The sequence below is a fragment of the Hipposideros armiger genome, unplaced genomic scaffold, assembly GCF_001890085.2.
Source record: "Hipposideros armiger isolate ML-2016 unplaced genomic scaffold, ASM189008v1 scaffold_110, whole genome shotgun sequence".
Taxonomy (NCBI): Eukaryota; Metazoa; Chordata; class Mammalia; order Chiroptera; family Hipposideridae; genus Hipposideros; species Hipposideros armiger.
Window position 1 is genome coordinate 310,677 of NW_017731460.1, and position 50,905 is coordinate 361,581.

Genomic DNA, 50,905 nt, shown 5'->3' on the forward strand with positions numbered 1-50,905 from the left:
AGAGACAGAGACAGAGACAGATGAAGTCTCTTACGGGAGGAGGGGGGCGCAAAGGGCCTGGGCAGGGGGCGAAATCGTGGTGTTCACGCAGAGCGGGCGACCCCCAGAGAAGGGGGAGGCCGGAACCAGGGCCCCGGAACTGGCGCCGCACAGACGGCGCGGAACGGCCGCTGGGATGACGGGAAGGCCGGGCGCTGGCCTCGCGTTGTTCCCCACCCCTGTCCCCTACTCCTGCAGGTCCAACAAGCGACGAAAGACAGCCTGGAGCCCCAGGCTCCCCCACTCACCCCGAGCCCATCGCCGGCACAGTCCGTCCGCGTAAACTTTCCGCCCGCGCGCCACGGCCGGAACTATAGGTCCGTGCGACAAAGGAAGCCCGGCGCCGGGACGGCTCCAGGAGCTGGGGCGGGGCTTTAAGGACGTGGTGGGGCTGAGTTCTGGCTCCGCGGGGATGCTGGCGGATGCGTCCTTTCTCAGCGCCTCTGTCCACAGCGGTTCATCTGCCACGACCCCTCTCCCCACTAATCTCAAATTTCGCTGAGCCCGGGCTGTGTCCTTCCTTTCACTTCCTCCCTCCTCCATTCTCGGGCTCTTCCTCCATTTACCTTTGGTCTCTTGCCCACCTGCCCCATGTACCTGTAACTCTGTTACCCCTTCTGTCTCCTACTGACCTGGGCCCGTTGGTACCACCAGCCTAACCCTCCCTGACATTTGCCCCTCTTTCCCATCACTCTTCAGACCCCTCGCTCATGTCCTCGGAACCAGTTGACAGTATCCTCTTCATACTCTTGTAAAACTATAATTCCTGCCTGAGGAGTGCTTATACTAAGCTCGCTGAGTATTTTTCTTAGCTGACTTGAGCCAATTTACACGTCAAGACTTTCCCTCTTGGTCTCCCTAGCACGTTGCTCACTTTAGCCCCCCACCCTTCCTTTGAAGGAAGCAGAGGGAATGTTTAGTTAGTTTCTCCCCTGACCAAGGTGCGTTGCTGAGCCATGTGCACTCGGGCTTTCCTGTGCGGCATCATGGGCCTTCACCTACCTCACCTTTGGCTGTCCCCACAGCAGCCTGTGCTTCAGCGAGGTGCTTGTGGGGGGCAAGAAGTGACTTTCTTTCTCACCATGTAGGGAGCCAGGAAATGCCAGCTAAAGAGGTAGGCCTGGTTGGATGCCAGCCAGCAGCAGGCCCTGGGTAGTTGTGGTTCAAAGAACCATGTTGTACCACAGAGGTTACAAGTGGAAAAGAACGGCCTCCTGAAGGCCTTACGCCTTTGCCTCTTTTTTTTTTTTTTTTTCAGTTGGTGGGATGGGATGAGGTAGAGGGTAGGTCAAGGAGGGAGGATACTTTGAACTGAACAACCAAGTCTGACTTTTCACAGCTTGTCCTGTGGGAGAGTGTGGGCTCCAGTTGCTTGTAGTTCTTTCTTGTCTCCTCTTTGTATTAGAGGTGTGAGAGGAAGACAAGTCTGTCCCTGGGAATGTTCCTGCCAGCATCAGGGTCCAGGGGCCTGCAGACTGTCCTATTTGCTTCAGAACTTTTCTCCCCAGCTTGGCTGGTCTCACCATCTCAAGACCTTGTTATGCTTGAGCAGGCACTGGGATCTAGGTAAGTAAGGCTGCATACTGATTTCTTGGTTGTAATTTCTAATTCTTTCCCTAATGGGAGGGATGTGGCCAAGAATGTATGGGCAAAGAAGTTGTCTAACTACCCCTAACATTATGATGATTCAGCCATAGGGTCACTGTTCTCCTGGTAGTTCCAGCTCAGTTCCATGAACTGATTCATTACCTTACCTAGTCCTAAAGCTTACATTTACTAGTTTGCTGATGGGTGATCAGATCTTGATGACTTAGTTCTTCTGAATACAGGCTTTCAGGAAACTAGGGAAGTAAAAGTGCAATTTATTAAAATTGACAATAAAAGGTGGAACTACCAAGAGGACCGCATCACTTAGGGCAACTTGTGAAAGCTTTTGTTTTTGTTTTTGAATTCTTAGTAGAATCCCATTAAAATTCAGAAGGTTGTTCAATGAATATAAAATCAGAGAACATCAGCACAAAGAGTTAGAAGATCTTAAAGGAGATGTCTTTCAAGCCAGAGCTGGCTAATGAATTTCTTTTTCCCACTCAAGAGACCCTCAGCATTTGCATGTTTCCACACACATATTAAAGGAAATCAATTAAACAACTTCTTTGCATAATCTATCATCCCCTTTATTTTTTCCTGCTTTTAAACAGTGAGCTCCTGTCATAGAAGCTTTGAAAGGCATAGTGGTTTGGTCTCCAGTCTGACAGAAAAAAGGTTAGTGACAGAAATACCAAACCACTCACGGGGGTCAGGTACTGGGGCTCAGGGGAGGTTCATATATTCAATTCTCCCAGGGCATATGTTGAATATGTAGACTCCCAGGCTATGCCTATTGAATTGTAATTTCATGGGTTGGTGGCTGGAATTTTCATTAAGTCCCAGCATGATTTTTCATCTACAGAGATGGAGGGTAAGGAGTAAGTGAGGAAAAGGGGACGAGAGCAGGTAAGGAAGAGTGGTGCATCCACATCCACTCCTTTTGTCTTTCTCTCCCTTTCCCTGCATCGTCCTTGTTCACTCAAAAATTATACTTCCAAGTTCTAGGCTATCCTCTTTCCCCCATCCTCAAAACACATTTCACTAAAGTGGAAGTACAAAAACGTCATAGATATGACCCTTCTCTCTTCCTTAAAAAAAATTATATATATATATATATATATATATATATGTTTGGAACATTTCAAACATAGACAAAGATAAGGGAAATAGCATAATAAATCCCCATGTACTCTTCATCCAGCTTCTACTGTCAACTTAATTCTCAATCTTGTTTCATTTATACTCATACCCACTTCCTCCCAACATATTATTTTGATGCATATCCTAGATCAGATGTTTTGTCTATAACTATTTCAGTATGTGTCTCTAAAAGAGGACTTACTTTTTAATTGATAAACTATTTTTTTAGAGCAGTTTTAGGTTCACAGAAAAATGGAGTGGGAAGTACAGAGTTCCGTATATTTTGTACACTCACACACACACACACACACACACACACACTAACATCCCACACCAGAGTGATACATTTATTACAGTCCATTCACCTACATTGACACCTAGTTATCACCCATGGTTTACATTTGGTGTTGTACACTCTATAGGGTTGACAAATGTGTAATGACATGTATCTTTCATTGTATCATACAGAGTTGTTTCACTGCTCTAAAAATCCTCTGTGTTCTTTTTATCCTTCCCTCTCCCGACTCCTGGCAACCACTGATCTTTTAATTGTTTCCAAAGTTTTTGCCTTTTCCAGAATATTATATAGTTGGAATCATACAGTATGTAGCCTTTTCGGATTAGCTTCTTTTGCTTAGTAATATGCATTTATGGTTCCTCCATGTCTTTTCATGGCTTGATAGCTCATTTCCTTTTAGTGCTAAATAATATTCCACTGTCTGGATATATCATAGTTTAGAGAAGGACACCTTCATTGCTTCTAAGTATTGGCAATTATGAATAAGGCTGCTATAAAAATCCATGTGCAAGTTTTTGTGTGGACATAAGTTCTCGATTTATTTTAATAAATACCAAGGAGAGAGATAGCTGGATCATATGATAAAAATATGTTTAGTTTTGTAAGAAACTGCCAAGCTGTCTTCCAAAGTGGCTGTTCCATTTTGCATTCTCGCCAGCAATGAAGGAGAGTTTCTGTTGTTCCACATCCTCACCAGCATTTGGTGTTGTCAGTGTTCTGGCTTTCGGCCATTCCAATAGGTGTATAGAGGTACCTTGTTTTGATTTGCAGTTCCCTAATGCCCTTATGTTGAACATCTTTTCATGTGCTTACTTGCCATCTGTAAATCTTTTTTGGTGAAGTGTCTGTTCAGATCTTTTGACCATTTTTAAAATCAGGTTGTTCATTTTCTGGCGTCAGACGCGCTGCCGTTGCGCCACGAAGTCAGCCAGGTTGTTCATTTTCTTATTGTTGAGTTTGAGGAATTGTTTGTATATTTTGGATAACAGTCTTTTATCAGATATGTGTTTTGCAAATATTTTCTTTCAGTCTGTGGCTTGTCTTCTCGTTCTCTTGATGGAGAGGAACTTCAAAAACAAACAAGTAATAGTTAACATACCATTATAAAATTTAAGATAATTAATAATAAATCCCTAATATTGTCAAATACTCAGATTTCAAATATCCAGTTTTCTCATAAGTATCATAAATTTCACTGTTTTACTCTTTGATTGTTTGAATCAGGACCCAAGTAATATCAAGGCATTGCAGTCTGTTGACATTGTCACTGGAGTCTTTTAAACTATAGGTTCTCCTTCCATGTCTGTTTCCCCTTGCAATGTATTTGATGAAGAAACTATGAGCCCCGTCTTTTGATTGCTCTCAATCCTCCTTCAGTTTTTTTCCATAGCATTTGAGAAAACCACAAAGCTTCTCCACTCCTGTAATGGAAAGACTCACTGAACAAAGAAAGGATTTTATATAATTCCAATTAACACCATCTCTGCTCTGTAAATAGGGGTGAGCCTTATCCACTACCTCATAGAGGATAAGGGCCTGGCATGTGACACTGGATATGCACTTGTAGAAAGAAGTTAGGAGGGAAAGAAGAGAGGTTATTAGAAAAAAGTCAAAGGGGAAAGCAGATAAAATTCAGTAGACACTGCATTCGTCTAAGAAGGTAGACTGTACTTCTTTTTTGGGATACTTTCTACTTTGAAAAGTGTTATAAACTATACATTTTTAAAGGTTCCTCATGCTCTGGGTCTGTATGATCTGGGTCTTGCCGGGCTTACCCCTCACCTTCTTAAAACTCAATGAAAAAGCATATAAAGCAAAACAAAGCAAAACTAGTTTTTAAAAAATTGTAAAAGTAATTCATTTTTATGGGGAGAAAAATCAAACAGTTTTAAAATATAAAAAGTGAAAAATAAGTGTTTATTTTCTTAGAAGTAATCATATGTATCTCCCTGCCTCAACTATTATCAGCTACTGGCTTTGAGAGATGAAGTACTAGGGATTTTTTTTGTTTGGATGGTTTTGTTCTTTCTGTATCTACTGGTGACAGAAGTACAGCCACTTTTACATAGTTTTTGCAAAATCGTCTGTACATATGTGTGTATACGTGTGTGAGTATATATGTGTATGTATATCTACATGTATACGAGTATATATGTGTACATATACACCTATAATAGTATTAAATATATAATACTTTTAAACTAAATGCAATAATGCTATTTATACTGTTCTGCATCTTGCTTTTATTAATTTATTAATATACCTTGGACATCAGCTTCATTCCTTTTAACTGCTATATAAGTGACTATTGCAAAGATATGCACCAGCTTCCCATTGACATTTAGATAGATTTCAGTTTTTGCTCTTGTGAGCAATGCTGGAATGGGCCTTATAGACCACCGCAGGGGCTTGTCCTCTGACTGAGGTGGGAAGCCACTGAAAAGTTTGGAATATAGGAAGGACATGATCTGACTTACAGTTTAATGAAGTCACTGATGCTGCTGTGTCAGATTTATACTCCCTTACCAGTATCTTCACCATTTTTGTTTTTTTAGTATTTCTCAAGTGATAAGCAAACAAACAACCTCATTGCTTCAACTGGTATTCCTTTATAAAGTCAGATTGACACGGTGAGTTTTACTTAGTGGGTGAGATGTTTCTCACTTACTGACGGGGGAGTTGTTCATTGTACTGGCACCGTGTGGATTCCTGCGTGGCCACACTGAAGCCTGCTGATAGCACCTGTGTGATTTCTCCTTTAGATCCTTGGCCCCTCAGGATGGGTACCGGACTGTGAGGCCAAAACCCTGTCTTTGAACTGCTACCGACCTGAAGTGTCACCCCCTGCAAGCTGCCTCAGGTATGGCACTTGCCTCACTGGCTTGGAAAGATGAAGTGTCATGGGACGTTTTGGGGCTTATTTTGCACATTCCCACCAGTGTAACTGTATAGCCAATTTTTTTTGTCCTATAAACAATTAAAACAATATAAACAGAAGGTCTTGGGCTGTGACATAGTTCAGCGTCTGACAGATCCAAGTGCTTTTTTACTGGTTCTCACTGTACCTCTTACAGCAGCTCCACGAGGAGGCTCGTCTTTTCTGGTTTCATAAATGAGGGTCCTGAGGATGAGAGCTTAGAAAGTCTTGCTCCCAATCAGGCTTGTTAGTTTATTCGAGGTTGCAAAGTAGTACCTATAACTCACATTCAGCCCCCAGGCCCTTTAATATTTTTAAATTGTTTTACATTGGAATGCCTACTAAGGGCTTATTCATTCTCTGTCCAGACACAGCCCTCATTACTCTCCACTGACTTTAATAGAGCCGATTTAACTTATTTTTTCCCACTCAGGCCCTTAAGGCATTTGATTTTGCAACCCAAATCTTCCAAACCTAGTCTGTTTTCCAGTGTGTGGGGTCAATATCAACTCCTGATGTAGGCCCAGAAACAAACCACCCTCAGCCACAAACTCTCCACGTCAGGTAAAAAGTCTCATTCTTTCTTCCTCCTGTTCTGATAGAACTGTGGGAAAGGCCTTGATCTGCAGAGGGAGAGGAGAGGCAGGCCCTTCCTCAGCCCCGGATATTATTGTGAGGATCAGAGCCAGGTCTGCCTCACCTGTCCTGCCACCTTGTTCCAGGGAGAGTATAAAACGAGGCAACAAAGCAGGTCAGCTTCCCCTCCTCGGAGGTGCTGGTGTTTCTCCTGCAGTTTGCTTTCTGAAAGGCCATGAGCCTTTGCGAGTGGGCAGCACCCCCACAGCCATGTGTAGCTCAGGTGCCCCATCTCTGAGCAGCTCCTCACTAAGGATGTACTTTTATTCAGTCCATCAACAAATATGTTTATTGGGTGCCAGACACTGTTCTGGGCTCTGGGGTTTTAGCCATGAATTAGACAGGCAAGGTTTCTGTCCCCTTGGACCTCATCTGCTAGTAAGAGATGCAAGACATAGTAAGACATTAATCAGGTGATCACAATAGTAAATATGCAGTAGAGTGTTGTCACAATGGAACGCATGGGGACCTGCTGCCCCCATAACACAATCTGACTATGATCTCCAAAAGCAGAATAATAAAAATAACAACAACAACGATGACAGTGCCAGGCACTGTTAGTATGTTTTACATATTAATTTACTTAATCCTCACAACAAGCCTACCAAGCGGGTAATGCCATTACACTTGCATTTTACACATTTAGAGGTTTACAGTCACTGAGAAGTTAAATCACTTGCCCAAACTCATACCATTCATACAGATTATGCTTCCACTCTTGGTTGAGCAGCAGACTCTTATATGGCCTGTTGAATTTTAAATGTGCCACAACCCCAATGAGAACAAGATATTATAGAAGGAACAGGGTTCACCCCCAGCAGGTGAGGTTTAGGTTGGACACTAGAAAGAACTCCTTGGCAATAGTTATGAGTGTATGAGAGAAAAGCATCCCTTTTCTGGCAATTTGCTTCTCCCTTGAATTTTCTATTTTGCATAAATAACATTGTAAAAATAGATTAATTATTCTAGGGAAAACAAGATCACTCATAATTCTACCTTGGGAAGAATTGCGTTCCTTTTCCCATCTTTCTGGACCAGAGTGAGACTGTGCTCAACAGTTGGTATGAGAGGGGAAGTAACTAAATGTGGTCCTGTCTGTAGGAATCTAAAGGCAAGGATGGGGTAATTGCAGAGGTAGCCCTTCTACCCAGGCTTCCACCATCCAGAGTGACCCCAGGACACCCAGAGATGAAGATAGCTCCTCCATAGGGGGAGGCACCTCTGTGCTTCAGTAGGGGGAGCTGGGTACCTTCTTACTCGGGGAGGGGGGGGCGGGGAATAAAAAAAGCATGCTCTCCAGGTACCTTGTGGGAAACAGGGAGGGGAGAAAGGAGCAATCAGTAAGTATCAGGCAGAGTTAGCTGAATGACTGAAATGGCCCCCAGGTCTTTGAGTAGGATCATGAGACCCCATTGCCTCACTTTACTCCCACTTCCATCGGTTACAACCCTGAGCCGGAGGCACGACTCCTCGGGTATCTTGGGATGTTCCAGCCTGTGCTGAAGAGATCTGTCCCTCCCTCTCCCTCAAGGATTTCCCTTAGGCCTAAAAAAATATTTTGCATGTGTGAAATGCTTGAAGTTTGTATTTTCCTCACATTCCCTCATTTAAAAGAAAATAGACTATTTCTTAGAGCAATTTTAGGTTCATAGCAAAATTGAGCAGATATTCTCTCATATACAATTTTGATTCTCACATCCACCCTACAAATAGGTAGGGCTGGTATTATTATCTCCATATTTACATGTAGATTACATTTAGAATCACACAGTAGCAAAGGGAGCCTGGTGCTAACTGCGGTCTTCTGATCTCTTAAACCTCAGGCACTTTCTCTTGGTTCCCACAGAGCGAATTCGGAATCCCCCCCACACCTCCCCCACNCTCCCCAACCCCCACCCTCTCATAAGCATGGAAACCCCGGACCACCTTTCATTTCCAGAGCTTAGAAGCAAGTTTGAGAAGCTCCGTGAGTTCCCCCCTTGACTACAGGGTCCCACGGAGAGCCCATTCATGTCCCTGGTGGAAGGCCCATACGCTCAGGCTCTGGCAGAGGCACTGGGACCCAGAACTTGTACAATACGCCATAAGCTTCTTAGAGGTGGGTATTAGTAAGGATTGGATATTCTTCCCCTGTGATGCCCTTCACACCCGACCCTGCCTTGAATTAGGATCCCATAGGAGAGCTGGGACAGGAGAATGGGGTGTTCCCTGTTGTCCAGCTTCAGACCCACTGTTTGAGACCCTGGATTCTGACAAGTTTCCAGAACTGAGAAGATACCCCGCTGTCCAAGTTTGAAGGTAAAATGATGTGATTAGGTAGGAGGGATCAACTGGGGTGCCAGCTCAGCTCTGTTACATAACACAGGCACACCAGAAAGAGAGAGACCCTCCGAAGTTTCTTTAGGAGATTCAAAATGTTGAGTTTATGGCAAGAGACAGGGTGGACAAGGAGATAGTGGAAAGACAATTATAGGAATCAAGGACAAAGAAGGAAATTCACGTATTCCTTAGTTCTCTTTTTGCTTGTCCCTCTTTTGCTGTTTAAGACAATTGCATTTGCATTGCTAATTAGTGTGGTGTGCTGGAAAGATTGGGCAATGGAAAGCTCACCTGCACTGCTACTCACTAGCTTTGTTTGAGCAAGTTACATCTCTCTGGACCTCAGTTTCTTCCATGTCTCAGATGGGGAGTTGCACTAAACTGTGTCAGTAACTCCTTCTACCTTTAACAACTTAAGATTCTATGGCTTACTCATCTCACTTCTAATAGATTTCTTCACATGCAAATTCAATCATTTCTAGTTATTGTTTTGTAATAATCTGTGGACAATGATTAGAGATTTAATAAATATTTGTTTGGGCTGGGCCTCAATGCCCTTCTTTATAAATGGAGAATTCTTTGAGGGTCTTTCATGTTCTTTCCTCTTGTGCCCTTATGTAAAATAACCCTTATGTGGGTTCTGTACAGTGTTTTTCACAGACCTTTTTACTCTCCCAGCATTCCTGTGACATAGGTATTGTTATTACTATTTACATAGCTAGGTCTTGTTATTACACTACTATTGTTAAATTTAAAATATAACATGTATTAATGAAAAGATTAAATGGTTAAACTGAACAATAAGATATACTGAAAAATAAGTCTCCTCTTGACCCCTGGCTTTTAAATTCCCTTCTCCGGATGTCCTTCCAGAGATCGTCTTTGCATCATCGACTTGTGTTATCATGCCTGTTTCACAGATGCTGCACTGAGGCTCAGCCTGTCCAGGGTGACACAGCTGGTAAGCAGCAGAGCAGAGAACCCAGGCTTTTGACTCCATTCTCAGTGTTCCTCCCACTACACAACACTGTCTTGGAAGCCTCATGACCTTAACTTTTAAGCTTTGTCCTCTCTGGGTGATATGGGGGAATCATTTTAAGTCAGGTGGAAAAAAATGTATATGAAACCTTGATATCTCTGCCTCTGTCTTCCACTTCTTCCTCTTTTTGTCTAAAGCTTAAAACCACGCCTTCTTACCTCCATTCTGCCTTTGATAAGGTGAGACCTGTGGCCTGGAGCACCAACTATGGATGACTGAGTTCCCAGCAACTCAGGCTTGGACCTGAGAAATGGTGGCAGACCTTTGGCAGGGAGCCCAGGGAGGGCTGGCATGCCTACACAGCACAGAGGACCCCTAGTTGCTCTTTTCCCAATCAGCTGGCATTGCCCGCTGGAGCAGGGGCAGAGGAAGTTTTGTTCCCTCTGCTTTCCACCATAAAGGCCCCTGCATGAATTGTCACTCTGTCTAGATGAGGATTTGGTGGATCTCAACTTTCCTCTTAGAGGCAAGTAACCTTTTTTTATTTTTCCCCTCTAGGTTTGTAGATATCTCTTGGTTGGGCTTCATGGAAAAATCTTCCCTGATCACCAAACTGAATCCCAGATCAGCCCCCGTCTTTCAGTGGACAGAATGAGAAGCCTTCTGTAACCTGGCATAACTGGCTATCATGGGGAAATGGATCAGGATGGGGGTGCAGGAAAGGCGGTTACTCCGGCCCAAACGGCTTCACTGGAGTCGCTTCCTCTTCCTGATGGGCATGTTGATCATTGGTTCCACCTATCAGCACCTGAGGAGCCCCTGGGGCCTCCCTACACGGTGGGCAGCAGTCTCTTCCCAACACCCTGTAAAACTGGCCAGCCGGGACCTTTCCAACAATGAGATGATGATGGTGAGCAGTGACCCTCCAAAAGCTAGCCCTGAAATGGAGGGTGAGACACTGGTGCCCCAAACCACAGTGGGCAGGGATGAAGCAATACGTGGCATAACAATGGAGAATATCCCCAGTACACCCAGAACAGCGCCCAACATCTCTCTAACAACACCCAAAAATAACTATAGCCCAGCAGCAGCAGGCACAGAAAGAGTGAAGGAAAAGATCCCAACCACAGCCCGTGGAGTACTGAATCACTACATCCCAATTTCAAGCAGATCAACAGTAGAGAATTATACCCCAACAATACCCAGGGGAGAAATGAAGAGCTACCGTCCAACTCAAGCCAGGGGAAAGGTAAAAAAATACACCCCATCCCCACTTGGTAGAATAGTAAACAATTATGGCCCATCCACATTCATGACATTGACAAGGAGCCAAGGGATCACCCCCAGAACGACAGTGAGAGAGAATGAAACTGTGGCAACCTACAAAATATTGGAGACCAACCCCTCTAAGGGAATAGTGGAAGAAACCACCCCAACGACTCTCAAGGGAATAATTGAAAACACCCAAATTTTCCTGATAAATGATACAGAAACAAACATCTTGACTTCTCCGAGTACGGTAGAGAAGAACACCCTGACTACACCCAGAAGAGTGGACAATAACAGCTCAACCAACCCCCGTGAGTCAGTGGGAAAGAACAGCCTGAAAACTCCCCAGGAAACAGCCCTGGTGCACACTGTAGCCATCTCTAAGGGGCAAGTGACAATTAGCACCATGACAGGCAGCAGCCCAGCAGAAACCAGAGCCTCTACTGCTGCCTGGAAGGTTAGGAATCCCTCATTCAGGACTAATGCACCAACCACTGGAATATCCTCAGCCACCTTTTGGGAGCTGGCGAAGAAACCATCCACAGCACCCAGCATCTCAGCAACCCCCCACATCAAGGCAAATCCCACCACCCAGGCCCGTCACTGTGTGGTTGTGGAGCGAGCCCCAGCTGTACCCACTACCCCCTCCCCGAGCCTGACAACGGCCCTCCTCCCAGAGGCGCCCAGCCCCAGTCCCTCAGCACTGCCCCCCAGCTGGCCAGACCACCACCCCAAGGCAGAGTACCCCCTAGACCTGTTCAGCGTGGAGGAGCGGCAGCAGGGCTGGGTGGTCCTGCACATCTTTGGCATGATGTACGTGTTTGTGGCCTTGGCCATCGTGTGTGATGAGTACTTTGTCCCAGCCCTGGGTGTCATCACAGACAAGCTGCAGATCTCTGAGGATGTGGCAGGCGCCACATTCATGGCCGCTGGAGGCTCTGCCCCTGAGCTTTTCACCTCCCTCATTGGCGTCTTCATCTCCCACAGCAACGTGGGCATCGGCACCATCGTGGGCTCTGCTGTGTTCAACATCCTCTTTGTCATCGGCACCTGTGCCCTCTTCTCCCGGGAGATCCTCCACCTCACCTGGTGGCCCTTGTTCCGTGACGTCTCCTTCTACATCGTTGACCTGATGATGCTCATTCTCTTCTTCCTGGACAGCCTGATTCTCTGGTGGGAGAGCCTGATGTTGCTGCTGGCCTATGCCTTGTATGTGCTCACCATGAAGTGGAACAAGAAGCTGGAGCTCTGGGTGAAGGAGCAGCTCAGCAGGAGGCCGGGGGCCAAGGTCATGGCCCTAGGGGATCTCACCAAGGTAAGGACAGGCCAGCTGAGGCTTCTTTAGCCCCTATGGGGCAAAAGGGTGAAGGGAAGGCAGGGACCGAAGAGTGGAAAGTGCTGGGTCAGACCTCAAGAGATGGGTGCTCTGGTTCCCTTGCTCTTCATTCAACATTTAGAGTCCTCTGCTCTGTCAGGCACCATGCTGGGGCCTTTCCAGGAGTGACCTGGGTTTATCTCCCAGTCACCCTATAAAATGGTTATCATTATGATCCCTCATTGGCAGGGGAAGAAACTGAGGCCTAATGGAATTAAACCACCTGTTCAATGTCACACAGCAAATGGGCGGTAGAGCCAGGATTTGAACCCAGTCTGGTCTGACTGGGTCTTGGAAATGACATTTGAGCTGCGCTTTGGAAAATGTCCAAGGAGATACCAGGCAGAGAAAAACAAGAATCTCTTCCATGTGCATGGTGTTTAGGGTTTCTCTGGCACCCTCATTTCATTTAATCTCATTTGCTCACATTCCAGACTTGGAGGGTCTGGTGGCTTAGATGGGGTCTGAAAAGGGGGGGAGGCATTCTTTTTGGTTTGGTTTTGTTTTTAAAATATTGGAGAAGATAGGAGCTGCACTTATCCAGTCACACCAGCCCTGGGTACAGAGCCCTCTCTCTGCTCTGACTGGAGACTAGACACCAGTCTCTCTATCCCTGGGGCTTTCTCCTGGCCCCAAAGTTCCTTTCCCAGAAATTCTCTGTCCTACTAAATTTATTGCATGATTCAATAATCTGGAAGATTAAATTGGGGAAGTGATGTCTGAAAATTCATCTCAAAGTTGTTTGTTCCTTGAGAGTCTGAAGTGAGGGCACCCTAGGGAACCCAGACCCCATTTCTCTCCTGCTTCTAAAGGCTGAGCTTGGGCAAAGTTTGGCTCATAGCCTGCCTGTCTCAGGTCTCAGAGAAGCCACTGGTGCAAGCAGAATTTTGCGTGCAAAGAGTGGAAAGACTTAGCTACTTAATCCAGAGCAGTTTTGATGAGTAGGCAGGACGGAGAACAAACTCAGCAACATGTCTGGAAGATATATGATGTGAAGGAGATGAAGTGTACTTCATTTAGGATTTTTCCCCCCCTCACCTTCTCCCTCATCCCCAATCCCCTTCCATCTAGCAACCCTCAATTTTTCCTCTATTGAGATAATGTGGTTGGAGCACGGAACTGAGAGTCAGGAAACCTGGGTTCTAATCTGATTCTGCCTTTAACTGACTGTGTGTGACCTTGCACAGGTTCCTGTTCTTCTCTGGGGGAAATGACAAGGTCCAGCTAATTACCAAAAGGTCCTGTCTAGCTCTAACACTCATTGATAATGTCCTGTGTCCAACTAAGTTCAGTTCTGGCAGGCCCAGCACGGTGGTTATTTGATCTGGTCAACTGAGCTCTAAATGCCCTATTTGCAGATTGCCCAAAAAGGAGAAATGTACTGCCCAATGTAATACAGCCAGCAGATGTAAGAACTGGAAGCCAGTAGCCTAACTCCCCCATCAGGGCTGTTTCCCACCAGACTACTGCTCCATGAAGCCAGAGGCTTAAAAAAGGAAGGGAGGCTCAGAGTTACATCGCTTCCTGTGAAGAAACAGGCCTCCTTCCTAATGTTCTCAGGCAGGCCTTGATGAGGGTGGCCATGAAGCCTGGTGCCCTCCTCTGAGAAAAGCATCTACTGCTTGGTAGACATCAGGCAGCAGTTTTCAAAATGCCTCTGACTTGCCTCCCAGTCCTTCATAGTCATTCTGTTTCTGTTTAAACTCTACAAGTTCTGAATTTTCCATTTCGTCAGAGCCAGACCATCAAAGCAAAGCTTGCCAAGCAAGTGAAGTATAATCATGATTTCCAAAGAGAACTTGTAACCTACTTAAGAGACTCTTCAAGGGCTTCATAGCAGCTCTTTGGCAACCAGTGAGAGAGGTGCTTATTACAACTCTGTTCCTAGCTATTTGTTGGAACAGATCCAGGATGATTTTTTTTTATTTTTTATTTTTTTTATTTTTTTTTTTAGCTGAGCCATCCTGCTACCTATTGGCAGCTTAGCGGCTGCTCAGCTCGGGCTGGACTCGAACCACTGTTGCTCAGAGCTCAAACTCTTGAGCGAGCTCTTAACCAACTGAGCCACTCGGCCGGCCCTCAATCCAGGATGATTTTTAATTAACAACATTACTTTTAAAAGCAGATTGAATTCCTGGCTATACCTGAAAGCAAATCTATATTTCAAGTGAAAAACCTATAGTTAGGACTTTCTAGCACTAACCACTGCCTGCTGAAAGTTAGTCCAAGTAACTCAAGAACAATAGCTGTTTTGAATTTTTTAAAAACAACTATCTGGATTTGCAGTTTCACCCCACGTTTTTTTATAGCCAAAGAGAGAAAGAATTGCCTTTGCTTGTACTCCATTTCTGTGTTTAGCTAGCTAAGACCTCTGGTCTGGTTAGAGGGAGATCAGTTGTCCTGCACTCCACTGACAGGCTGAGGGCAAACCATTCTGGTTTGAATTCATAAGGCAATCCTGTAAAAACCCGATCTTTGCTCTGATAAACTGTTGGTATTCATTTTTGGCGGTTTATGCAACTGTGTGTACTCACCCCTGTAAATTATTTTACTTTAACTATGGAAATGAATATGCCTTGCCCCCTCACTTTTATGACTTATTACCTCTTCCTGACGAATGGGTCCCTTCTTGGAGCATCACCTCAGGAAGGCAGGGGGGCTGTAGAAACTGGGCTCATTGAATCAGCCATGCCCTGAAGGTGAGGAAGTCAGAGAGAAGGGGGGCAAGGCCAGACTGGGCGGCAGAGAGCCAGGGCGGCTGGTTGGGAGGTGAGGTCAGAGCCACAGCTGCTCAGGGAGTCTAAGCGGTGGGAAGAGACGTGGAGGGCAATGGGATGCACTCCATCTTGGAGAGGAACAGGAGCAAGAAAGACACTGTCTTCCTCTGTTGCCAGCCTGGGGTGAGGTACGGAGCGGGTAGCTCATCATTGTCATTAAATGGGGAAACAGTCTTCGTATTTCCCAAAGGGCCGAGCCCAGGGTCTCAGCTCTAGCAAAAGCTCTATAACTATTTGGTTCAGTTTCCTCAGGGAACCCTAACCGTTTCGAGAGAAAGGAGTGGGGAAGGGAATCCATCCTGATGGAGGGCCTATTCCATACATACGTGATCTTACCAGCTTCTCATAAACACCCTACAAGGAATAGATTGTTATCCCCATCTTGCAGATGAGGAAACTGAGGCTCAGAGAGGATAATTAGCTCAGCCAAATTTACACTCATGAATCTGTATATCTGGATTTCAACCCAGGCTCTACTGCTCACTAGCCCTGTTACCCCGGGCAAGTCAATGAATCTTTATTATTAAGAACTTCAATAAAAAGCAGCGTGGGAAATAAAAAAAGTGTGTCCCTTCCAGTAGAAGGGACAGGCATAGACAAGAGTAATTATAATAAAAGGGAATACTGTGCTAAGTGCTACAAAGTCACTTTGCTTTTCATCCAGACCTTAGATTGCTCATCTGTAAAGTAAATGAGATGAACTAATGCAGGAGTTGGCAGACTTTTACTGTAAAGGGCCAGATAGTAAATAGTTTAGCCTTTGCAGGCCATACAATCTCTGTCACAGCCACTCAACTCCGTTGTTGTGTGAAAGCAGTCACAGACAGGATGTAAACGAACGAGAGTGGCCACGTGGTGTTTGTCACTAAGAGCAACGTACTCACAGGTGTTTTCCTACCTGAACAACTTGGAGACGTAAGATCAGCAGAGGATTCATTTTCCTACTGAATATGCACCCAACTTGTATCTGTGGAGTTTATGAGCTGGAAGACCTTTCACTTTACTTTTTATTCTGCTCTGATCATCTAGAACCAGGATAAAAATTTTGGGGGGAATGAGTCTAATCAGAATTTACTTAAGAGTATTTTCAGGAAAAAAAATGATGTAGCAGCTGACAGACACATAGTAGCTATTTTTAGAGATTTTTGACATGTATTGATTGGTTTAAGAAATTACCCCAATAAGGAAATGGTAAATGTTTGTATAGTTCCCAACACAGTCTGACTTAGTTTGCTCTGAAACTTTACACCTGAGTTTGCAGCTCTCAGTGTATTTGTCCTGGCCAAAAATGATGCCTATCCAACATGCCCTGACCATGCATACTCACAGAAAGCCAACATACAGCTAGCCTGGCTAAATGGAAATTCTTACCTGTTTTGGAGGGACAGTGAGCCCTTCTTTAGAGTTATGAGCTTAGCCAGGAAGGACCAGTCATTTGCATGAGACACTGATTGGCAAGGCATTCCCATGGGGTGCCAGTGATGGGAAGGGATGCAAGGCAGGGAATGAGTCTGCTCTGGGCCCCTTGGGAAACCCCGTACCCACATTCTGCCCCCAAAGTACTTCAGAATGTGAAACTCTGGAGGCAAATTGCCCCTCTTTCCTAAATGCATTTGGGGCTGTTTTCTTCCTGGTGGGATTGTTTATTAAACCAACCAACAGGACCCCCAAGCAGACAAACCTGGTGCCTCCTTAGGTTTCTTGTCAGGGTTGACAGTTACTGTCCTGCCAGCTGTCTGCTGTGGAGACAGGGAGGGTGTGGACAAGCAGCAGCCACCGTGGCCCTTTCTGCCTGTGGGCTCCGCCCAGGCTGGGCTGCAGGGAACTCACTGTGCTCTCCAAGAGCCCATCTTAGGCTGGGCTGAGGGGTTCCCTCCTTTAACTCCTTGAATAAGTCAGCTTCCCCCCAAGCTGTCAGGAAAAGATGGTAAGAACATAATTCTCGATTTAAAGGCTTTCTTCCTTTGTAAAATTTTCTTAAGCTTTTAGTGTTCCCCTGCTAGTGGGTACTATTAGATGACAAAGTGAATGCATAAGAAGCAGACAAATATTAACAGAAAAACTCAAACATCTGATCATGCCTGATCCAATATCTTTTTTTTCATTGGTGTGTGTATGCTTATAGTTGAGATTTTACATGCATCCATGCAACACAGTATATTTTCTCCTAGTGTATATGAGATTAAATATATGAAATTATGAAATAATATGAAATTATGAAATAATATGAAATAATATGAAATTAGATGTTCATGGTATTCTACAAAGAACAGCATGATTTCTAGATGCTCTGCCACCCGTATAAATTGGAAACATAAATCCAACAGAAACTTTTTTAGTGTTGGTGAGTGGACATATGGATGATAAACAAATAAAATAAGAAGATAATTTCAGAGTGTGACAAGTGCCATGAAGGAAATAAACAGTGCATGTGATAGAGAGTGGCTGACTGTAGGTAGTGGGCCACCTTTAGTGAGGGAGAGCAGGGGAGGCCTCTTGGAGGAGGAGAAATCCAAGTAGAGATCTGCAGAATGAGTGGGGGAAACACCCCGTGTTCCATGGGGAAGAATTCTGGAAAATGAAACAGCATTTGCAAAGTCTCAGCGTCTTAGAGGAGAGAATTGGAGGCCAGTGTGGTTAGTGAGTAAGGGGAGAGTGGTACAGGGTAATGCTGGAGAGGAGGGTGGAGCTGCTCTATGTAGGGCCCCGTGGATCACATACGGGGTTTGGATTGTAGCTGAAGCTCAATAGGGAATGTTGTAATGAGGAGCCATATTTAAAAGGCCACTTCGTAACTGCTGTGTAGAAAGTGAATTGTAGGTGTACAAGGATGGAGGCAGGAGTCCAGTTAGGAGGCTGCTGTGGGCATCCAGTCTGGTTGCCTGTCTGTCTGACTATCTATCTATCTATCTATCTTTCTATCTTTCGAGAGATTTGAGAGATGTTTTGAATACAAAATCATCTGGACTTGGTGATGAAGTGGATGTGGAGGGGAAGAGAGCAGGAGAAGTCAAGGTTTTTGAGCAGCAGGGTGGAGGGTGGTGCCATCCAGTGACAAAGGCAAGGCTAGAGGAAGAACAGATTTAGGGAGACTTGAGTTCTCACTCTGGAATGGTGAGTTTTGGTGCTTATGTCACCTTTAAGTGGATATATCTAAGAGGCAGTTGCACAAATGGGCCTAAAGCTTAGGAGCAAGGTCTGGGCAGGACATAGAGAGTTGTGAATTACCAACAAATGTATGATAATTAAAATCAAGGACTGGCTAATGCTATTCGGAAAGAGAGGAAGAGAAAGTCTAGGATTAAGCCCTAAAGAACTCCCAACTTTCATTTATTTGGCAAACATTCATTGAATGCCTTTATATGAGGCCTGTGTAGGGTCTGGGTATACTGTCCCAGCCCCCAAGGATCTCAGCCTGGCAGAGGAGTGGGAGTTGATCCATGTTTTGTGGGGCCTGACACTCTAAGAAAAAAAATATAAAACCATTGCTACAAAATTAAATACAAAGCCTTGGCAAGGGTTTGTGCAGGGGAGAGACGGGTCCTGAAGTTTAAGCTTTCTCCGCTCCCCAGTAAACCTTTCTCAGTGGGGAAGACAGACAAAACTAAGTTACCGTATCGTGTGTACTGATACAGGTAAGTGCCAAGGGATGTAGTACTGCAGAGAGTGGCTAGCTCAACAGACCGCAAGGTCAGGGAGGGCTTTCTGAAGAACAAGCAGGGGTTGGCTGACCGAAGAAGGGGTGGGGAGTCTCCTAGGCATGCGTAAAGGCCAGGAGAAGGAGAGTATGAAGAGACTCTAGCTGCACTGTCCGGGAGGATGGCCACTAGCCACATGTGACCACTGAGCTCTTGAAATGGGCTAGTCCGAATTGAGATGTGCTGTAAGTATAAAATACACACTGGGTTTCAAAGGTGTAGTATGAAAAAAATGTAAAATATCTCATTAATATTTTAAATATTATGTTGAATTATATTTTTTGTATAGTAGGTTAAACAAAGGACATTTTTAAAATTAATTTTACATGTTTCTTTTACTTTTAAAAAATGTGGCTACAAAAAAAATTAAAATTATGTGTGTGGCTCGCATTCTATAGTATTTCTAAGGGACAGGACTGGACTGGAGATAAGCAGGAGGCTGTGGTGTGTGTTCCGCCAAGGAGTCAGGGTTCTCTTCTGAGGACAGTGGGCCCCCAGGATGCAGGGGAGGGACATGATGTGCTTTGCTCAGAAAATCACGGGCTGAGGAGTGGAGAATGAACCAGAAGAGGTCAGTAGTCGGGCGGCTGTTGTAGGATTGTAGGCAGGAGAATGGAGAGATAAGGCCAAATCTGAGGATTTTCAGGAACAAGGTCTGAACTAATTGGACGTTGGCTTTGAGGGAGAGGAAGGAATTTGGGTAGACTTTTGGGTTTCCAGCCTAGACAGGTGAGTGGATCAGGGTGTAAGTCTGTACTTAGTGAAGGGCTGAAGGGAAGAGTGCCCTACCGGAGTGTAGCTGGGTGAAGGCAGGACTCAGACCAGGGATTCAGTAAATATTGTGGAATGACTGTGTTTTAAAAAATCACAGACTAAAATGTGTGATTCAGGAAATCTGTCATGGATGGTCTAGAAGGGGAGAGGCCAGTTAATCATCGGATTCCGTGGGAGACAGAAACTGGAGCTCAGGAGGACAAGCCCCCTGAAGAGCTGCCATGTTTGCCTCCCCAGGTTTCTGTGCACAGTTCCCATTGCTCCTTCTCAGCAGAGAAGATGCATCACAGGTGCTGGTGGCTTGGCTGGCATGAAGATGCCCTCTTCAGTTTCCTCAGCCCCTTTGCTAATTTTCATGAGGAGAAGGACAAGGTGGGGTGATGAGGCGTGAAGGAGGGAGAATGGTGTGGTGGGAGGGGGATGAGGGAATGTGTTTGTAAGAAGGGCTATTCTGAGAGCGCCTACTTTCCGGTTCTGCTACCCATAAATAGACCCATCACCCACACTCTAATGTAGACAAACATTCATGGCCATGTACCTCAATAATTTGAAAGAGCCACTAGAGAATGTAGAATTGACCTCATTTTCTTATTGTGCTTGGGAAATGTGATTTAGTAAGAAAACAAAAACAAACCTTGAATGGAGATGAGGAGTTCGGGGTCATCACTATCTTTGTAAGTGCGGGCATGCCACAGACTTTCTACATCTCCGTTTTCTCACCTATCAAAATAGCAACAATAATACTAGTCTTGTTTATTTCATGGAGTTGAGGTTAGAAGCTAGAAGCTAGTGATATGTGCAATAAACAGTGATCCCAGAGACAAGTTATTTTGATTTGAATAAATCTGAACGGCAGAGGAATCATTAGATGTGTGCATCATGGGACAGAAGTGGTCTCTCCTGCCCCTCTGCGGATGGAACCAGCCATCTCAAAGGGTAGCCTGGCCCCTCATTGTTCTTTACCTCCAAGAAGACCTCATTGGATGAGGGTTGGTCATGATAAATAGGGAGATGTGAGCCAGTGGGGGTCAGTGCTGTAGACTCCAATATCCCGGTAAACTTACAGGTTCGTTATGAGTCAGGGAATTTGTTCAGAAAGTCCACAGTACCACCCCTTCATATTCACATTGGTTATTTCTGCTCTGTTTCATTCATTTGTATATTTATTTGTTCCTTTGTTCGTTCATTCATTCATTCATTCAGCGTGTATCCAAGTATTCAAACCTCCCCTTATCCTTCACAGCTTACCCAAATTCTATCTACTCCTGAAAGCCTTCCTTGCCCATCCCAGCATGGCACCTTTATCTATGCCCCTCAGTTCTTAAAACACATTCTACTTTGTCATGTGTTTCTGTTATCATTGGTCTCAATTCTTTTCTAGACATAGAATCCATGTCCTAAACATCTTTGTATTCCTACAGCACTAGCACAGTGCCATGTAAACAAGCAGGTGCTCAGGAAATAAAAACTGAGTGAATGAACAAAGTGGGTGGGTAGCCCTGGATCAGGCAGTATTTTCTATATTTTCTGAGCTGAATAGAGAAGGGAGTATAGCAATTCCCATTCTAATTCTGGCCATGGAGGTTGGTGTGGTGGGGAAGGCAGCGGGAAGGTGAAGACAGTGACCTGGGGAGGAGGGGGAGTAGCCATTAGTGACCCTGATGCCTGGAGATAGCACTCGAGGACAGTTGAGAGTATCTACTCATTCAGTTCACCTTCACTGAACACCTACTGTGTACAAGACACTATGCAACAGGTTAGGAGAACAGACATGACTGTATCACAAGTTCATTGCATGGCAAAAAATGGAGTCTAGCTGGGTCGACAACTCATGTATGTGAAAAGTTACGCAATGATTTTTTTGAGAAAGTTTGAATGGTATTTATTGCAAGGCAGTAAATACAAAGTGGCAAGCTGGTGGTCCCGACAGTAAGGACTGTGGGCTTAATGTGTCCTCATGTGGGATTTTCTACAGCTGTCCCATTTCCCAGCTGGCTGCCCTACAGCTTCCTTGGGACACTAGCACTTACTTGATCACAGAGTGATGACTATTGCATAGTAAGTGCTCACTATTTTTCTGCAGCTTTCAAAGAGAATTGTATCATAGCGAGCTGAAATGAGGGTGGGGTGGAAGGGGCCATTTGGGAAAGCTTTATATAAGAATTCACCCTGAATTTTCTGAAAATTTGCTAGACACAGAGGGATGGAGAATGTATTTTAGGCATAGAGAAAAGGCAAGAACAAGGGAATAGGAGTTGGAATAGATTCGGTATATTTAGAAGGCAGTTCGTTCATTTAACAAATATTTCTCAAACTCTTGCTAAGTGCCTGGCAGTGTTTTTGTGCTGGACACACATGGTGAATGAACTAGGCAGTCTACCTTCGAGATGCTAGTGGGGCAGTCAACTTATTTGCATGCTTGCTAACATACAAATAATAGACAAATAAATTGGGGAAAGTGCTATGAAGGAAAAGAACAGACATCTATAAAAGAAAATGAGACGGGCACCCTATGATGAGGGTTTCAAGGTGGGCGAAGAGGATGGCACCTCTGAGGGACTGAGGGACAGCTGGTGTCACTGGGCCATACTGAGTGGACACAGTTGACTGGGAATAATGTGTGCAGGCTGAAGCCAGGCTGTGGAAGGCCAGCTTACCTCTGGGTGTGTTCCTGTTTTCCATCCTGAGGGCTCCCTGGAGAGAAAGGGAAGTAGGGACAAAAAACAAGGGTTTCTCTGAATGTCTTGTGACTCCTGTCCCTGTTTTCAGCCAGGTGATGGGGCGGTCGCGGTGGATGAGCTACAGGATAACAAGAAGCTGAAGGTGGGTGCCATGTGGAGCCTGCCCAGTGAGGACACTGTGGGGTCTCAGAGGACAGCCACAGACTCAGGGCACTGTGGCCCTGATGCCGGGGATCTTGGGCTGGAAGCTGCCAGGGTGAGCCAGGGAAGGAGTGAGCTCCTTTGCCAGGGGGACTCTCACCCTCAGGTGGCCTTGGAGGAGGTGCTGGTTTGGGAGATACATCTAGAGTGTCACTGCTCTCTCTGCCACTAGCTTGCGGTGTGGGCTTGGGTCTTAGATTCTTTTTTTTTTTTTTTTGGTCTTAGATTCTGCATCTGTAAAATGACTGGACTAGATGAACTCAAGTCCAAATCACAGTCTCGACATGCCATGATTGATCTAAAAGCCTAATTACCTGTGGTTTAGGAGTGCCCAGCTCTAAGAGAACCATAGGAGGGACCCAAGGGGCAGGGGAGTCTGAGGCATCTGAAAAACTGTGTCTTAGCTGCTTTTGGCCGATGGGATATTTGGGAAGAAGTATGGGGACCTTAGAGAGGAGGGGCTCGGCCTGAACGAAGCCTCCGCATCCAAAGAAAATCCCAAGGCCTGTTGTAAAGTACAGTGTTGCCACAGCCACTAGATGGCAGAAGAGTTCAGAGCCAGACGGATGGGGAAGGCGAAAGGTGGGGATGGAGGGGATGAGCAAGGGTTGGTCTGTCTGTGGATGTTCCCTTGTGAATCCAATAATGTTTCTATATGTGTAGCTATGTCTACGTGTGTGTCACATCTGTGTGTGTGCACTTACAGGTGTGTGTGTGTGTGTGTGTGTGTGTGTGTGCGCGCGCGCCTGTGAAGGTCTCCTTAGCATGTACGTGTGTAGAAATAAGATCTGGACTGAGAATCAGAAGACCTGGGTGCTAGTCATGACTTTCCTTTACACCCCGCACGACCTTGGATAAGCCACCTGGCCTCGCTGAGTTTCCATTTCCTTTTTCTGTAGAAGGGGATCACAGCCTCTTATCTCTGGGAGTGGGGCAATGATAAAGCACCAGGATGCTTTTTGCGGACTGCAAAGGGCTGTGCCCATGTGCAGTGGGTCTGACTGTGTGGTGTGTGGGTGAGTGTGTTTCTAGGAGGGTGTACTGGGGGCATGGACAAACCCTTGGTAACGTGTTATCCTTAGTACACATTGTCTGCTGCTCCCTGTTGACACCTTGGGGAATTATTCAGTGTGTAGAATTAGCCAGTCATGGACTTGTTGAGAAGAGGCTGAGAAAGAGAGTAGTGTAACTCTCCTGGTTGAGGTGAAGGAAGCGAGGATGCCAGGTCCTCAGGTAGCTCCTCCCCTGGCTCGGGCAGGGGCCCACTGAGACCCATGCTGCTCTCTCTTGCTCAGCTCCAGTCCATGCTGACACGAGGGAGCAGCTCAGCCTCTCTGCACAACAGCACCATCCGCAGCACCATCTACTGGCTCATGCTTCACAGCCTGGACCCTATGGGGGAAGGTAAGCAAGGCCTCCCCAGGCCTGCGTGCTCTCCCTGTCCACTCTTTCCCTCCTGCAGCAGGACAACAAGTGGGAGGCAGTGGGTGGGGTGAGGGTGAGAGTGGGAAGAGAGAGTTAGCAGAGGAGAGAGTGGATGGTGAAGTCCGTCTGGGCAACAGACAGGGTAGATAGAGACCCAGACACGGCACTGACCAGGAGAGGGCCCCAAGGAACTAAGGTCCTCAGGTATCCACATCCCACTATCTCCCTACCTCCGTGTCCTCTCCTGTAAAACGAAGGCGGTTCACCTGCAGTGAGTGAGGCCTGAGTGCGGTGTGCCCTGCACGGGGCCGTGTTGGAGCTGCCCTCAGTGAGTTCCCTGCAAAGCTCACCGCTCAGGAGTTGAGCCCTGTGTCCCACAGAGTCTCCAGCCAGGCAGCTGGGCTCAGGCTGGCTGGCCAGGGCCGCTTCTGGGGGTGCCTCTTGTAGGGCCTCACAGCCAGAAGCTCACGGCACCTCCCTTTGTTCTGTATTTAGCTCTGGTGTCCTAGGAAGCCTGCTAACCCCTCCCCCAGCCAGGAATCCCAAAGGACATCCTGGGAGCTGCCAGGACCACTTCTGAGGGTGGTGAGGATCCAAAGTACAGATGTCCGACTTGACAAATGATGGGGGCCGCTGAGATTTTCACCATCCGTCTTACCGAGTCCTGCCTTCTGGCCCCCTTCCCCAGAGAGCTGCCCCCAACATGATTCTCAGGCCCCCAAAAGGCCCCTTTAGGTGTGCACCTGCTGTCCTTGAGCCCCTCCTTCTCTGGGGCTCTGCTACAGAACTGAGAGCCCAGGCAGGAGGCCCATCAAGGGAAGGCTGACCTTTGGATGGAAACTAAGGGGTTGGGGTTGCAGTTGTGCAAAAGGTCTGAGAACTGAGCTGAATATGACACCAGAGACAGACTCATGAGCCCTAGGGACTACCTGACTGACCTTTCTGGCTCACGGACAAATTTTGGGGGCTCAGAATTTCCTCAGGCCCTGAAGTTTCTTCTTCAGACACAATATTGGGTTGTTGGTTGTTTAAAACAAGTATATTATACTGTGAAAAGCAGGGTCCAAGACAAGGAGATCAAACCTTCTTTAGAAAATCCTCAAGGTGAGCCTTAGCAGACATTGAGAGGCCACCCCCAAGTGTCAGCTCCAGAAAAACAGTACCCTGGGGTTTTGAGAGTGGAGGGCGCAGCAGCTGGTGGCCTGTGGGTGATCAGTGCTGGCAGCGGACCAGGCCTGGGCATCATGAAGAAGCTGTATCCCTGGGTTATGCTTGGCCACTCGTCGTGGAATCACTGACTCTGGCAAAGCCCTTTAGATAAAGACCTCTCCTCAGTGGGATCACAGGGCCCCTGCCTGGGCCACTTCGCGACCAGCAGCCGCCAGCTGGCCTACTTATACTAACAGGATTATGTGATGTCCAGGCCAGGCCGACGTCAAAGCAGATTGATACTAAGCGGGTGATCCGCTGTGCTGAGAACTGAGGGGCCATGTGAGGCAACAAGCTGTGGGGGAGCCAGTGACCGTCATCCGAGGGAAGACAGTCACGCGTGGTCCATCGTGCACATGTGTGGCGGGTCTGGAACGGCCCTCACTGTGAACAACTGCTGACATACTCCAGGATGCAGCGCTGCCCAGAGAAGCGGACCCTGATTCTCCACCCCGAGATTCCACCCAGGCGGGGCTGGGACTGTGATGAAGCCTTTGTTCCCAAGACTTTCCAGATCCATGTTTGTATTTCCATAGCCTGCTTCCAAAGGGCTGTCCAGATGTTTCCACTCTTTCCCAGTGTTCCGATTCTTCCTCAGAGCTGACCTATGATGTAAACTCTCACTCTGTGAAAGGGTTTTACCTCTCCAGAATCCCAGGTCTCTTCTGGTGATTTCACGTGTGTGTGTGTGTGTGTGTGTATGAGATGAAGAGACAGAGATAGACACAGAGACAGAGAGAAACAGAGAGAGGTCCTGACCCGCTTTCCTCAGTAGCATGGGAAATGAGAGGTTAGGGTGTGTGAGGAGGGAGGAAAAGGAAAGGGGAACTTGGTTATCTTTTCAGTCCCTCCAGCCAACAGTCAGCAGATACCGTCAGCCCCAGGACTGGAACCAGGGGAGCCCTTCTTCGATAACAGCTATGTGCTGCTCAACAGAAAACTGCAGTGCTTGATCAAGGCCAAGGGCACTGGACTTGTCTGGATGAAGGAGGCTGTGGAGTGCCAGCCTCCTGCCATCTCAGTTCTGACGAGGGCCTCCTGGGCAGCCCCACCAGGACACTTCAAGGGACCACATAAGCCAGACTGGTGGCTCTGCAGGATGGAGCTGGCTGCCAGAGGCGGCTGCAGCTGAACCAACTCAGAGTTTAGGAGTCAGGTTGCGAGGAGGAAATTTCAGACCTGTTTATGTTTCCTGCCCTTCCTGGACCCAGGCAGAGTTTGCTCCATCCAGATTCCTAGGTTTCTCAGTCTGCCTGGATTATGGACTAGAGGGTCTTCAGGGTCCCCTTCTAACCCAAAAGCTCTGGAATGCAGGGCCTCATCACTGCAGTCTGGGTGGGACAGCTGCTCTCAACTACTGTTGTCAATTCATCATTGTTGTCGTAGCTAAAACTGACATAGTGCTCTCTAGGTGCCAGGCATGTTTTAAGCACATTCACATATGAATTGATTTATTCCTTCGACAACTCTGTAAGATGTTACAGATGAAAACCTGAGGTGCGGAGAGGCTAAGGAGTCACCCAGCTAGGCCCATGGCTGGCAAGTGGCAGGACTAGGGTTCCAGTCCAGGCTGCCTGGCTCTAGAACCTACGCTAACAGCAATATCTAATTGCAGCAATTGAAGTGTTTTTGTTTATTTTGTCTCATGGACCCCCACATCATTGCTCTCGGTATATCATGGTGTTGCCTTTTTAGAGAGGGGACACGGAGCCTGAGAGAGGGGACACAGGCTTTTCAAGGTCACCCAGTGCTCTCAGGGCAGAGCCAGCCTGGAATCTAGAATAGACTCCATGGCACTTTGTTCGATCACTTGTGCCATTGTCCTCACCCTCGCAGACTACACGGCTGCGAGAAGGAACCTCTGAACACCTGCACCTCAGTCTCTGTGCCTCCAGCCTGAAACCACACATGGAAAGCCCTTGCGTGTTGCCTGGAACATAGTCACATCGAAAGAGAGCTGCCTTCCCCATTTTTCTTGCCTAGAAATCAGGGCAGCACCATTGTGTGCACAGTACTCTGTGAGCCTCCGGCAAAGTGTGTGCACAGGGGTCTGGAAGGAGGCCCTGCTTGGTTCCAGGTGTCTGCGGTCAAACAGGGTGTGGCAGGGAGCTTGGTGGGCAGCGAGTTCCCCTTTCCCGTTGGAGAGGAAAGGCTCATGAACATGGCCTGGAGTTATAGCAAAGCTTCTAGTAGATTCATAGAAAGTAAGCTGCAAAGGACCTTGCAGATAATCTAGTCCACGGATGGCAAAAACATCTCCCTCCCATTATGTCTCCATTCTCTGCCCATTGCAGACATCCCTGATCAATCATGGCCCTCTCCCACCAAGCTTGGATGAGAATTCTCCTCAGTTCAGCACTCAGAGCAGTCATCACTTGAGCTCACCAAGGAAATAAATAATATCTGTTGCCCCCAAGACATGTTATTTGAAATAGGCCTAGAGAGGGGCGGTGACTTGCCCAAGGTCACAGCCAGTTAGTGTCAGTGAAGGGAGTTGAAGACAAAAGTTTGGGAATTGGGCACCGTGAAGAAGCCTCTTTGGGCTGGAATCCAGACATCACAATGCCCAGGCCAGCCTCTCCCCACCCACCTCAGCTGCTCTGGCTGCCAGCTGACCAGCCTACCTGAAGGGTGTGGCGAGGATATGTGGTCCCAGATGTGTTTGCTTTCTCATTCGCAGCCCACTCCTCCAGGAACAAGGATGAGGAAAGCCTGAATCAGGAGGGTGAAGCCGAACCTCAGACCAAAGCAGAGAGCAGACCAGAAGGTGAGAGGATGGCGAGACCCACAGGTTTCTCCCGCCAACCTCCCTCCCTCCTGTCGGCCAGGGACAGAGGCAGGCCTCTGGGATGCTCTCAGCCAGGCAGCTGAAGCCACAGTCTGGCACTGCCCTGCACCCCAGCCTCCCCGTTCCCAAGGGCAGTCCCATACAGCTCCCTCTGCACTCCCCATAAATGGGGTAGGCAAAGTCAGGCTGGAGGTCATTGAACACCCACTTTTTTTCTGCTAAATCTCATCCCAAATTAGACTCTATTTCTTCATCCTGCCTCTTCTACAAAAGGACAGTTGTGCTAAGGTTTGGTCTGAGACGGCAACCCCAGTGAGGGAAGCCTCCCAGGAGTCTGGTGAACCAGAAGTCCAGCATCTGTGTGGCAGTGGGACAGGGAAAGTAAGACAGCTACTGCCCTGTGGCTCTGTACAATCTGCTCAGCAATCCTTGGAAGGAGGTACAGCAGCAGTCATTGTCCCCATTCTGTAGACAAGGGAGGCTCAGAGAGGTCAAGTGACTGGCCCAAAGCCACACAGCCAAGAAATGAGAGAGCCTATACCTAAACCCAGCTCTCCAGACTTTCTAAGGCTTCCTAGCTGCTGCCTTTGAAATAATCAGGATCCTCTTTGGGCAGTTGGTAGGGGAAAGGTCAGACCCTAAGGGCTGGGGCTTTGGCCTTTCTCTGCTCCAGTTGCCCAAGCTGTTCATAGTATCCTTGGCCACACTGGCCAGGACAAAAATATCTGTGAATACAGGGGGAGCACGGATGGCCACTTCCCAGCTGTCCTCTCATCTGTACATATCTCTGTGGACAGAGCAGTAACAGTTACATCACATCATGTTACTTTTCCTATCAACAAAGAAAGGCCCCAGACAAATCTGAGACCCTGAAGTGGACAAGTCCAATAGCCCTGCAGCCACTCACACTGGTCTCTGCCAGCTGCCCTCAAAACCTGGCACTTTTCTGACCTATCCCTTTCTGTTTATCCTTCAAAGAGGAGGAGCCAGCCACGCTCCCTGCGGTCACAGTCACGGTCACACCAGCCCCTGCTCCAGACATCAAGGGAGATCAGGAGGAGGGTCCTGGCAGTCAGGTAGGCACAAGTCTCTTCCCCTGGTGGAGGAATTTGAGAGGCCCAGGAAATGCTGACCAAAATCCTTCCTTCCTGAAGGTCTGAAATGCTATTTGAGGTTCACTCCTCAGGGGTAAGCATTGCGCTTTCTCTGAAGATCAAATACATCATGGGGCCTGTTAATTCACCTAACACCTTAGTATGAGTGAGATAATATATATGAGAATGTGTTGCCAGTTATCACATGCTGTAAAATCTTAAGGAATAACTGTTAGGGGGTCTGTCAGCAACAGTGAGACCACTCAGCTCGAAACGCAGTGGGGAGGGTCGCTGGGTTAAGGCTTTGGAACCCTCCAAGGCATCTCGGCTTTGTCCATAGGGCTTCCTGAGTCCTGACGACGACGCCTTCACAGCCTCACAGCCTCTTCTTCCACCATGCTTCCGCCAAACAGGACTTCTTGTCTCCATGCTTTTCCAGCTCCAGGCCTAGGCCCTCGTGGTTTCCTCCGCATAGAATGCCTTCCCCCTCCATATATCCTGATCTCCCTGCAGGCTGGTGCAAACCCCTCCTTGGCCCTGAGGCTTCCCTGATCCCCCACCCACCCCAATCTGAATGCCCAGGGTACACTGTCCCTCTCTCAGGGCTCTTATCACTGCCTTCCTTGCACTCTGTTTATGAGCCTCTCTTAGTTCCTGAAGGCAGGATCCAAGTCCGAATCGTCTCTGTCTCCCCACAGAGAGAAACGCAGGGCCTGGCACACAGCTGTGCTCAATAAGTTGAGTGACTGACAGTAAATAAGCATTCGGTTTGCAAGTTCCATCCCTGTTTATTTGTTCTTTTTATGTGACACCCAGAAGCACTCAATTATATCTCATCCTTAAACCAACAGTTTTGGGTTCAATGTTGAAGACATCATCATGGTATCATGGGTGTCCTGAGTAGACCCGTTACAGACAGCGCAAATGAAAGGGATTAAGAGGGTGCAGAGGTAGCTCCTGGAATCCCAGGGCAGGAATTGAAGCTTGGTGGCACAAGGAGCTCGACCTAGGCCTGCGAAGGCATCTGTGACCCTGGTGGCGTCTCGCACCATGTCCTGCTATCCCTCATGTCCCCCTCTCTGTGTGCAGGCTCTGTCACTTGGCCTCTCCTGGGCCTGGCTCCATTTGCTTCCTTATTTAGCACACACAGCCCTAAAACACTACCCCAGTCCTCCAGGCCAAAGGGGGATTAACCAGTGACTGGCTCCTCGTCAGACCAGGGCATGGAGCGGGGAGCCAGCCTGTGTCCAGGCAGCTGTGGCAGGGAAGATGGGGGTACTTAGACACCAGCATGGAAGAAGGAATTATTAGGGGTGACAGTTTTCAGAGAAGAGGGTACAGGCTGGGCAGACACTCCCACACCTATGGATTTAAATGGCTTGTCACCTCCTCCAGGAAGCCTTCTCTCCTGATGGGGCAGGGAGGGATGGCAGGAATTATTTCAGACTAAAATTTCCCTCTTCATTCCCAATTCAAAGCAAAGCTTCACAAGTATTAATATTTGACTTCTTCAGGAGTTCTTGACCCTGGTTGCGTATTAGAATAATTTGGGAAGCTTTTAAAAAGGCCCAGGCATCACCCTCAACCAGTTAAGTCAAACTATCTGGGGTGGGTCCTTGAGCATGAATGTTTTAAAGCCTCCAGGTGCTTTTAATATACGTCAGAGCTGAGAGTCACTGAGCAGCCCTTGGGGGTTGGCTGTGTCATGACATTTGTTACAGAAGACTACTCCATGAGCACACGGCTCATTTGTCCAAGGGATCAGACCAGCACCTCCTTATAGGTTAGTTGAGAGCCTAGTCTGAGGAGCTTCAGGTCAACAGCTTTTAGAGTACATGGAGTCAGCCCCCGGCTCTCAAACACTGCTCTGCAGATGTTATCTATTGGAAGCACTTGTGAGAATGTTAAAATAGATGCCTGGCTTCAATCCCAGAGATTCTGATTCCGTTGGTCCAGGTGGGGCGAGGAAACCTGTATTTCTAATAAACTCTCCAGACTATGAGGTTTGGGAACTAAAGATCTCTTTTGGTCTTGGCATCTGCAAAGCAGGGTAGCTTGGTGGTTGAGAGGCTGAGAGTTGGACTATCTGTATTTAAATCTCACCTTCAGTTACAAATTGTGTGGACCATGGGCAAGTTATTTAACTACTCTGTACCCTAGTTTCTCTGTCAGATGGGTTTAATTCTGTCGATATCGTAAATTAATTGATTTATGAAACAGAAGTGCTATTATTATTAATACCATTTATGATACCTGGCACATAAAATCCTCAATAAATAGGTATCATCATTTTACATATAAGGTAACATAACAGTTTAGGAGTTTAGTGGACTCATGATGTAATCATGAAAAGATATGCCATATTAGGCAACCTTAATGGAAGCATAGTATCTAAGACAAGAGAGATGATAATCCTTTTAGACTCTGTGCAGTGTTCTGTGTTCAGTTTTTAAAGCCTCCTCATAAGACAAGCTGATTAGAATTAGTTCACCAAGATGGGGAGGAGGCTCTGGGCCGCAGAATGGGGGAATGACAGAAGGACGGGGAATCTGTAATGCAGAGAAGGGAGTTGTCTCGTGGAAGAGTGATTAGCTTTGTTCTGTGTGTCTCCAAAGAGTAAACATACACCCAGTGGGTAGCTCCTTGGTATAAATGTGGGCTTCAAATTAATCAGAGTGGCCAAAGATGACAGAAGCTGCTTTAGGTGATGAGTTCTCCATCCCTGGAAATGATCAAATAAAGACTGGACAACCATTGGGTAGTAACGTTGTGAAGGGAACTTTGCTGAATAATTTCGCTAGTTTTCTCCTTATACTCAAGTTTTTAGATACATTCTGAGAAGAACAAAAAAAATAAAAGGGAGGGGTGACCGGTTAGCTTGGTTGGTTAGAGTGTGGTGCTGATAACACCAAGGTTGCCGGTTCGATCCCTGCATGGGCCACTGTGAGCTGCGCCCTCCTTAAAAGAGTCAACTCTGCCATTGTAGCATGAAAGCAATGTGTAACCAATGACTATGGCTTTTCCCCAATAAAATAAAAATAAATAAATAAATAAAAATAAAAGGGAGAACCTGGGAAGGAAAACAAGCAGAGCGGTATGACACATTAAAGTGTTGGCTTTGGATTGCAGGAAGGACATGTAGCTGGAGCTGGGAGCACAGGTGAAATGACAGGTGAAAAGCCTGACGCTCCTGGTGAAGGTGAAAATGGACAGCAAAGTGGAGGTGAGACCCAACTCGAAGGTGAAGGTGAAATTGAAGCAGAAAGAAAAGGAAATGATGAGGGTGAAGGTGAACGCCAAGCAGAAGGAGAAGATGGTGAAATGACAGGTGATAAAGGTGAAACTGAAGAGCAGGAATTCAATGCTGAGAATCAAGGTGAAGCCAAAAGTGATGAGAAAGGCACAGGTGGTGAAGGAGGTGGTGATGGAGGTGATGGTGAAGATGCGGAAGAAGAGGAGGACGAGGACGAGGAAGAAGAGGACGAGGAGGAGGAAGAAGAGCAGGACGAGGACGAGGAACCTTTGTCTCTGGAGTGGCCCGAGACCAGGCAGAAGCAGGCCATTTACCTCTTCCTCCTGCCCATCGTGTTCCCGCTGTGGCTGACGGTGCCCGACGTCCGGAGGCTGGTGAGTTGGCCCAGCTGTACCCCAGGCTTTCTTGTCCCCATGAGGGAGGCTGTAGGGGCACTAGGCACTCCCACACAAGAGAAGGGAGAGGACAGGGCCAACCAGCTTGGCAGGGCCCCAGCACAGAGGGTCTCAGATGGAATTTTCAGCTCTGGAGGGGACCAGGCACCCAGGGGGAGGCCCTAGACTGTGCTTGTTTCCACCACTGCAAGCAACGTGAACCAGTCCTTTCTTCGCTCCTCTCTCAGTCTCTTGATTTTAATATGAGAAGCCACTACATCCTCTTCCACTCCATATTTCACAGGGATATTGTGAAAACCCAGGGTAAAAGTGCCATTTCTACCCAGCATTTATAGGGAAAGATCTGACAAGCGTACCACCCAAAACTGGAGAGAGGTAGGGCAGGGAGAGGTTGCAGAAGCCAGACCAAATACTTAGATTGGTGGGGGTCTGGGCAAGCAAACAGCCATCTTCAGTTTGGCGGGACTCCCCTGTGGGCCACCAACCCAGCCTTTCCCAGCCATCTCAGGGTCCTCAATGGAAATAGGTTTCAGCTCAAACATCTCCAGATCCTCTCCAGCAGATTTCATCACTGATTCCGGGGCCCCCTCAGAAGGGCCAAAGACCTTTAGCCTTTTCAACTTATTTCTTTTCAAACTTTCAAACAGGAGTCTAGGAAGTTTTTTGTTATCACTTTCCTGGGATCCATCATGTGGATAGCCATGTTCTCATACCTCATGGTGTGGTGGGCTCACCAGGTGAGTGAACAGACGGAGCTAAAATCTTGCGTCTGCAAGTCCCAAGTACACTTTTTCCCTTCAGGGTAAATTTCAAGTACCTGGGGAATGGTGAGGATCAGGTGAATTTGTACAGTTTCTATGTTGTCTGTAAAGGCAGACTTTTTATGCCAGTGCATGTAACACTTCTCGTATGTGGCTTTTCTGTCTTACATTGTAGCATGGCATAGAAGGCCCTTCACCGTCTGCTTCCAGTTGACCTTTTCTTATCAGCCTCATTCCCTGCTTTCTCTGTCACGCACCTCCCACTCCTCTCCACCTGGTGAATCGTGCACTCCTGAGAGCAAGCTGTTTTGCCTCCATTCTGGCATTTAATCAGTCTCCCTCCGAGTGCCCACGGCTTTTCTGTTCTACCTGGAATATTGAACTTAGCACAGAGCTATAATCGTTGTTTGCAAGCATTTCTCCTTCACTAGGCTGAGAGTAGGGTCAATGTTGTGCTGCTCATACTATTATTGTATTAGCTGCAGCCTCTTAGTTCCTCGCACATAGCAGGTGTCCATGGTTCCGGAAATGTTACAGGACCTATCTTTGAAGGGGCAGTTCTTTTAAAAGTAGAGGTGTTGTAGTTGGAATGACAGTGAGAGATGGTGTCCTAGATGAGTTTAATTCCAAGTTAGACAAGAGCAGTGTCATTCCCCGAAGCCTTGAGCAGGGACCCTGTTCTCTCTTATGGCCCATCTCCCCAGCTGTCAGTTCCGCCATCATCCTCAGGCCAAGGCAGTGTGCTGAGCTCCATGGGAGGTGTTGGGTTTGCAGAAAGTAATATGATTGGTGCTTTGAAGAGCCTCAGATTTTCCACCTGCTGTTGCCACGGTTTCTTATTACTGTTACTGTTTACCAGGTTGGTGAAACAATAGGGATTTCTGAAGAGATTATGGGTTTGACAATCCTAGCAGCAGGCACATCAATTCCTGACCTCATTACCAGTGTGATTGTCGCTCGGAAAGGCTTGGGAGACATGGCCGTGTCAAGCTCTGTGGGCAGTAACATATTTGATATCACCGTGGGGTGAGTGGCAAAGTTGCTTTCTAAGGCATATTAAGTAAGACTGGAAAACCTTGTGCTGCCTCTGTTCACTGGTTTTCTGCTTCGTTCATTTTACATGGAATAAAAGGGCATTTATATTATTACTTTCTACAAGGCAACAAAGTATCCTCGCTTGATTCATCACAGCCAGATGGGATAACAAAACTAAAATGCTGCCTGAAATGTAACTGACTGGAATTTATAGATGAATTGAAAAATGAAGTCCATTAAATTCCATCACCAAATACAGTCAAATGCTCTGCTCACTGACCTCCGAGGTGGTGGGGGTGAGGCTGGAACAGTGACTCAGCCTTGCTTCCTGAAGTTCCTGCTCCTTTGCATTTGGGCTCCTGCCAGCTCTAAAAGCATTTTGTGTAAACAGGCAACCGCCACATCCTCCTGTACCTGTTCCCTTCCCCCTCCTCTGAGCCTTGTCAGAGCAGAGCACCTGGGCTGTTTTCATTCCTCTGGTCATGTCAGGGACTAGGGGGGTGACTTTGGTTTCATTAATTTGAATTTATGTGTATGTATGGGTGGTGCAGGTTAATGGGCACAGGAGAGCCCTATCACTAAAGAATTTAAAAAAACATTATCCAGAGCTGCTGGGCCTTATCATAAAAATTTAGATTAGTCACATGTCAACCGATCTGGGTTAGTCATACGGAAGTCATGTAGTATGAAGAAAAAACACTCAGACCCAGAAAATTCAGTTTTAATCTAGGCTCTCCCAGTTTAGTTGTTGAGTCCAAGGGAAGTAACTTAATTTCCCTGAACCCTAGTATCCTCATCTGTGAAATGGGGCTAATATTTTGCTCTGTTTCATAGACTGTGTGTGTGTGTGTGTGTGTGTGTGTGTGTGTGTGTGTGTGTAAATAAGTGCTTTGTAACTTGTAAAATACTGTTTAAGTACATGGGATGATTATAAACATGAAAAATATTCACATTGTTTCTTCACTCTTGCAGCCTACCTGTTCCTTGGCTGCTTTTCTGTCTTGTCAATGGACTACAGCCCATTCCAGTCAGCAGCAATGGCTTGTTCTGTGCAATCGTTTTGCTTTTTCTCATGCTCCTGTTTGTGATCTCTTCAATTGCATCATGCAAATGGAGAATGAACAAGATCCTGGGCTTCACAATGTTCCTCCTTTACTTCGTGTTCCTGATAATCAGTGTGATGTTAGAAGATCGAATCATATCCTGTCCTGTATCTGTCTGAGTCAGATATGCTCAAAATGGACATAGATCAGAAAGCCAGAAGCTATTGGACCTCTTGTTACATTGATGAAAGAATGAACATGAGCCAGGAGAGTGAACTGAGGCTGAGATTTGCTGATGTGAATCGGACACGGGAGTGAAGTTTATCATTGGAAACACATACATGCAGCTCACTGTGGATTAAGAATCTCCCCTCTGAAGGGGTGGACTTCCTACCCCTGACTGACAGCTATCTCATGGAGACAGCACAAGGACCCCTGGAATCAGAGGGTTTTCCACAAGAGCTAATTGGGGGTGAGAGTTGGGACAGGCACAGTGGGAATAAGACAAGCTCCCATGCGGACAGTTCCCTGATCCTAGGGACGCACATGTGGTCTGTATCTGACCCGCCTGGCCCCTGCCCCAAACACAGCCTGCCATTTGCTGTCTCCTCTTCTTCTGCTCAAAACATGAGGTTCTAGCAGGTTTGTAATCAATACCGATTCGGTTACTGGTGCGTTTAAGGAGCTAAGTCTATAGGGAAAAACAAAGTATAACAGGAATCAATTATCATTAGTGAAATGTATATCAATATTTTATAGCTTAAAAGGACATTAGTTCTTGTTGCATTTCTGAAAAGTGAAATTAAAATAAGTAGCCCAAGTAATTAAAATGATAATTTTCCCTTGAATTGGAAGGCATGGATATTATGGGCTATTTAAAAATATGTACTTGTCAGAAAATCCAAGTCAGTGTTGTCTCCATCAAGTGGTCACCCTGAGGGATCAGACATTTAAACAGAGCTGTGCTGGCTCTGCCCCTGCAGCAAATTCTCACCCAGCAGTGACAGCTGCACCTAATGAGGAGAGAAGTAATTTTAAAGCGTCCAAAGTCAGTAGAGCCAAGTCTGGTTCACGAAGGAAGAGACCCAGTGGGGCAATGCTATTTTTGTATGTTAACCTAGATAGGATTATAAAGCAAAAAGATTGATTTGTTGTGTGGCTTACAAGTGGATGTTAAGGCAATTAATTACAAAGGAGAAATTCCAAAAATGATTACATGGTGGCAACATAGTGAGAAAAAAAGGGTTACTATTCCCAAGGTAGCTAGTGTAAAGGACTCTTGCGTTTTTAAAACTTGTGTGGTTATTTAAACATTTTATGTGGAATTTGAAGTGCGTGTATATTAAATACCACTGCTGGCTGGGTTTACTGGCATTAGGTTAAGGGGCACATTAGAAATGAAACAGTTCTGTGTCCATGGTTTCGGAGCAAAGCGAGCTCAGGTGACTATAGATTATGATAGTAAATATGGCTTTATTTACAAACACGAGAGAGGACTCACCAAAGACTAAAAGATAGGACAGATGTGACGTGGAAAAAAAAAATCAGGGCCAGCCAAGTGGCACGTTGGTTAAGAGCTGGCTTGGGATGCCAGCTCTGAGCAGCAGGGCCCGAGTTCAGATCCCACCTGGGGGCCAGTGACACTGCCCTCTACAGCTAAGATGCTGAACAACAGCTCAACCTGGGGCTGGGCTGCCCTGAGTTGCCGGCGACGGCGTAGGTTGCAGCACCTGCTGCAGTGGGCTGCCATATGCTACCGTGTGTGGCCGGCAGCCAGTGTGAGCGGCTGGCAGCTGGTGTGAGCTGCCAAGAGCCGCCGTGAGCGGCCGTCCAGAGGCCGGAGACCAATCTGCCTCACCCGGAAAGAGTGCAATGATAATACCAACATGGGCCACTGAAGCAATGTCCTCCACAACTAGACTGAAGAACAAAACGACAGCAACTTGTCTGTTCCCCTCCCCCAATTCCCCAATAAAAAAATCTTAAAAAAAATCAAACATTTTGGTGTTGAAGGGTTGTGTTCAAAGTACTTCAATCCATTATCCATCTCTTAATGGGTTGATTTAGTTAATGGCCTCACTATGCCAGGATTCACATTCTTTCTAAATGACTTTTATTAAATTTAAATCGTGAGTCCCAATGGTATTTTATTTTATAAACATGGATGGGTTCATCTCTATCTTTAGGTCACTTGGTCAGAATGCTCAAGAAAGTTGAAGAATATGGAATCTTGTTCAAATTCCATATACTTAAATTAGTTATCCTCATTCCTGATGCTGCTGCACTGCCTGGTTTCCACATGGCATGGCTTAAGAACAGGAAGAGAGAATAAAGCCTATGGAAGGGAGATCCCAATGCCGAAACTGGATGTCAGCCTGGTATTGGCAGCCAGTTCCAGCGAGCCTCGGGGAAGTCACCTCCCCACTGACAGCCCAGGATCTGATGCTCTTGCCCACAATGACTGAGTGGGGAGTGATGGACAGTGAAAAGTTCTGTAACGATAAAGCACTGGAAACACATTTCATGATTAAAATCAACTCTAACGATCTAACAACCTTTTCCTAATCAGTTTGCTGAGTTTCTGGATTTCTCTCTGCCTAGAAAGGAAGTTCTGTTCACTTTACACTGTGACAGAAAGAGTCAGGTACGCAAAATGAATGCTGAGTCTTGATGGATGAGTAGGAATTCAAGGGGTGGGGGGAGAAAGGAGATTTCAGGGAGATGGAAAACTTAGGTAACTTCTAAAAGATCAGCTTGTTATGCTTGGAAATTAAAACTTGTCATATATTTACAAATCTATAATTTATTAAAACTGTGTTTAATTAGAGATAAAGTGCCACCTTAAAATGTCAAGATAACGGTGAGATGGTCCTCTCATTCAACAGGCAAAATCATCTTTATAGTTACATGGGACAAATTCTAGGTCATTCATTCAGCCTAGAAAGTCTGAACTGTCCCACGTGGGTGTCTGAATTGGAAGACAATGACTTCTCCTTCATCCCCCGTTGAGTTTGCATTTTCTTTTCTTTCTTTTTTTTTAAAGATTTTATTGGGGAATTGGGGGAGGGGAAAAGACAAGTTGCTGTCGTTTTGTTCTTCAGTCTAGTTGTGCAGGATGTCGCTTCACTGGCCCATGTTGGTATTATCGTTGCGCTCTTCCGGGATGAGGCAGATCGGTCGCCGGCTCTGGACAGCGGCTCTTGGCAGCTCACACAGGCTTCCAGCCCCTCACGCTGGCTGCTGGCCAGCCCCACTGCAGCCTACACCGTCGCCGGCAACTCATGGCACCCCAGCTCCAGGTTGAGCTGTTGTTCACCATCTTAGCTGTAGAGGGCGCAGCATCACTGGCCCTAATGTGGGATCCGAACTGGGGCCCTGCTGCTTAGAGCTGGCATCCCAAGCCAACGCCTAACCAACGCGCCACTCGTTTGGCCCGAGTTTGCATTTTTTTGATGGCCCTGGTAATAAGTTTGGGCCAAATTTCTAAAAATGTGAAACTCTTCTTAATTTAATTGATTAAGATTCTATATAGTAGCAGCAAAAAAAGGCTGCATTCCAAACCTATGAAAATTGGTATATGCTTAAATGGTTACTATACATTGTGAATATTATATTGCCCTCTCTTCAATAGTTCTGAAAATGTTTTTAGCAAATTATTGGCTTGACCTTTTATAATACTGTCTATATCATAATTATCATTTATTTAAAGATTGAGTATCAAAGGTGGCCAGAATTTGAATATTTAGGGCATAGCCTGGTAGATGGTAGATACATGTAAAGAGCTGGTTGGCCTTATGTGCCAAAGAATACCGTTGGTTCTGACCCCTTTTCTGTGGGTGGGTCCTGCTGCAGGCAGGACTGGTCTCTATGAAAGGTGCAAAGAGAGGGCTTATGATCAAGCTGACTACCCCTGGGGGGACACTAGAGCCACCAGGACACCCTGGCCTACAACTGCCCACACAACCAAAGGCATGCTTCTGCTTTTCAGGCCCTTCCCTGTGATCAGCAGGTAAAACCTGGGGAATTTCATCTACAGAAAATTCCATCAGTTGCTCTGGTGATTTTATCACAGTATTATGTTTGAAAAGAAAACCTTTAAAGACGAAAGGAGGGAGCCATCCAAATGAATAGCAACTGTGGAAAGATGCAGTAATTTTATCAGAAGAGTCTGTTACGATCTCAGAGAATAAGCACATGCACACAGACTTTTTGAATCAGAGACAGAAATTCCTATATTAATTTTGTAAACAAAAATAATTAAGTCAGCAAATGCACTTACTTTGAGGCCAGAGAAAGAGGATAGTATGAAGGGATAATAAAGAGACCAAATAAAGAGGATATGAAGGCAAACTGGTATGCAGCTGCTAGAGAATTCAATTCTGAAGTAAAACTCAGTCTTGAGTGTAAGCAGGAAGAACAGAGCATGCTCACTCTAGCACAAAGGTGGGCCAAGGGCAGCCTGCTTTTTCCCTTCCTGTTCTGAGATAAAGTGCCTAATAGCAGCTTTCAAGTGGGAGAAATAAAAATAAAGCTGGGCTATCGCACATTACCATACAAATGGGTATTTTCTTACCATATACCTACAAAACATTCAGAGATACAATATAATAGCCTTTTATATACAGCAGGCTAATACTTGCTAGTTGCACTAAAGTATCATAGTAATTGCCAGCATTTAAGGTAAAATAAGTATTTATAACCTAAAATGCTGAATCAACACTTTCAGGGGCCATTTCTCTACATACAAAAATGGAAAGACATATTAGAAAATCTGATAATAAAATAAGTTGCTGGTTTTAAGGTTTTAAAGCGAAACAAACAAACAAAACCCCAAATGTCATGAAAAAAAAGGCAAAAATAAGAATATGAATTGGCTGCATAATTCCCTATCTACCAATAGGATGAAAAAGTTGAATATCAAAATATGATATAAAATACAAATGTGTGACATTCAAAACACAATGGAAGGAAGTAGTAAACAAGCTATACCAGGACACTGCATAATTTATTTTCAACTATTAAACACGTAAAAGTAAGAGTAAGAAAATAAGAGACAGATAATGTAGCAAAGGGTATTTCTCTCCAACATAATTGGCCATGATTCTCCAAAATGTATGGTCAACAGAGAGAAAATTGAAAAAATGTTTGTATAGAGTTATTTTAAAGGATGATCTATATTTTAATTTTCTTCTGAGCAGGGTTTACCACTTTCTATTCATGTTTTAGGTTTTTCTGTTTTTAGGGCTATATTTGTGCAAATAATATTCCCTGGGGATTAAAAGTAGGGGAAACAAAAACCAACCAAAAGCGGAAACAAAACTGTGGGGGTGGGGGGAGGAGATACAAATTACATTCACTTTTCCAAATGAGTTTGAACCATAAAGATTGGGCTTTAGCTCACTGTTTTTTGTCAGATATTTGAAATCAATAAACTATGATTCTGATTCTTACATATTATGTTAAAGAAACAGTAAACATTAGTGAAAGCTGTTCTTATAAGGGAACAACAGCAAAAAACAAAACAAAACAGAATTGACCCCAAAATTCTGTCTGGAGGGATGTTTGTGGCAATGTCAAAAGCCTCACCTATCAAATGTTTCTCACTTGACAACTTTCAAGTGATTTAGAAAACATAACACTCACTTAGAATATGAAGCTTGGATTTGAATAGTAAAGAAAGACAAAATTGGAGTGGCATTTACAAAGGAGAGGCAGAGATATGTGCATAGCACCAGATTTTTCAAGTGAATAAGTTCAGCTCCAAACTAACTGAACTAAAATTTTACATTTTTAAACTCTCCTCATTATTTCCCAGAGTAGAAGGCTGTGCAATGTTTCAGCGTGGTGCTATTCACTAATGGTGTGAACTCAAAAGGTGGTTTTTCTGTAGCTGAAGTGATTCTGAGTCTCAGGACTTCATGACATCTCCAGTCCTGGACTCTACCAGCTTTACACACCTAATTTGGGACCATTTGTTGTTTTTATTCTTTGAAATTGGCTAGAGAATTCCTTTCTTAATGACAATGTGTGCAAACATACACACATACACACACTGAAAATTTATAAATAATTCTAACAGCCAAAGGATACTTTTGATCAGAAATTACCCAAAGAAAGTGATATTAGAAATAATGGGACTAAAAATATTTTTTATAGTCTATTTTAGAATCTACCCATGGTGCTTAAACATTCAGTTTATTACCTGATTTCTGGATATTTCTGGATTTTAGATTCCATACACTTCAGATTCTGAAGGCTTACTGAAAAAGCCAAGTTCCTCAATATGGGAAATTCTATCTGGCTATACTTTTAGAGTTATCACTTTTCTACTTTTGAAGACAAAATTTGAATATTTATATATATATAAGTACACTATTAACAGAATACTCCAGTATGTCATATTCCAGATAAATACAGTACAATTTGCATCATACCCAATATTTTAGATATTAGGGGTAAAATTTGGAATAAATTGTCTGACATATTTCTCAACATAAGTGCTTATATATAATACTAACATTTAAATTGATATTTGGCTTTGTAAGCTACTTTCCCTGTGTACTGTACGTATATATTAGCAATAGAGAAATTTTGGAATCATGGTATAATGAACCTGATTTTGCAGAAGCAGACTTCGAACCCCTCTGACTCTCCTTCCACAGGCTCAGTGAGTTGGTCTGGGCAGTGCACACCTTTGCAGTGACTCACTCACTGCAGTCAGGCTCAGGAGTACTCCATGCAATCCGAGGACACACAGACACTAGCACTGACATTTCTGAATCATTCTCCCAAGTAATAAAAAATATATATATATCGATAGCTATACATATAGAGATCTGCAGCTGTACTAATTACTTCAAATAGCAGACAAGGAAAATAAGCACTTAATTGCTTGCTTCATAAGTTTAAGTTCATTTTAAGTTTGCTATATTAAGTCTAAAAATTAAAAAAATATCAACTTACTATAAACAATTTAAAATATGTATAATACAACTTTATGGTCAAAACATTTGAATAGTCTATGAAAACAGGAGATACTCTTCTTACATTTGTTTAAGTTCCATACATATTTCAATCTGTCTCTTTTCCAAGAGAAACCATAAAACAGTTGTCTTATTTTATGGGAACTAATTTTGTTCAGGGATTTCCTCATCACAAAAATAATTACTTGTAACAAGGGAAGAAAAAAAAACAGGAAATGGGAAACAAAGTGGCTCTCTCCCCACTTGTCACTATTCTTAATACAGTCTGTATATAATCTATATGGACTTTCTGAATCATTTACAAATGCATTCTCAAAAATTGAAGAAAAAAAGTTGAAAGTCTTACAGTGTTATTTTTATACACTGACTATACAATACATATTGAAAGTATACACACACACACATCTTAAAGATAAGGTTCTCCAAAGGTTTTACGACATTCTATCACGCCTGTACTTGGTGGTCTATCACAGTTGTGTGTACTCTTGACTTGACTAGGTGTGAGCCGATCATATGCCATCTTGTATTCTTTATCAAATACATCTGCAAAAATTCATAAAGAAATAAAGGCATAAAGAAATTGACATTCGCTGTTAACAACAATCAAGTTTTATGATACTACAGAACCGCAGAATTGAAGGCCAAGAAGGAGTCTATAGGTTATTTCCAAGAACTAAGGGACCACTATATTTCAAAGCTGGATCAGGGGCTGTAGAGTCCATAGCATTTTAGAGCTACAGTACACAGACTAGTGAAATTTAAAGCTTTAAGATGCCAACTTTTTAAATGATTTCCCCCCCCAATTTTAAAATTGTAGGAAAACAATATATAACATAAAAGTTACCATCTTAACCATTTTAAACTATATAGTTCAGTGGTTCTATTTACATTCACAATGTTGTGCAACCATTACAGCCATACATCTCCAGAACTCTTTTCATCTTGTAAAACTGAAACTCTATACCCATTAAACAATAATTCCCCATTCTCCCCTCCTCCAGCCCCTGGCAACTACCATTTTACTTATGTCTATGATTCTGACTACTCTAAGTACCTCATAAGTGGAACTATATAGTATTTGTCTTTTTGAGACTGGCTTATTTCCCTTAACAAAATGTCCTTAAGATTCATTTATGTTGTAGTACATATCAGAATTTCCTTCCATTTTAAGGCTGAATAATAATATTCCATTGTATGTATATACCACATTGTATTAATTCACTCATACTTCAATGGACACTTGGGTTGTTTCCACGTCTTAGCTATGATGAATAATGCTGCTATGAACATAGGTGTACAAATATCTTTTAGAGACTGTGCTTTCTACTCCTTTGGGTATATACCCGGAAGAGGAATTTCTGGGTCACACAAGAATTTTATTGTCAGCTTTTAGTATTTATCATTATTTTTACTAACATTACCAAAATATCAAAGTATCTCTTACATTATATAAAAAAAAACAAAGAAAATTCTTCTAATATAATTTAATATTAAAATAACAAAGACTACCAATATAAAGACACTTTGGAAACTATACCATGATATATAAATATTACATGTTATGTATTATGCTGAATTACCTATATCAATGTTTTCTCTTCCCAGTGCCACAAGTGAGAGAAATAGTATTTCTCTATATAAACTCCTAGGGGGGGAAAAGGAGTGGAGAGAATATTACTATGTATATAGTCTATATATTCTCTACAAAAACTTTGATGAAAAACTTTGATGCTAATATAAGCTTGAGATACTCTAACAAATTACTAAGTAAATTATTATTAATATGCTTAGAGGAACAATATATTCATTTAAGATAATGACTTACCTCTGTCTTTTAAAATGAGGACATTTATTCAGTGTCTCTAAAATCTGACTCATTGGTCCATAGACATCATTCATTTTAATGCTTTTTACCATGTTTTTCAATAGTTTCTGGTTAAATGAATTATCACCTTTTTGCAATAAATGGACCATTGGATACTTCTGGGCTGTAAAAAAACCAAAAAAGCCGATGAAGGAAAATGTTCTTTGTAGAAAGGAGAATGTAATTAAGCAGCAACTGATAGCTATCAAAGAAGTTACAAAGCACTAAAAATAAATTAAGGGCAATAAATGAAGGAATAGAAATCTAAGAATGAAGAAAGAAAAGAAAAAGGAAAAAATTAGACAAATAATGATAAAAATAGGCCTCAAGCTTTTTTGTGGCCTTAAAGACAAAAACTAAAAATACTTTTTTCCTTAATACAGCCCCTGGAGGAAGTTCTACATCAGCAGCCAGGATGAAAACAAACAAAAAAATAAGTAAAAAGAAAAAATTGGGACAAGCAATGTGCTAAAAGCAAAACTCTACAAAATATAACCCCTCCAGCACATATACAGCACTACTTAAAAATAAATAAATAAAAAAATAAAAACCAAAAACCCTTAATCTCCACAGAAGGTAACTCTAAAAACATCAAATTTAACACTCACTCTCAAACAAAAGAGTACGATTTTGACCTGTAAGACAAAAAGTAGTATAGTAAAATAAAAGTCAGTTACACATTAGTGTAGGCTATTTAAAGTAAGTAGAGATTACTGTCATATGAACGAAGCCAGCATTCCATGATTGCACTTACTGTGGGCATTCCAGAGGATGTACAAGGGCTGTCCCGGGTCCTGATGTAATTTCATATTGTCCCATAACATCTGTATTAAAACATATTTACTATCTTCAGACATACAGTGGCGAGGAATCTGTGTTGAAGAACAAACAAACATTCATTAATGATCCTTACATAACAATGTTTTGTAAATATTTTATGAAGATCCTTATTTTTTAGGATATATGTATGCAAGAGAGAAAAGAGAGCAGAAAATGACTGGGGGCTTGTATGCATTTTATATTGACTGAAGGAAGATGGGCTGAGTTGAGAATCTAATGATCTCTAAAGTAAACTGATCTCTGCTCTAAAGTAGGTTTTATAAAGGACAGAGATCAGTGAGTACGGGGGCACAAGGGCTATCTCAACTGGTTCAGATGAATCCAGGGGCCCCATTCTATTGTACATCAGTCCCAGACCGCAGCCCAGATAACTCTGAGTAAACCTTTGGTTACTCATTCATCGTGTACTGAAAATCCAAAGCATGTGCACAATCATAGACATGAAGTACAAGAAAGGAGAAGACAAAACTCCTGAACTTAAGAGACTTTGCATTTTAGTGGTGGTGACAGCATATGAAAAAGGAAAAACACTTTTATAGAGCAACATATTAAAAATACAAGAGAACACATAACAAACTGATTACCTAAATGTTAAGCAAAAATTCAGAGTAAAGGCATAAAGAGAATGGCAGCACATGACTGCAGTATGAATTACAGACATCCTCTTAAAGAAGTGTTAGGCTTGTTTTTGAAGGAGGTATGAGACATGAGTGGGGCCAACTCACAAACTCTTCTCGTAAGAGTCATGTACAGTTTATTCTTGAGGCGATCACAAAAATGCAAGCCCATTTTGTGTAAATTTTACACAAAAGCTAAAAAACATGACTTTGTCTTACTTCTTGACTGTGAGGCAAAAAATTATAAACACAACTAAAACAATTTTATTGATCTAATGATTCAGATGGTTATTAAAAATAGCATAAAAATTAATGTTTTGTCATTAGGAATATGCAAACATTACAATGGTGACAGTAGCACTGTCTTTTAATTTTTATTCTCATACCTTTGAATACTTGTTACAATGCTCAGAAGAAAGAATCAATCCAGGTAAGTTACTGGGTAAGTCAAGACGTCTAAAATACCACACGAGGTTCCAAAAAACAATTGGATGATGGTCCACAAAGTCAGCCACTGTTATTGCATGATCACCTTCATTTTCCAATAAACTTTCAAGTTCCTTCCACACCACTAGAGGACTGAGATATGGAACAGTGATAGGATCTGGACTTGGGAGGTGCCATTCTAATCCTAAAGAATCCTGTTGAATAATAAAAACTGTAAATGGCAAATACAAGATTGATGATACTAAGTCATTTAAAAAAATCATATGTACATACTAAATCATATGTCCATGATTTCCATATAAGTAGAAAGGTACTATAATTATATCATGGGACAAGAGACTCTCTTGACAATAATAAAATTGAAGCTAATACAGCTGTTTTAGGACAAGGGGAACAAAATCGTATGTAAATTATCAAAGTCTGAATTTTTAACAACACCAAAATACATACTGTAGCTCCTTGTAAAGTAGTTGGCAGGCTGCCTGTAGGAATGAGCTTCTGCCCACCAGTGTCTTCCTTGTCCAAGGGACCACAGGTACTGACACTCCTGGCCAATGGAAATATTGGACATTTTGACATAGTCGTTTTTGATCTATTAGCAGGGATTTGAATACTTCGGGCACATGTATTTTCCAGCGCTTTAGATTTTCTTGGGTATTGAAAAAAGAAAACAGCATATCACTGTCTAGATTTACTTTATTTCATCTAGAAAGACCATATTCTTCTCTTTAGCAGCAGAGCTAGGCATGCCAAAGTAAATCAAAGGAACTCAGGCTTCAGCTGGGAAATGATACATTTTTAAGTAGTCTAGTCATGTTAAAATTCCTTTTTATCCAGTGAACTTTAAATATTCAAGAGTCATTCAATTATTCAAAACATTTTAGTAGACAACTGTTATAAAGTAGAAACCACTGTAGGCCCAGAGGATACAAAGCAGAGAAAACGGGCATCTATTCCTTCAGCTAGTGGGAAGGGAGATTCCCAACTATTCACAAGCTAGTGGCAGACAGAGAAAGGGTTACACAGACCTATGATGAAAGATGGTGCACACACAGATTCGCAATTTTGCTGCCTAAGCATTTAGGATTAAACAGGTCATGTTAGCATGCCAGTACTATGCAGACATTTTCTTCAGCACATGCAGTTACCATATGGTTTCATCTGCCCAGCTACCTATGGTGTATTTGGCACTTCTCCAAAATGAAGGTGATTTCTGCTTTTGTTTTAAGCATAGTTTTATTTATATTAGGCTTACTGTATAAGTCTTAGTTTAATTTTACAGTTCCTCTATGAGCTCCAAATGTTTTCCTATATCATTAAATATTCCTAAGTAGAAAATTAAATATTCCAAAACAGAAGTTTATACGACTTAATTCCTGAAGAGATAGAGATAAGAGAAAGGTGCTCATTATAAGCTTCAAGTGTTCTCCATAATTTTTACCTTTAAAATACTAAACATTATCAAACATGAATTATACAGCTTAAACCCTGGGGATTCATAAAGCATAAACTATAACCGTTTAAATATCTAGGTTATTAGAGAGTTTTAACACTGTTATAATCAGAAGAATGTAAGACTATGAATCACAGAAATTTAAACCTTAAATGGTCAGTTAATTCTTGTCATTATCAGAAACTTGTGTAATATAAATTGTTAAAATATAGTTCCACATAATCATAATTACCTATTTAAATCAAAATTCCCTTGAACAGAGATAACAGATGTGTCAAGACCAGAGGCTGATGCTGAGATACAAGACTGCCTTGTTTGCCTTGAAAAGGAGGGTGGAAAATGCATATTTTCTGTAGATGGGCTTGACTTCAAAAAGTATCTGTAATGTGAACCAAAGGAGCTATTTCAGAAAGCAGGTATTTTAGAAAATATGATTCTTAAATACGAAGGGGATAAAAAGCATAAATCATTACCTTCCAGGTCGTCTTAAATCTCTTATTTCAATATTCAGGAAGGGCAAGAAAAGATTGCCACAAAACGGGCATGTAGTATTGAGATTTGAATCATCTGCTGTCCAGCCAGCCATGATTTCCTCATCATGGACAAGACAATCACAAGTTTTACACCGAGAGCAACTGGAGATGAGAACCTGTGGGAGAAAACGGCACAGTATACAGGAAGCTGGTTAGTGCATATTATGAATTAAAAACCATTTTAATACATAAATCTATTGGAAAACTAAAACTCAGAAGGATTCAGAAGTTACAAACAAAAAGTGGATTATATTCAATGCATTACATAAGATACTTATCTTTATTTCAGTTATTCCAAATTTTTTGCCTGAAAGGGAAACTTTCAGTTAAGTGAGCATTTTTACCATTATAATTACTATAAACCTGCCATGTTTTATTAATGTAAAAGTAAACCCAACCATTAATTTGTTAATGCTAAAAATTGGTTATTTGTAATAACGTATTATAGACTTGTGCTACTCAAAGTGTGGTCCCCGGACCAGTGCTTGTCCACAAATTCTTACTGGTTTGTAATGAGGTAAGTAAAAAAATTGAGAAAAGGATTTAGAAACCTTTAAAGTACTTTGTCATTGTTGAAACATCTTAAGTGTGTGATCAATATATTTTACAAGAATATCAGCCATGACTGGAAATTAAAGATTGGGGATTAAAAACGATAACCAAAAAAAAAGAAAAGAAAAGAAATCTTGGTCTGTCACTATAGTTTAAGAAGTATTGCTGTAGATAAATATAAATGCTGTCATTACATTAATAAAATATAGAAATTCCTGAAATCATCAGAAACTTTGTTCAGTTGTAACATCAGTACTTATTTATTTTTCAGCTGCATGAAAACTTATTTTTCAAACGTATGCAAAGTAGCATGAAATAACACTCACAAATGTATTTGGGAGTAATTTTTACACAAAAATTAGGAAAAAATTTTAAAGTGTAAAAGTATAAGTTTTTCATTGTAAGAAAATGAGATATGGCAGCATATCCAGCAGATATTTAAATCAAACTGACATAAGAGTGAGAAACATGGGAAAAGCTGACACAAATGCCAACTACTTCCTGAACCCCTCATCAAAAAAGTGTGCTTCCATAGCAAAATAGGTTGTATTTAAGATGTGAAATAAAAAGTCAAAGAGAACATTATATATATATAAAACAAGGGGTAAATATAAATATTTAAAATGAAAGTGCTTTTGTATGTTGATAAACCTCAAAGGAAGCATGGGGCTTTTCTAAATAGAGATAAAGTAGTATGACTTCATTAATCTGCAATACTAGATATTTTAAGTTTGTTCAGGTGCAGAATACATTCTGAAATTTTCAGATGCTATATATTTACATTTGTATCACTCTGAGACCACCAATACTTAAGAAATGTACATTTTATAAAGTAGTACATAAAGATGCTCTTTTGATTAAAATTGTACCTCCATTGCATAATTCTGGAAGATATTTGTGTTACTTGTGTTGCAGGAAGATGCCACTTCTGATTTCCCAGGCAAGGCAAACTTGGACAGGGATCCTATTCATCATTAAAATAGAAAGAGCAAAATCATTAAAATGAATGAGAAAGGATACAAGAATCTTACACTTTCATAAATTCTCTGATAAAATGTCAAACTATTCTATTCAAAATATTAAAACTAATTTAAAAAATAAACAATGAAAAAATGTTTTTCAATTTTTCAAGTTCAAATGCATGAATTTTTGTTCTGAGTACAAACCTAAGGAAATGTGTTCTAATTCTACTGCTTCCCACATGCTAGGTATGTTCAGTCATTACTCACTTATTAAGTGCATTGCGTGTACAGACTAGAAGGCATTCCATTTGTTTTTAATTACTGTTTTGCTGTTTCTATTTTTCCATGTTTAAAATACAAGAAGGTGTTTAGTTCTAAGGTCTATAAAGTATAAAATAGCTAATCTTATTTCAAAACATGAAAAGATTTACTAGCACTTCTCTGCCCTATAAGGATCTTTTAGGATCTGGTGTAATCTTGCTCTTCAACACTAGGGAAGAGTTTCCAAGTGTATTCTTCAGAGCAATGGGTTATTAGTAGGTATTACAACAACAACAAAAGGAGAGTTCTGGGGTCAAATCAATTGTTGACAGTCGCTGTATCTTGTTAGTAAAACTGGAGGTAATCTGTACTTTCTCTATACATTTTTTTCCTGGTAAGTTACTAAATTTTATGAACGAACATTGGTATTTCTATAAATATAAAGGTCAAAAAAAGTAATGGTATAAGCTACCAGGTTACACGAAAGAAAGGATAGGAAAACATGTTAAACATCACCATGGGGATGCAGTCACCATAATCCAGACTAATGAATCACCTGATTGTTTCAGCAAATAAATGACAAAGAGAAAAAAGATAGCTCTGGAGCTACCACTGGCCCTATGTTTTGCCATGCAGAGATGCAGAGGCACAAAGAGAGCTGAAACTTCCCACCATTCTTTAAGATGTTTGGAGCTGATGG

The 50,905-nt window shown here is 43.6% G+C and overlaps 3 protein-coding genes across 16 annotated transcripts in view; 1 reads left to right on the forward strand and 2 right to left on the reverse strand.

Moving 5' to 3' along the window:
• INTS14 (integrator complex subunit 14) overlaps nucleotides 1–388 on the reverse strand; it is a 50,341-nt gene extending 49,953 nt beyond the window's left edge. The window contains exon 1 of the mRNA XM_019647270.1: nucleotides 288–388. The gene's annotated coding sequence lies outside the window, so the exon portion shown is untranslated. The remainder of the gene's footprint in view (nucleotides 1–287) is intronic.
• An 8,373-nt stretch (nucleotides 389–8,761) lies between these two features.
• Nucleotides 8,762–37,298, forward strand: SLC24A1 (solute carrier family 24 member 1). 8 transcript variants are annotated; one of them, XM_019647276.1, is made up of 11 exons: nucleotides 8,763–8,915; nucleotides 9,810–9,897; nucleotides 10,474–12,499; nucleotides 22,578–22,631; nucleotides 23,986–24,094; nucleotides 28,005–28,091; nucleotides 29,091–29,188; nucleotides 32,336–32,833; nucleotides 33,502–33,591; nucleotides 34,475–34,641; nucleotides 35,623–37,298. In XM_019647276.1, exons 3-11 carry the CDS (start codon nucleotides 10,604–10,606, stop codon nucleotides 35,870–35,872), a joined length of 3,249 nt encoding a protein of 1,082 aa, XP_019502821.1. In that variant the 5' UTR covers nucleotides 8,763–8,915; nucleotides 9,810–9,897; nucleotides 10,474–10,603; the 3' UTR covers nucleotides 35,873–37,298. The 8 variants fall into 8 exon arrangements, with proteins under 8 accessions (XP_019502825.1, XP_019502821.1, XP_019502822.1 ...); XM_019647277.1 differs by having other exon boundaries at nucleotides 9,857–9,897; XM_019647275.1 differs by lacking the exon at nucleotides 9,810–9,897.
• Nucleotides 37,299–39,899: 2,601 nt separating this feature from the next.
• Nucleotides 39,900–50,905, reverse strand: part of DENND4A (DENN domain containing 4A) — a 112,408-nt gene continuing 101,402 nt past the window's right edge. For 3 of the 7 annotated variants that reach the window (XM_019647312.1, XM_019647317.1, XM_019647311.1), the window contains 10 exons: nucleotides 49,852–49,946; nucleotides 48,371–48,546; nucleotides 48,130–48,276; nucleotides 46,895–47,093; nucleotides 46,384–46,638; nucleotides 45,295–45,412; nucleotides 45,149–45,175; nucleotides 44,502–44,664; nucleotides 44,257–44,321; nucleotides 39,900–43,219 (listed from right to left, as the gene is read on the reverse strand). In XM_019647312.1, coding sequence (XP_019502857.1) covers nucleotides 43,083–43,219; nucleotides 44,257–44,321; nucleotides 44,502–44,664; nucleotides 45,149–45,175; nucleotides 45,295–45,412; nucleotides 46,384–46,638; nucleotides 46,895–47,093; nucleotides 48,130–48,276; nucleotides 48,371–48,546; nucleotides 49,852–49,946 — 1,382 coding nt within the window. In that variant the 3' untranslated portion in view covers nucleotides 39,900–43,082. The remainder of the gene's footprint in view (nucleotides 43,220–44,256; nucleotides 44,322–44,501; nucleotides 44,665–45,148; nucleotides 45,176–45,294; nucleotides 45,413–46,383; nucleotides 46,639–46,894; nucleotides 47,094–48,129; nucleotides 48,277–48,370; nucleotides 48,547–49,851; nucleotides 49,947–50,905) is intronic. The other 4 variants (XM_019647318.1, XM_019647314.1, XM_019647313.1 and 1 more) reach the window with 2 other exon arrangements.

Coding starts and splice junctions, on each gene's coding strand:
- SLC24A1 (XM_019647276.1), top strand. CDS start 10,604: ATGGGGAAATGGATCAGGATGGGGGTGCAGGAAAGGCGGTTACTCCGG. Junction 24,095..28,004: donor CCTGGACCCTATGGGGGAAG/GTAAGCAAGGCC, acceptor TCTCATTCGCAG/CCCACTCCTCCAGGAACAAG. Junction 33,592..34,474: donor TGGTGTGGTGGGCTCACCAG/GTGAGTGAACAG, acceptor ACTGTTTACCAG/GTTGGTGAAACAATAGGGAT.